This window comes from Tamandua tetradactyla, chromosome 4 (assembly GCF_023851605.1).
Source record: "Tamandua tetradactyla isolate mTamTet1 chromosome 4, mTamTet1.pri, whole genome shotgun sequence".
In the NCBI taxonomy this organism is placed as follows: domain Eukaryota; kingdom Metazoa; phylum Chordata; class Mammalia; order Pilosa; family Myrmecophagidae; genus Tamandua; species Tamandua tetradactyla.
In genome coordinates this window covers 108,282,097-108,354,185 of record NC_135330.1, presented here as the reverse complement: position 1 = coordinate 108,354,185, position 72,089 = coordinate 108,282,097, and the positions used below count along the sequence as shown (strand labels likewise).

Genomic DNA, 72,089 nt, shown 5'->3' with positions numbered 1-72,089 from the left:
CCTTAAGGTTCATTCGCCTAGTTGCATGTCTCACAACTTCATTCCTTCTTGTGGCCGGTCAGTAGTCTGTTATATGTATACACTATAGTTCTGATTTGCATTCCCCTAATAGGTCTTTGGCAAATTAGTTAACCCCACCTGCGCCCCAGCTGTCTCGTCTGCAGAACAGGAATATAGGAGGAGGTGATTCATGAGGTCTGTGTGAGAATTAAGTGAAATAATGCATTCATCATCCACTTGTACCCCTTAAGCACCTACTGCGTGCAAAGCACTGAGCTAGGTGTGAGAGATGCAGGGATGCAGGTGGTGCTCTGTCCTGCCCACGGTGGACTGACAGTCAGATGGTCATAAGGGACAATATGCACATTGTCATAGTACTGCATGTTTAAAAGTCAAATGGGAGGGCCAGGCTCTTCCTGCAGAGCCCCAGATTTTTCAGGAGTAAAGATGCTGCTGTGGCTGGTGGAAGAAGCCCAGGAGCAGGGAGTGCAGAGCCCAAGACATTCCTGAGCCCCCTGGATGCTCAGCCGGCCCTTCCCTACCACAATTAACATCTGTCCTTTTCTTCTTCCTCTCCCCTAGCCCAAAGCCCTTGTCATTTGCATACCTGAGCGCCCAGAATATCTCCTCCAGGTGCTGTAAATGCACTCACCTCTTGCAAAGACTAGTAGGTTGAATGCATTGAAATGATTCAGAAGACAGGGAAATGCACCCCAAACTCAGTTGCCCTCTGAAATCCCACAAATACAGATTCATTTCTTAGAAGCAAGTTGTGTTTTTAAGTTTTAATTAGAGAAGTTGTGGGTTTTCAGAAAAAGCATGCATAAAATATGGAGTTCCTATATACCATCCTATTATTAACACCGTGCTTAGCGGTGGTGCAGTTGTTACAATTCCGGAAAGGCCATTTTTATAATTGTACTATTAATTATAGTCCATTGTTCACAAAAGGGGTTCGTTGTTTGTATTGCACAGTCCTACGTTTATGCGTTTAAGTTTGTATTCCAGTAACATATATACCACCTACAATTTCCCCTTTTAACTCCATTCAAATATAAAATTCAGTGCTGTTAATTACCCCATCACCACCATCCATTACTGAAACTTTTCCATCACCCTATAGAAACTCTGCACAATGTAAGCAAGACATAAGTTTTTAAAATAAAATATCCGAAGGATAGCCAGGTGAGTTCGTCATTCACACTTTAATGTGAATGCATACTCAAGATCTTTTGGGGAAAGGTTTTGGGGAGGAGGCAAATCTGAGAATTTAGAACAGCTGAAAGAAATATGGGGGTGCTGCCAAAAGGGACAGCGCTGGAATCTTACCACGTGGCCTAGAGCCACACAATTCTCATTGTCTGGTTGAGGTATGAGCAAGTGGGCTGCACTGCCACCTCCTCTAGGGGCTTGGAAGGGGCGCCATCAAGCTGGGGAGCTGCAGAATTAACTGGGTGGCCCAGAAGAACCCCTTTAGGCTGTCTAGGGGTGGGGAGGGGGCAGATTAATAATCTGACCTCTCCTTCCTCCAGCCCTCTCATCTCGGGTCAGGGTCTCCACTAGTATTTGGCCTCCCAGGCCACAGAGCAGGGTTAACAAGTTTGGAGAATGGATCTGGAATGGGCTGGGGAGTGAAGAAGGGAGAATAAGCAGCACATGCTCTTGAGTACTGTTTAGTAGAGAGTTTTAGAGTCCAAGGGACAACCAATCAGAAGGTAGCCTCAATCTTTAATTGGAAAAGCTGCTTTTTTTCCTCCAGCATATCCTACACCTTGGCTGGGAGTGCAGAAGGCAGCATCTTCACTTCTAGGCCAAAAAAAGAACCAGCAACACAAAATACCATGAGCCTGGTTCTACCTGGGGAGAAAGAATGCTGTTCATTCTTTCAACAGCACTGCAAATTCTTCAAGCAAGTCATTTGCAGAGGGTGCCCTCTTCCACCATTTTAAAGATAGGACAAGTCAGCTGGGACAACCAGATGAGTCCCAAGAATCAAGAGCTATGGGCAGTGAGGCTAGAAGCCTGCTGGTTGTTTTGTTGGGACACAGCAGCGGGTCATGAGGTTCTTACATGGGCTTTGGCGAGGCCCCACCATGGGCCCTTCCTTCCCCTTAGCTGGTGATGACTCAGGAGATTTCTGAGAGGAGCCTGTGGGGCGCTCTACCAGCAGGTCCATTTGGGACACTTCTCAGAACATTCCAGACACTGCGGGCCAGAAGGCCCATCAGTTTCAATGCCTCCAGTTCCTCCTTTAACCCTCTAATGAATTTAGGCTATAATACGATGCATGGTCTACTGATGGGGATGAGGAGGGGTCAGGGCATGGCGGGTCAGCAAAGCAGGACAGAAAATCATTAGACTCTGTGGTTAAACGCTGTGAAATGAATGCATACATTCAATTCCATTATCTCCCAAAATCTTACTAGAATGACAGTAAAAGCCAAAGCCCACAAGACTAAAGAAAGCGGGAGAAGAGAGAATTGCAGGTCTGGGGTATCAATAAAAGTAGAGAAGATGGAAAGTGACCACATAGATCAGAGAAAGCAAAAACTCACATCTGTAGGAGGGCAAGGTAGGAGTGGGGAGTTTGGAAATTGGGGTGGGGAGAAGGTGTCTACAGCATTTTATAAAGATATACACAAATACCCTATATCGTTAAATTTCAGAACATCCTGAAAGCTGCCCAAGAGAAAAGAAAGTCACATGATTTATCAAAGATCAGCATAGCCTTAAAACTCAGCATTACTTGGTAAAGACCCTTCTGGTTCTGAAGGAGAGAAATAAAGTATATGTAACTATTAAACTTTACCATCTGGGAAACCCTGGGTGCCTGCTCAACCATTGGGGACTCACAAGAAAATAGGCTAAGCCCTTGATTTTGAGCCTTTTCCTTATGAAACTTATTTCTGTAGGGGAGAAGCTAAGACTACCCATAACAGGGCCTAAGAGTTGCTTCCAGGAAGACTCTTTGTTGCTCAGATGTGGCTTCTCTCTCTAAGCCCAACTCTGTAAGGAGAACCCTTACCCACCCCCCATGTGGGACACGACATCCAGGGGTGAAAATCCCCCTGACAATGTGGATCATGGTTCCTGGGGATGAGTCGGCACCATGAGATCGAAATGCCTTCCTGGCCAAAACAGGGAAAAAAACTATAATAAAACAAGGCATCAGTGGCTAAGAGAGATCAAACTGAGTCAAAAGGCTATTCTGGAGGCTACTCTTACGCAAGCTTCAGTTAGATAGTGCTAACTGCCATGGTTTGCTAAACCCCAACCAAAATCACCCCTTAACCCTTAAGAATACTAGGGCTCAAATCAAGGCTCTATAAAAAGTTTCACACACTGTTTGCTTTCCTGGAACCTATAATTTCCAGAGGGTTCCTCAGCCAGATATATCCTGAAACCCAGAGGGATCAGACCCTCCAAGATTAATCAATTAATTACATCCCCCTATTCTTTAGTATTAACACTCCTCCTCAACATGAAAAAGCCAGAATGGGCTTTGCTTAACGATCCATATAGATTGGGAGAAGGGTCAAAGGAGAAGGAGGAGTTATGACAGAGAAAATAGGATTTAACAAATGAGTATGACTGCTGAATCACTATACTGATATTTCTTCTAGCCTCCAGTGTTTCGGAGCTGCTAGAAGGAAAAATCTGAAATAGTGGAATGGTAACTCATAACAAACTCTGAAATCTGTTCTGTAACTACTTGTTGAAGTGTACTTTGAAAATTATTGCTTTTTCTTTCTTTTTTTTGTATATATGTTATATTCCACAATAAAAAAAATCTTAAAAAACTCAGCAATACTGAGACCAGAGAGCTAATGGAACAAGGCCTTCAAAATTCTGAGGGCAATTTGAGCAATAAAACTGGATTATATCCCATAGAATAGAGTAAGTATCTATGAGCCTGTACTGACATAAATAAATCATTGAATAATAAACAAGTGGAGGAGAAGGGACAGTTCTCTCTTATGAAAGATTTTCAATTACTAAATGTAAAAGAAATGAGAGAATTTTAATTGTTGCAGGCAAGGGTCAATGATGGATGCGAAACTAGTAGGTGAAGGTTTGAGGAGAAAGAATGCATCTGCATAGTCTCAACGTACCTCTGCTAATACATTTATTGGTTACAAAAGGAAAAATAGTAGTTTTACGGTGGAGAAAACTGGCAAAAACCATTTTAGCTAAGCAGTTGAGGTTACCATCACCAGGAATATCATATCAACATTACAGATCCCCGATATCATGCAATGAGGACATGCCACCTCTATGGTGTTCTCGCCAAAAATGCATAACCTCAGACTAATTATGAGAAAACATGAGACATACCCAACTTGAGTGGCATTCTACAAAATACCTGACCACTAATTAAAATAGGAAAACAGAGAGGCAGGCTGAGGAATTTAGGGAAGAAGACTGCATACCCCAATACCATGGCTTGCTAGAGAGACATAAAATTAGCAAACCAGGTAAAATGATGAAGAGCATGGAATGCAGCATCCTTTGACAGGTTGACGTCATATAGAACAAAAAACTTGTAGATGAAAATTTCATCATAATCAACCTAAATCCTCCTGATTTCCAGAGAGGCAAGAAAATATTACAAAATAAAAATATTACGTTTACTAAACAAACAAACCAAAATACCCGACCACCACTCTTCAAAACTGATGAGGTCATGAAAGAAAAGGAAGGACGGAGGAACTGTCCCAGATTGCAGGAGACCAAGGGACACGACCACTAAGTATGGAATCCCAAGTTGGACCCTGGAGCAATAAGATGGCATCAGTGGAATGACTGCTGTTTAGTTAACAGTATTGTATTGAAACTAATTTCTCCATTTTGATAATTGTGCTGTGGCTGCGTAAGATGTTAACATTACGGGAAGCTAACTGATGGCATTCAATAATACACCTTACTATATTTGCAACTTTTCTGTAAGTCCAAAATGATTGCAGAACACTTTTTTCTAATTTTGAAGGAACCCATTTTCCAACCTGGAATTCTATAGTCACACTATCAATCAATTGTGAGGGTGGACTAAAATGGCATTTTCTAGATGTAAGGACACATGCACCCTTTATTAGGAAGCTACTGGGAGACCTACTCCTTCAAGAGAATAAACCAAGAAAGACAATGGCGCAGGATCCAAAGAACATGAAATTCAACACTAGGGGGAAGCCAAGGAATTCCTAGAATGCTAAGGCGGTAGTTGGGCATCAGCAGAGGCTGGCAGTGATGGGTGGGTACCAGCCAGAGGCTGGCAGTGGTGGTTAGGAATAGTTGGAGGCTGGCAATGGTGGTTGGGCATCAGTCGGAGGCTGGAGGTGGTGGTTGGGCATCAGTAGGAGGTTGGAGGTGGTGGTTGGGTATAGTTGGGGGCTGGGTGGCTGTTGAGCATCAGTCAGAGGTTGATGGTAACAGGAAAAAGATCTGATTCCTCCTCTCCTGACATCCTCACCACCACAACCAACATCCTTCCACCGCCTGGGGATAAGTAGGGTTTGAAGGCCAAGTGGCAAGTGGACTGAGATTTGAGACAAGTTCTGCCCCCATGGGAAACTAAAGTGCTACTAAACAGAGAAACACAGGCAGAAGTCCTGTTACAAAGTATTTACTCACCTCGCAGGGAGACTGGGCTTGGTGGTCCCTTAGATCCATCCATGGTGGGTAGATGGAGCCACTCAGGACTGAGAACAGGTCTGCAGCAGCCCCTCTCCACCAGCTGCTGGGACCGAGGCTCGGCATAGCATGCCCCCATCAGGTGTGGCTCTGGAAATGAGAGGGACAATCGTGGGTAGGAAAACATCAGCACCCCAGCCCAGCTGTTCTGGGTGAAATGCAGGGGTTGTCAACAAACACTCACAGCCGTCCCCTGCATAGCCTCTTTGCGGTTGACTCAGTCACTTCATTTCTCCAATTTCTCCAGGTCTCTAGCAGAAGTACTTTGGGTGTGAACACTATTCCATCCTGTGCTGACAAAAGTCCCTCTTCCCTGGAGCACAGACTGTTTCCTTAGAAGGGAAGCGCGAGGGTGCCAAGGACAAGGAAACACATTTAAACCATCGAGTACTGTGAAGGCAGCTCAAGTCTCGTCTCGAGTCTGGGTTTTGGCCAGTTTTGCTCTGGTGGCTTCTACCCTAGCCCTAAGCAGCCTGGCAAGTTCTTAACAGGTTATGATGACGTCTTTCACATGAGGGCAGAAGTGATGTCTTAGAGTCAGGGCAATACAATGTGTGAGCAGGAGCAGATGAGAGCAGCTGTTGAGTGCTCATTCCCACAAATCCCGTGCTAACGACTGTGATTCTCACGTTTTGGATAAGGAGACCCAGATCAGAGAAGTTGCACATTTTTCCCAGCATCTCACCACTCACAGCAGCCGCCTCCATCGCCCACCAGCTAAGCTTACTGTAGCATTGGGTGAATCAATCACTCACCTTTCTTTGCCAGGTGTTTCTGTAAAAGAAAGATGTTACTCCCTCACCACAGGGCCCACGTGACTGCTGTGAGGATGAGATGTTACAATGAACAGAAACGTGCTTTGATGTTCAAATTCATTTTCCTAGATACCGAGCGACGGGGCGTCCAAAAGGTATCGCTTTCTGGGTGTCATGTTTACAAGCTGAGTTAGAAAACGAAAGGGCAGGCAGATGTGGGGAGAAGACATGTACGTGATTTCTTTAAGGGGGTCCCCAGGGCCAAGAGGCTGGGAAGCCCAAAGAAGGTTAGGAGAGAGACCCTGTGATCTGGAGGTTTAAGTTAAAAGGTAGGGGAGGAGACCTGCCCCACCCACACGCAACCTTTCCCCTAAAGGTTCCAGACACTAAAAATACCCTGGCCACCTGCTGCCCAGGGAGAAGGGGAACCACTGGCCCAAGAGCCCCGGGATCCAGGCCAGGTCTGGCGGGACACGGCTGTTGGCAGCAGACTTGGGGCCAGCTGGTGCAAAGGGGCCGGCCAGATAGAGTCCACTTCTTCCCAGCAAGGCAGTGTCCAGAGCCAGCCGGGCCCGCTGGGAGCATGCCCAGAAAAAGCAGGGGCGACCTGGACATGCCCTGGGGGCAGGGGCGGTAACGCTGCGTGGGGCAGATCGGAGCAGAGTGTGTCCCGGGAATGGTCACAGGACAAGGGCGGTGGCTCCTGTGGCAATGGGCCTCCGCTCTATTATATGGTGGAAAAAGGTCATCTCATCCAAATCCACAGATCAACAACGCCATCGCCGCCCTATTTCCCCAGGGCCACCAGATGTCACTGTTACAGTCAGCGGGGACTCAACTGACCGGCAGTTGGAAGTGCGGGAGCTCGTGGCGCGCCCCTGACCAGGGTTTCCTGCTCCCAGCTCCTCCTCTCCAGACCGGCCCCTCCGTTCGGCAGTCCGACTCCCAAAATAGAACCAAGAAATGCCCCCAGAGCTCCTGACCTTTTCCTTTGAACACAATACAATGATCAGAAGCGTGAGGCCGAGACAGAATTTTCTTAAAATGTTATAGGAAAATGCATCCCCGTCAGACGCATTTGTGGGAAACCTGAAGCCGCGTGTGCTAGTGCAGTGTGGGGTTGGAAAATGGGGCCCCGCCCACGTGGTCTCCTCTCTCTCTAAAAAGAAGGCTGAGTTACAAATTAACTGATGTGACCTGACCACTGGGTCCAACCAGTGAAAAATACAAACAGGATCAATAAACACAAACTCAAACAACGGGACTGAGGGGCTTTCCGGACAACCCAGATGCGCAGAGATGTGCTTAATTTTTTTTTTAGATCATTAAAAAAAAATCCACAGAATTCAATAATTTTCACAACGTGTAGGCTCCTGGCAGCACATCTAATGCCTTGTTTGAGAATCACTTTTGGAACCGAAAGAGCATTTTTTAGCAAATGGGGTTCTAGTTCACTAAAATGCTGTGTGACTTTGGGCATGAATTGACCCCTCTGTGCCTCAGTTTCCTCACGTCTAAAATGGAACTCTCTGAGGCCCCTTGAAGTGATATAAGATTCTAGAACTCTAGGTGTGACCCTGAATGTCTCCTGTGCAGATTATAACAAGGCAAAGCCACACAGAGCCAATTCCAAGACACAGACAAGTGCTGTGTGACGTCAGTCTGTCCCTCCGGACTTCCAGCGGGGAGGAGGGAGGGCTCCTGGAAGAAATGGATTAAGCAGATCGGGCAGAATCCTGCGGCTGGCTCAGCACGCCTGGTCCCTCCCTTTAAGAGTTGGGAGGTGGTCAATCAAATATTTTAAGACTTGATCTGTACCTTCATCAGTATCTAAGGGAACTGGTTTCCCAAATCAAATGAATTTGCTATCAACCACCATAAGTGCATGAATTTCTCGAGGGGCATTTTCTGATACTATCCACAGTCAGTTTTGTGTATGCATGTAGAACTTCTAATGCCTGGATGACAAGTTTGATGAGGGGTGGAAGGGGGAGGGGGAGAGAGAGAGAGAGAGAGAGAGAGAGAGAGAGAGAGAGAGAGAGAGAGAGAGAGAGAGAGAGAGAGAGAGAGAGAGAGAGAGAGAGAGAGAGAGAGAGAGAGAGAGAGAGAGAGAGAGAGAGAGAGAGAGAGAGAGAGAGAGAGAGAGAGAGAGAGAGAGAGAGAGAGAGAGAGAAGAGGAAAGAGGATGGAAGGGATGTTAAAGTTTCTCTTCAGGATGATACATACCCAGAAAAACTGTTTGAAAACCATAAACTAAATTCTTAATCGTGGTTTTCTCTGGTGATAGTATTGGTAATGTTAAGTTGAAAACAAACTCTGAAAATCAAGTTGCAGGATAAGTGTTGAGCTAAAGTGACACACATAGGAGCAAAATGGAAAGAAAGTCACTGCTCAAAGAAATGCGGTGGGGAAACAGTTTACATACCTGCTTAGGACAAAGAAGGGTAAGGGGGACTGGGGAGGGGAAGGCAAGGAGGATGTGAGCTATGTGAGTTTTCTCAGGCCAGATGTCTTTGGATAACGGACATATTATGGGCCATAATTTGCCAGGACTGTTTACCAGGTGTTAGTAGGAGCGGGCTCCTTACCCATGGAGGTAGGTTTTTAATTAGTACCTCAAAGGATTCTTGGTATGTCAGCCTGCTTCAGTTGCTATTTTTTTCTTCCTTGAAATTTCCTGAGTAAAAATGGAAGTTTAATTGAGAAGATTAGTAAAGCTATTTATCATTCTCACATCCCAGAATTATTATTATTTGCTTATATGGATTTTGCATTTGTAGCAAAGAACGTGCACTAATTGTATAATAAAAAATTGTAATGCCAATACGTTCAAGAAGGGTGTGATGGTTTGAAAGGATTTATGTACCCTAGAAAAGCCATGCTTTAATCCTCATCACTCTTGTGGGAGCAACGCTTTCTTCTAATCCCTATTCAGCACTACAGGTTGTGCATTAGTTAGGGTTCTCTAGAGAAACAGAATCAACAGGAACACTCGCAAATATAAAATTTATAAAAGTGTCTCATGTGACCGCAGGAACGCAGAGTCCAAAATCCGCAGGGCAGGTTGTGAAGCCGACGGTTCCGATAGAGGGTCTGGATGAACTCCACAGGAGAGGCTCACCGGCCGAAACAGGAAGAGCCTGTCTCTTCTAAATCCTCCTTAAAAGGCTTCCAGTGATTAGATTGAGCATCACTTATTGCAGAAGACACGCCCCTTGGCTGATTACAAATGGAATCAGCTGTGGATGTAGCTGATGTGATCATGATTTAATTCTATGAAATGTCCTCATTGCAACAGACAGGCCAGCACTTGCCCAACCAGACAAACAGGGACCACCACTTGCCCAAGTTGACACATGGACCTGACCGTGACAGGTTGGAAACTTGATTAGCTTATCTCCACGGAGATGTGGTTCAATCAAGTGTGGGTATTAAACTTGATTAGATGGAGATGTGTCTCCACCCATTCTATGTGGGCCTTGATTAGTTTACTGGAATCCTATAAAGGAGGAGATTCTGAGAGAACAGAGAATGGTGACAGAGCCACAAGAAAGCCACAGCAGAGCTGAGCAGAGCCATGAGGCTGAGACACCCACAGGGCCACCAGCAGTGACCTTTGGAGAAGAAGGAAAACACCCCTGGGGAGCTTCATGAAGCAAGAGGCCTGGAGAGGAAGCTAGCAGATGTCGCCACGTTCACCTGCGCCCTTCCAGTTAAGAGAGAAACCCTGAACGTCATGGGCCTTTCTTGAGTAAAGATAAGCTCTTGTTGATGCCTTAATTTGGACATTTTTATAGACTTGCTTTAATTGAGACATTTTCTTGGCCTTAGAACTGTAAACTAACAACTTATTAAATTCCCCTTTTTAAAAGTCATTCCGTTTCTGCTATATTGCATTCTGGCAGCTAACAAACTAGAACAGGAGGGGAGAGAAGATGTAGAGTCTCTTTCCCCACAAATAGCTCACATGTAAACTCAGGCATGACAGCACCTACCATTATCTTGTGTGTATTTTATTAAAATTAAGGATGGCAGCAGTTAATCTTTTTCATGTGAGGCTTTGTCCCATTATTCTCTTTATAAAGATTTATCTTGATCTCCAACTCTAGCTATCATAACAGACATAAAAGAGGTCGTGGATTTTTTTAATGGCCCCCAAAGTTTTATTTTATATTGATACAGTTATAATAATCTTGAACTCAGGAGACAGTAGAATAATGAGATCATGTTATTTTCTTCCTTATACTTTAGTGTGGTTTCCAACTTAAGCCCCTTGTATCTTTTTTACCATGTAGTCACAGTGTAATGCATCCACCAAGGAAATCGTTTGCATTTATAAACATTTTTTGAATAAATGAATGTGTTTAAATGATCCATGGATCCTGATGGAGTTACATGATTCACTGCCATGAATCTAATCTATAATCTATAAAATATAAAATATAAAATATATTTATATATAAAATATAATCTATACTCCTAATCTATAAAATGAAGGATCTCAGCTCTTGCAGCTCTACATTGATAGTTTTTAATTCCCCCATTTTTTAAAATTTTTATACCATTTAAAAAAATTTAGTTGCCTAAATTATGCCTCCAAATTAATGTTAAACTTATGTGACATGCAGATATTAAAGATCTCCCACATTAAGTAATTTATATTGAGAAACTAGTCATTAATCTGAAATGCTTTAAGACCTGTACTCGGAAAAATTTTAAGTTAGTGTTGCTATGAGAACACTCATGTCATGTGAGATTACTTTTTTTTTTAATTATTCATTTTTTATTTATATATTATATATTCACATACCATGTAATCATCCGGTGTCCAATCAACAGCTCACAATACTATTGCATAACTGTGCATTTATCATTGCAATTGACTTTTTTTTTCATTTTTGTGAAAAATAACATATATGCAAAAAAGCAATGCATTTCAAAGCACATCGCAACAACTCGTTGTAGAACAAAATTTCTACTTCTAGCTGCTTTAAGACACTGGAGACTAAAAGAAATATCAATATATTCAGCAATCATACTTATTTGCTGAGCCCTACCTTCTCTGTATAACTCCATCATCACCTTTGATCTTTTTCCTACTCTTTAAGGGTATTGGGACTATGCCCATTCTAACTTTTTCATGTTAGAAGGGACTGTCGATAATATAGGATAGGGGGATGGAATTAGCTGATGTTCTGGAGAGGCTGGGCCCTCTGCATTTCAGGACTTTTCTGGTCCAGGGACCCATCTGGACGTTGTAGGTTTCTGGAAAGTTACCCTAGTGCTTGGAAACTTTGTAGAATCTTATATAATGCCTTAGGTATTCTTTAGGATAGTCAGGAATGGTTTGGTTGGGATTTGGCAAATTACGGTAGATAGTAATATCTAACTTAAGCTTGCTTTAAGAGGGACCTTCAGAGTAGCCTTTAGACTCTATTTGAATTCTCAGCTACTGATACCTTATTTGTTACATTTCTTTTCCCCTAGCTTATGGATCTTTAATAACAATTACAAATAAAGAAAAACAGAGGATGTTTTCCCCTCAAACATTTTGCATTTTGGCTTCCATCAAGCCTTTCTTTAACAAAGTTTTTATTCTATGATGTCTTATTGTAACCTGTAGGCTTTCCCCCAGTACTTCAGGAGTGGTGGGGCTGACATGATTAAATTTCAGGAAACCTCACCATTTGCACGCTGATCTTAGATGGGGTTTATGCTGACATTTATCTGCTGTATCTGGGAAGGAAGAACTTGCAAAGGAAATGTACAGTGTAAATCCTCTGGGGTGAGATACTTCCAGGAATTCATTTACGGGCAACAGGAACAATGATAATCAATTGCAAATCTTATTTAACTTTGTTAACGCATGCCTTCTGCAGCCACTTCCCAGGCTAGGGAATTCGAGAGTACATGATTCTAGAGTACATGATCCCTAATGTCACAAGCAAATCCAGACTTTTAAACTAAATTCAAGCTGGTGGTTACCTCCAAACAATTAAAGTTATGGAGACGCCTCAGGAGGAAAATAACATTTCTGATTATTTCGTGGAATCTAAGATGCTATCAATTATAAAGCTCCACTTAAACCATGAGGCAGCAACTGGAAGAGGCATCCCAATTTAAAAAATGTTGGAATGAGAAAAAACAACATATTTGAGAATCAAGGAAACACACTGTCAAGTAGATTATGCTACCTATGATGGAGAGATGGGCTTCTGTCCACCGTGACACTGACTTTCAAAAGGGGGCACCAACTCTTTTCTCACTGCTCATTGTTCAAACATGTAGATCTGTCCTGACTTGATAACAGTCCATCCGTACTCCAAGCTCTGGTCAGAGTTTATAAGCCCCATTTCTCTTCTATTCAATTACTCAGCAAAAACTCAGTTGAGAGAAATTATGTTTTTAGGGATAAACAGGCATCAGTTTTTCTATACTCAGTTTACCCTCTGACTCAGCCAGATCAGTAGAGAGCAAAGTACTGGAAACATCAAGTGATGCCTCGTGAAAAGGCTTTTGCAAAGTCCCCTGTGGCACCCGCCTCTGGCCCTCTTCAGAAACACTTCTAGAAACAGCCCCAGCTGTACTGACTTGGAGTACTGTGGTCAAGGACACAGCACCCTCTCCTCCAGGACCCTCTGGAAATGCTTTCCAGGTCTTTGTGCTAGGCTTTTTTTTTTTTTTCCTGAAGAAATTAATAGACTTTTTATTTTATTTTATATTTTACCTTTTTAAATGCTTTATTTTATTTTATTTTATTTTAATTTTTGGCATCTGTAGGTTCCGGGAATCGAACCCCAGGTCTACCACATCACAGCCGAGAATTCTACCACTGAGCTACCCTTGCACCGCCCAATAGGCTTTATTTTTCAGAGAAGTTTTAGAGCTACATAAAAATTGAGCAGATAGTACAAAGCTTTTAAATTGAAGTGTAATGTTCACAAAGAAAGGTGCACAGTCCATAAATATCCAGCTGAATGAATTATCACGAATTATAACTACTACACAAATTTTTTTTTTTTAAAGAGAGTGTTTATTACTAGGCATGTAGTAGAAGAACAGACAGCCTAGCAGCCCCAAATCTGTCTTTCTGCATTAGGAGAGTTTAAGTTTTTAAGGATTTTAGCAAGGGGAGAGGAGGTTCATTTTTTTTTTTTTTTTTTTTTGTAACATGGGCAGGCACCAGGAATTGAACCCGGGTCTCCGGCATGGCTCGGGAAAACTCTGCCACTGAGCCACCGTGGCCCGACCTGTCCTTTTTTTTTTTTTTTTTTTAACTTTTTTTATTAATTAAAAAAAATTAGCAAACAAAACATTAAGATATCATTCCATTTTACATATACAATCAGTAATTCTTAATATCATCACATAGTTGCATATTCATCATTTCTTAGAACATTTGCATCGATTTAGAAAAAGAAATAAAAAAACAACAGAAAAAGAAATAAAACTATAACAGAGAAAAAAAAAGATGATACATACCATACCCCTTACCCCTCGCTTTCATTTACCACTAACATTTCAAACTAAATTTATTTTAACATTTGTTCCCCCCATTATTTATCTTTATTCCATATGTTCTACTCTTCTGTTGATATAGTAGCTAAAAGGAGCATCAGACACAAGGTTTTCACATTCACAGAGTCTCATTGTGAAAGCTATATCATTGTTCAATCATCATCAAGAAACATGGCTACTGGAACACAGCTCCACATTTTCAGGCAGTTCCCTCCAGCCTCTCCATTACATCTTGAACAACAAGGTGATATCTACTTAATGCATAAGAATAACCTCCAGGATAACCTCTGAACTCTGTTTGGAATCTCTCAGCCATTGATATTTAGTCTCATTTCACTCTTCCCCCTTTCCGACCTGTCATTTTTGATAGTAAGTTAAAAGCAGCAAAGGAAATGGTGCGATCATTATCATTTCAATAGGAGAAGATAAGTTGAAAGGAGGGGAGGCAGAGCTATCACTTCAGCAGTAAATGTATGAGCCTAAAAGAAGGGAGACAAATTATCTTTCAACAACAGTGTCTAGCTGATACAATTTACAAATGTCTGAGACTGAAGCTAGCTAGCGACTGACTTCAAATTCTTCATTAGCATCAGGGTCTTTGCCCTACAGGAAAATGACCAGATAAAAGGAGCAACTGTTCTTACAGTCACAAAGGCATAAGATAAGGGCTTTTACAATCATTTTGGATATCTAGACAGCTTAACTATAGTTTAGGGCTTTCAGGTATTCCCCTCTGTCTACTTCAATACTCCAAAAAGCAAAAAAAAAAAAAAATCTATATAATGATTCAGTAATCATAATTATCCCTCAAATCCTGATTTCTCAGTTACAATTCCTCCCTCTCATTTGATAATTCTCTCTCAATCTGAGGGATATCTCAGCAAAGACTCTTCTAACCGCTTCAAGGCTGAAAAGGGGCGTTGTTATTAAGGAGCAAAGGAATGAACCAAAAGGACAAAAAAATTTCATTTTTCAAAAAAGAAAAAATGAAACAAATGAAATCAGTTGGTTTTTTTTTATTTTTTTATTTTTTATTTTTTGTGAGAGTCCAGTATCTCTGGGTTTCAGAGCTTCTCTGGCATTGGAAAATCTGGAGGTTCTAAGTCTCGGAAAAACAAACTTAATAAGTAAAATTTTATAGAGCATAGGATATATTTCAAGGTTTCCAAGGACACTGTTGGTTGGGGTTTGCCATACTGCGGCAGTTGGCAATAGTTGGCTGAAACTCGCATAGGAGTAACCTCCAGAATGACTTCTCAACTTGATAGGAAATCTCTTAGCCATTGAAACAATTTTTTCCCCTTTTGGTCAGTTCATTGATGATGTCAGGCCAGGTTCGTCCTCGGAACTTAGTCTCACAGTGCCAGGGCCAGTTATGTCCCATGATGCTAGTTATGTTTCCTGCCGCCAGTGCCAGGCTTACACCCCTGGAAATTACGTCCCATGTAGGGGGAAAGCTCAGAGTTTAGCTTAGAGAGAGACCACATTTGAGCAACAGCAGAGATTTTCTGGAGATGGCTCTTAGGTACTAATCCTAAATCGGTTCAGTTTACTATTACAGAAATAAGTTTCATAAGGGCAAGCCTCAAAATTGAGGCCTTGGCTTATTAAATTGGGAGTCCCTCTTGCTTAAGAAAAATGTCAGGAATCCTTCCAGGTGGGGAAGCTTACTAGTTCTATCTTTCCCAATCCCTCAAGGGACTTTAGAAACACTTCTTCATTTTCTGCCCCAAATACTCTGAAATGCATCATTGCATGACATCAACTTGTACAGAACATTAAGATTTTGTTCCTTACTCCAGGTTTTATATCAAATAAAGCTGAATTAGGTTGTTTAACTAACTAGATTAAATTAGATAGTGCATATTTTGGATAAAATAAACATTTTTTTTTATCTCACGTAAAAGTTAAAGCTTTAAAATACAGACAATATTATTCTTTACCTGGTATATTGATTTTTCTTAGTTTTTACCAGATCGGTTTCATCACATCTTCAATTGGAGGTTGATCTCTTTCAGTTGCTGTATGGACCTATGCTAACTTTCAGAGCTGGAGAACCAAACCAGTGTGTCAAGTGTCACACAGACACTTAAAGCTTCAGGGAACTACTGGGCTATACAAAGAGTAAAGCACCTCAGAATTTAATGATAACAGTTAATGCTTACAATCTGAGCTTTAATTTTTATAAGCATTTTAAAATGAAGCTTCTTTCAGAAACAAAAACTTTAGACAGTTGTTTTATATTAAGAAACCATAGTGGAGATTTTGTTCAGTTCCACTTTTACACATTTACCAGAGTAAGTTACTTAAAAGATAACATATAATATATATTTGTCCAATCTTTCTTTTGAAGTTTTTCCTTGTTATATATGGAGCTCTGACCTATAGGTGAGCACATATACTTTTAGGGAAGTATTAGAGCAAAGCAGTGCAACTGATAATTTTTTTTTAAAAAAGGACATTACCAGCATCTCAAATGCCCCTCTTGACCATGCCCAGTCACTACACCCATTCTCTGTCCCAAAGCAGCTTCTGTTTATTTTGAGTTTTATATAAGTGAAATCATCCAGTATGTATTCTCTTGGCCTGACTTCTTTCATTCATCATTATGTCTATGAAATTCACATGTTGTTATGTGCAGGAATCATCTGTTAATTTTCATTGCTGGATAGTAGTCCACTGTATGCCTGTAACACTATTCATTTGCTGTTTTTGGTTATTTTGAATATATTGCCATTTTGGTGCACATGGTAAGCATTTCTGTGAGTTAAGATACCTAGGAGTTGAATTGCTGGACTATAGGGGATGCACATGGTCGCTTTTTTCTTTTTTTTGATCAGCAAAAGAAAAGCACTATCTATTTTATTTTAAGGTGGAAGAGACTAGAAATAAAAATAGCTGAAGGACAATTCTGACATTCCATAAGCTTATAAAAGAGGATAATATGGATGAAATTTAGTTACTTCCAGAAGGTACCTCAAGGCTAAATGCTTTTCATACTCCTTTCATCAATAAAAAACAAACATACTTGTACTGCTATTCGAGTAGCAGAGGAAAACTTTACTCTTATGAGCTGTAGTCCAACCACAAAGAATAATTATTCACTAAGATTGAGACAAGGAATTGGCTAAAACTGAAGTGTCCATAAACTTATCAGTGGAGTAACTTCCACTTTACACTTCCACCAGCCATGTGTAAGAAATGTAGTCCCAGGTCTTCACCAACACTTGGCATTGTCAGACTTTCATGTTTAGCTGTTTTGACAGGTGTGTGGTGATACCTCATTGTGGCTTTAATTAGCATCCTTGATACTGGATATTTGGATATTATCTTTCGCAAACTGTTTCTCACATATTCTATCAACTTTTCTTAGATTGCCTATCTTTTTCTAACTGGGTTATGGGAATTCTTTACCTGTTTGGGATAAGTCTTTTCTTAATTATATTATGAATGGCAAAAATCTCCTAGCCTGTGGCATCCCTTTTCACTTTCTGACTGATGGTGTTTGATGAACAGAAGTACTTATTTTTAATGTAGTCAAACGTTCATTTTTCCTTTTAGAGTTGGTGTTTTTTGTCTCCTGTTTGAGATGTTTTGCTTTTCACATTTAGATTGCCAATCCACCTTGAACTGTACCATCATCTCCCAAAAAAGAGTGTTTTATGTAACACAATTTGGTCACGTTTCCCTCCTAGTACTGAAGTAAGGGCCAAATTTGTGCTTCACTTCTATCAATTACATTGGGCCTCATCTCATGCATTTTGCATATCAACGTAACCTTCTCCTTACTACTTCTTTTACTTTCTCCGTGCTCCTGTTTCCAGATTTTTTTTTAATCACCATGTACTATGTATTTCCAAAGGGCGTCTCGAAACTTCCTCCTTCTGCTTGATAAATGACACAGAGAAAATCACTCCTAACTATGTGAAACCCACATGTTTACCCATGAATTAGCTCACAAGTTCCTACCTGTATCATGTTTTTGTCAGGCTCACAAAGTTGAAACTGTACAAATGTAAAATAGAACTATTCATTTCATTTCTGGCTTCACTTTGGTAACAAGACTAGTGAGAGTATTAAAAGATGAAGCAATGACATGTTCTTTGTAATAAAGAACTATTAGCTACAGTCCTCTGTGATGATTGGCTTTAAGGTGGAACAACTGATGACAGCCATAAGAATATATAATTAAAGGTGTGATTACAAAGTTAAAATTCTCTCTTCCCTGTATTTCCATTTAATTGAGGGGAAAAACCCCACAAACGACCAAAAACTTTCCACTTTACAATCACACTGAAATAGGTTACTCAGGAACAGTAATATAAAAAGCAAGTTCAGACTGGAATGTATTACATTTTGGCCAAAGAGAAAGGAGAGATTCATCCTGGCTCCTAAAGCAACGTGTCTCTGATTTTAAAAATTCACCGAAACTTTTTCCCTGAACTGGTTTCTTTACAATGCATCTTCCTGAGTTCTCGCCATGACTGCCACAGTAACAGTCCTGGGACCAGAACCCACACACTATTAAAAAGTACCATATAGACCCAAAAGTAGAGCCAATTGCTGGTGTTGAGGTTGGGGCTCCCGATAAGCCATTCCGGGGAGAAGGTCATCCACCCGCCGTACAATTCGCACACACACAGGGTGATCTGGATGAAATGCCTGCGAGGGGGAGAGAAACAGCAGGTGAACCCACTGCCCTGGCAGAGCCCGGCACACTGAATCATGATGCCTTTCCTTTGATGACAGCCCTGTCCCCCGAGTGAAAACGTCTCTGAAGATGGCCCTAAGGTCCCGTGACACATTGATGGAATTAACGAAGACCTATGCTCTCTAGGAGAGGCAAGTCTATCTTTTCTAGAAGATTATTCTGAGCCTTAGATAAGGACTCTCAGGCACCCTGCCCTGTTCTTAGAAAGATGTAGTGGGGTCCTCCATCGCCCATGACCTAGCAAAGACAGGCCGGAGCGAGAATCTTGCTATTGGTTGTGAAAGGGGCTCCTTCTTCAAAGAGTCTTGAGGAACTTAATTGAGTTGTGGAGGGAAAGGGCTGAGCACGGCGCCTGGTACGCAGTAAGCGTTCCATTATGCAAATATTGTAAATGTTCGAAATCATAAACAAATGAGTGCACGCAGCAAGTCTGCAGCCACCGTCACGGAGCCTGATATGTCAAGGCACCAAGGAGAAATTTCATTCTCGCTGCCTACTCTCCAGGTAAAATCGGGTGGGGAAAAGTGGACTAAGGGACCTTCGAGGTCTCTTTCAAATCTGAGATTCGACAAGGCAGCTTTGAAAACGACTTCTCCGATCTACGATCTACGAGGGTTCAAAGTTGAATGCAATGTGTGTGCACGTGACATCGTTTTGGGGAAGAAGCAGGACAGCAGCCGTCTGCCCTGGATCACTCTGTCACTGAGAAGGAGAGGAAGGAAAAGGGAGGAATAGAGAGAGTTAAGTTTCTCAGAGTTGACAGAGAGGATGCTTCGTGTTTCATCCTTCTTCTTTCTCTCCTCACCCTTCAGCCTTCCCCAAATCCCCACAAACTGCTTCTGCAGAGAAGTCTCATTCATCATGCTTGCCTAATTCAGAATTACACAAGAAAATTTACTTTGTGTCAAGCAGAATAGGAGTTGTCTAGACTCCTTTGGGGGTTAAAAAAAAAAAAGGATGGAAATACTGCCAATTTATTTTCCAAAATATCAGTAGCAAAGCATCCAGTGTTTACAAGAATCCTATTTCTCATCACTGACTTTGAAAATTTCAACTTGTCCTGTTGACAACGTGACCCTTTTCTACCACTGAATGACTCTGCTTCTCACTCTGCTTTCCATCTAACCAACAAACACGGTCACAACTTCTCCAAACATGACTCAGACCTTGGGATCGTTTTTGTGGGACAGGAGCAGGGCACTCACCGGTAATATTTCTCTTTGACTATGGCATAAATGAGGAGCAACGCCAAAGACCCATCCAGGACAACCGTCAGAATCTCCAAGCACACAATGTTTGGATCAAAATGGAGCCATCTCGCATCAGCTTTGCCATACTCTTTCCCTAAAAAAAAAAGACACCCTGTTACTTATCCAACAGTTATTTCTAGGACAGTTGATGGAAATGATCTTTTTCCCTTGAGGAGGAGATAAGAAGAGTAACGGCCCCCAACTCTACATTGTCCATGATGCCTTCCTGGAAGGAGAGAGAAGTCCTGGGACTAAAATGCATTTACCACCGGACACAAGTCATAACAACAATATCATGTCAGGTTTGTAAAACGCCCTACCATTTCCAAAGTGCTTTCACATATGTGCCCTCTTCATGCCCCCCTTTCCCTGATAACTAGCGGAATCCTGATGAATTCATCATGGCTGGGCTTTGCAAAGACAATCTTTAATAACTATCTTGGTAAATGCATTGCATTTCTTTATTGCAAAATCCCAACATAAAGTCTATAAGGAAAATTTAGATATGGAAAACATGTTATTAAGGAAACGCTTATTTTTAAAATGCACATTTACTACCAATTGAAGAGAAAGTGAGTGGAAGGCAGCCGTGAGAAGGTGAGGGATGTATGGCCTGGACTGCAGAGTGACTCCAAAGGACAAAGCCCTAACTTTGACAGGGCCTCACTAACAAGAGCTAATGCACGAAGTTTTGGCTGTGCTGACCAGTGATCAAACGATGGTCGAATGGTTTCTTCTAGAAAGTTCCATGGGGTCGGAAAGCCCTGATGGCTGTGCACTGTGGGAGGCTGTTTTTCTCCCTTAATTATTTCCTTTTTAATGTGCAAAAGTAACATGTCAGTCATAATGCCTCAGATGATTACAGTAAAAAATGAAAGTCCCACCTCGTCTCTCTTTTTTGAATACTGTCCTCACATTAGTTAGAAGAGGCGAGAAGGGCCAAGAATTAGAGATGTCACCTGACTGATCTGAGTGGCACACAGCTCTGGTCCCAGATGCCCAGAGGAAAGGTCCCTTGGAACGAGGGACAAAGAAGATTTCTAATGAAAAGGCTGCCCTGCGGAAAAGACAGCCAGGAAACAGGGATTAGCTATTTAATGAGATGACACACAAAACCCCTGGTGCTGGTTTAAATCTTTTGTGCCCCAGAAAAGCCATGTCCTTTAATCCTCATTCAATATTGCTGGGTGGGAGCTTTTTGATCGTTTCCATGCAGACATGACTCACCCAGTTGTGGGTGGTAGCTTTTGATTAGATGGTTTCCATGGAGATGTGTCTCCACCCATTCAAGGTGGGGTTGCTTACTGAAGCCCTTTAAGAGAGAACCATTTTTGCAAAGAGCCACTAAAGCCCACGTAGCCAGAGTCCCTTGAAGAAGGAAAACACCCCTGGGGGAGCTTCATGAAACAAGAAGCCTGGAGAGAAAGCTAGCAGACGTGACCATGTTCGCCATGTGCTTTCGCAGTTGAGAGAGAAATCCTGAATGTCATCTGCCTTCCTGAACCAAGGTATGTTTCCCCGGAAGCCTTAGATTGGACATTTCTATATCCTTGCTTTAATTTGGACATTTTCATGGCATTAGAACTGTATACTTGCAACTTAATAAATTCCCTTTTTAAAAAACCATCCCGTTTCCTGTATATTGCATTCCAGCCTAGCAAAGTAGAACACCCATGATGAGAGAAGATCCTGGAAAGGACAGAAATAACCAGCACACCCCCTCCAAGCCGGGCAGCCTGTCCTTAGCCAGCTGTCTGCAGTGCTCTTCAATAGCTATACTAAAAGGAAAACAATATGATATGCAAAAGAAAAGCTCTCCTCCACCTCAAGTTTAAGTAAACATACAATCTGTAAAATGTACCCGCTAATGCATTCACTAACCAAGAAAATACCACTCAAGTAAATTGTCAGTGATTTGGGATCAAATAAACGAGTGGGTGCTTAGACATTCAAAAAAATAATAATAGCATCCATTAGGCCTGGAAAATATGACAATAACTGCGCCACCATTAGACTGTGAGTGGCTCACAGTCTAGGGAGGTCAAAACCATTGGATAAGTGGTGACACAGTGGTAATAGAGCAGGCATGTGGAGGAAGCCACACCTACATCAGACCAGGAGGATCAGGGCAGACTTCCTGGAGGAGGTGACTTCTAAACTGGGTCAGGAAGGATAAGGGTGTCTCCGGGAGGAGCATAAGCATAGGCCTGGTGCTGAAAAAGCATAGTATAGTCTGAAATGACAGGTAATTCTGAAAGGCCGAAGAAGACAGTGTGTGTGTTGGGGGGTGGTGGTAGTGGTGGTGAGAGGAGGGGGTAAGGGTAGGGGAGAGGAGAAAGGGCAAGGGTTATTTAATGCTAGAGAGGAAGACCAGGGAACAGACTATGAATCAGGCCTTGGTATTTTCAGGCCTCCGGAGGCTTCTCTGGGCTCCTCCTGCTGCTTAACTTGAATCATCTCTTTGCTTGTTAAATACCCAAACCAAAGGACAGCAAGTGTATTAAAAAGCCTGATGATGGGGTGTAAATCTCTTTGGCAACATGGGACATAACTCCCAGGGCTGAGCCTGGCCCTGGCATCATGGGATTGAGTATGCTTTCTTGGCCAAAAGCGGGAAGAGAAAGGAGAAAAAATAAGGTTTCAGTGGCTAAGGGATTCCAAATAGTCAAGAGGTCATTCTGGAGATTATGCTTATGCAAGCTTTAGCCAGATTTTGCAAACTGCCACAGTACGCCAACCCCCAACCAACAGTTTTCCTGAAAACCATAAAGAAAAACCTGGGCTCTAACTAAAACTCCATAATAGCTTTACTTAATAAAGTTTCTTTCTTTTTTTTTTTTTTCAGAAACCTAAAACTTCTTGATGGTTCCCAGCCCAGATAAGTTCTGAAACCCAGAGGTACCAGTCTCTCCCCTAGAACATCAACCAGATCCATTCCCCTACCCCATAATGTTGGCACCCCTTTACCACATGAAGAAGTTAGAAGGGTCATTGCCCAAATATCCCTGGAGACTGAGAGAAAGACCAGATGAGTGGGAGGAGGCGTAATGGAGAAGTTAGGATTTAACAAACGATCATGAGTACTGGCTCATTAGACAGATTTTTCTTTTTAGTCTCTAGTGCATTAGAACAGCCAGAAGGAAATACCTGAATTTGTGGAGCTGTAACTCAAACCATACTTTGAAATTTGCTCTAAAACTATCCGTTAAACCGTACTTTGAAATTTATCACTTTGCTATATATGTGCTCTATTTCACAATAAAAAAACGATGGGATCGTTGTCATTTATTTTATGATGGGGATTCTAGAGGAAAGGGCTGGAGTAGGTTCCCCGTGCCCAGGCCGCCCCGTGACCTTTACCTCAAAGAGTGGAGATGAGATGAGAAAGGGCTTCTGGAAGCTTCCCTCCCCGCTCCGAGCCCTCCCCAAGAACCAAAGGGCAGTGCTCAGATCAACATCTGGACCAGAACCAGCATCTTAACAAGGCCCTCAGGTGGTTTTCTGCACTTTAAAGTCAGAAACCCTACTTGATCTATTATTCTGTACAATTTGTGTTTTATTATAGCAGTAGTTAAGTTTACAGAAAAATCAGGCAGAAAGATCAGCGTTCCCTTTTACAGCCCCTGTTAGAATTCCACAGGACCCTCAACTCCCCTTTCCCACTCCCGTGATATGGCGAGCCCTCAACATAGGTGTTTTTTTATCACATCCCTGTGATAAATCCCTTCCCTCGGTGCCCACCCAAACTCGGGCAGTTACAACCCTGCCAAAATAACAGCAGCATTTAAACTCTGCAGCTGGTTAAAACTCCACCAATGAAGAGCTGCTAACTCCCCCACTTCCACACCCACCAAAACCACACATGACTTATTGCCCACCCCCCCGCCCTGCCCAGCCCCCCAAATGTAAAAGATCCATGAATCACTCTCCCTGGTGTGCTGAAGTCTGACTTCGGACCCCCACCTTGCCAGAGCCTGAATAAATCCTTTTGCCTGCGGTCAATCTGTCTCCGAGCCTTCTTTAAATCTAACAGCCCCCCTTTCCAAGAATTCCCAATTATTATTTGTATTTTTAGTTTCATGAGAATAAAGGGCATCTTCATTCAATGAGCTTTTACAATGAAAAATGTAAGTATGGTGATGATTTATAAAGACCACGGTAGACAGCTGCCCTTGATGAGACTTGAGCCAAATCCGGGCCATTCGCTGGGACAGCAGGCAGGGGCTGGGGCAGGGGGCCTCAGCAGGCTCTGACATCAGGACAGGATAGGGAGGGCTCGCCGGTGAGGAGGCTGGGGTCCCTTGGCCTCTGGGGCTCCACCAGCAACTCTGGCTCAGCCTACTCACCCCAAATACGTGCAGCTGCCTTTAGCGCAGCCCCTGGAACTGGATTGGTTTGGCTCCAGCCCGGCTACTGGCCAGAACCTTTGGACAGCCTCAAGGAAGGGTTGCAGCTGGTCCAGTTCTCTAGAAGTTTCTTCCTAACACCAGTGGTACACAGGGGTCCCCACCTTAGAATCTGGCTGGAGAGGTATGGTTTCAGGAAACCATAAGCAGTGGGGACTTTCAGACACGAAATCCAATTTTTGTGATCCTGAGCAAGACAGTTCTATTAAACCCAAGGGACCCTTGCTACCTGGCTCATTTATCTGTCAGGACTGACACAGTATGTGGTAGGTAGGGGAAACACACGTAGAAAGATTTTCAGAGAGCATGGAGAGAAGATGGGGGAAATTGTGTAGGTTAATATCTCTGCAGAACAAACAAAATCAGAAGGAAAGATAGACTGATAAAGACTGAGATGGTATAATCTAGGAATGCCCAGAGTGTACAATGATAGTGACCAAATGTACAAATTAAAAAACTGTTTCTGCATGAGGAAAAACAAAGGAATGTCAGTATTGCAGGGTGTTGAAAATAGATGGTCATTCATATTTTAAAACTTTAACTTCTGTGTGAGACTAAAGCAAAAAATGTTTATTTGGTACAAAATTTATATTTTGACAAATGCATTTCCTAATATAACTTACGTGGACAGTTTAATTGAACACCATAAGTACATGGAACCTTGAGGAGGGCACGAGATTTTGTAGGTTTGTCCAGAGTAATGCCCTGATAAATCCCAGAGTGATTTGAACAGTGAATAAAAAGTATTTGCAAAGTCTCCTTGGAAGAATGGCGAGAAAGGGGAAAAATTCAACTTCCCCATGTGGAGAATTCCTGATATTCTCACAAGCAGTGGGGACAACCAAAGCAATAGGCCGAGCCCTCAATCTTGGGGTTTGTTCATAGGAAACTTACCCCTGCAAAGGAGAGGCTAAGCCTACTTAAAATTAGGCCTAAGAGTCACCCCCAGAGAACCTCTTTTGTTGCTCAGATGTGGCCTATCTCTCTCTCAGCCAACACGACAAGCAAAGTCATTGCCTTCCCCGGCTCTACATGGGATATGACTCCCAGGGGTGTGGACCCTCCTGGCAATGTAGGATAGAAATCCTAGAATAAGCTGGGAATCAGCATCAAGGGATTGAGACCAAATGTTCTCAACCAAAAGGGGAAAGAGAAATGAGGCAAAATAAAGTGTTAATGGCTGAGAGATTTCAGAGTTGAAAGATTATCTTGGAGGCTATTCTTATGCATTATATAGATAATCACCTTTTCAGTCAAGGTATATTGTAGAGGCTGGAGGGAAGTGCCTGAAAATGTGGAGCTGTGTTCCAATAGCCATGTTTCTTAAAGATGGTTGTATAATGATATAGCTTTCTCAATGTGACTGTGTGATTGCAAAAACCTTATGTCTGATGCTCCTTTTTCTACGGTATGGACAGGTAAGTAAAACACATGGATTAAAAATAAATAAATAATAGGGGGAACAAATGTTAAAATAAATTTAGTAGATTGAAATGTCAGTGATCAGTGAAGAGAGTGGTAAGGGGTATAGAAAAATATATGGGAAAGTCTAAAATATATTGGGTAGATGGAAATACTAGCAGTCAATGAGAGGGAGGGGTAAGGGATATAGTATGTATGAGTTTTTTTCTCTTCTTTTTATTTCTTTTTCTGAATTGATACAAATGTTCTAAGAAATGATCATGTGATGAATATACAACTACGTGATAAAAAAATATCTGCAGAGCAGGACAATTTTTGGAAATTATCTACAAGACTACAGATACAGAAAGAAAGTTGGTGTGAAAAGTATGAAAAAAAAACACTTTTTAAATGCTGCCAGCTCTTCGATTTGAACTTACTTAAGAGACATACTTTTTACTATCTGGAACAAGTTTACTGAGCTATAATTCATAGAGTGTAAAATTTAACAGATTTTAGCAGAGTCATAGAATTGAATCACCACAACCTAAATTTAGAACTTTGTCATCACCCCCAAAAGAAACCCTCACCCACTTGCATCACTCCCCACAGGCCCACAACCACTAGGCAACAACTAATTCACTTTTCGTCGCTAAACATTTGCCTATTCTGGACATTTCGTATAATGGAATCATGCAGTAGGTGGCACAGAAACACATTAATTGAGGACTACACTTGCAAATAATCTCAAACATTTCAAGTGGCAAATGGTTTTAAGTACTTACACAAGGAAGCAATCAGGCCATCGGAATCTGCAATGTCTCCTACTAAAGACAAGTAGACAAAGGGACCTTCCTAGAAAGAGGAAAACAAGCACATGCTCTAATTCAGCATCTCCATCGTGGGATGGTCCTGCAGGGGCACCGTATCCCTGGGTCCCTCCCCCAGCGCCCACCTTCAGCCACCACCCTCCCCTCGGGGCACTGCACCCACAAACCCCACGGGGTGCAACACGCAAGGCTAGCTAAGTACCCAGGCCTTGGAAATAGACAAGTGCAAAGCAAGTGTTCATATAATCAACACTATCTTTCCACAATTGGCTTCATACAATCAGAGGTGCATTCTTATGGGGAAAAAATTAGTTAAAAACTTTGAACAGGGGAAGCGCTTAACTGTTGTATTAAATCCACAGAGCACTGGCATATCCAAGGGATCTCATCCCTTCAAGAAGTACCAAAGAGCAGTTTATTTTGCCTCACCTTCAAAAAATAAAATAAAATAAAAATCAAGATCTTTCTTAACAAAAATGGTATTCAAATATTTATACTAGAGTTGAACTATTTTTTTTCCTGCCTAAGGGCAAATTTAGGAAAACTAAAAATGTGTTCCAGCTACATTTAAAAACTTAGACAATCTGCAATTACACACAATTTCCCAGTCACATATCTATTTCCTTGGCCAACAGGAAACTCAGATATTTGGAGATGGAGAGAGAAAACACCCCTGAAGAAGCTATTCTGGCCTCGTTATCTTTCTCTGGATGCCTTTATTTGGACATTTTTATGTTCTTAGAACTGTAAACTTGTAACTTAATAAATTCCCTTTATAAAAGCTGTTCCATTTCTGGTACCTTGCATTCTGGAAGTTTTAGCAAACCCAGACACTGTATGAGTCCCTTTATATAACATTTCTCAAAATTATAACATTTTAGAAATGGAAGGAATTAGGGTTTTCCAGCAGGGAGGTGGATACAGTTCAAAAAGGAAACCACGAGGGTGCACGGGTGGCTCAGTGGTAGAATGCTTACCTTCCATGCGGGAGACCTGGGTTCGATTCCCAGACCATGCACCTAAAACAAATGAATAAAACGAAACAAAAAGGAAAGCATAAAGGAGCCCAGTGGTTCTGGAAGGGTTCAGACCCTCGACAAAGGTGCAGATACACACATCTGCAGTGGTGATAAGACTGTGGAGAACCTAATACATGCACGTGTGCACAAACAGTACAAGTAAAACTTGGGATATCTTACTCAAGATACAATCTGTGGATTGTACCAGTATCAGCATCCTGGTTGTGGGATTTCATTATAGTTCTATAAAATTCCAGCACTGGGGACCTGGGCAAAGGGTACATGGTATCCCTATATTATTTCTTATGACTGCATATGAACCTAAATTTCAAAATTAAAATGTTTATTTATAAATAAAACAGGGACAGGTGGAAAAAGAAAGACATGGAAGAAGAAGCACCCTCACCAAAAAATACAAAAAAACAAAAACAAAAAACAAAAAAAGTAGCATCACCAAATGAATGAAATTTTTTAACAAGTGTCAGGACCTTAAAAATATTTAGAGTAGATTGGGTCCTGGCCTCAGATTATCAATCACCTAGTTGGGAGACACCGAACTTTCCAATTCAAGGAAGGTTGAGAGGATGATGAGAGGACTGTGTATCGCAGAAGTCAGGGAAGACTTCCTGAAGGAGGTGGGCCCAGACCTGGACCTTGGTTGGCAGGTTGAGAGGTGGAAGGACGGGGAAGGGTATTCTGGGGTACAGAGGGCAGGATGGTCTGAGGCCTGGTCGGTTCAGAGAGAGATGGAACCCAAGTTCCCCCCACTCAGGGCTGATGATATTTCTCCTTGGCATCCTCACAAACCTCAGGCTGGTTTTCACTGTTCCAGGCCCTTGTAGGGGCTGCCTCTATGTCAAGAGCTTGCCTTTTCCATCCTCCAAAAAGAGAGGGCATTTTGGTTTGCTAAAGCTGCTGGAATGCAATATACCAGAAAGGGTTGGCTTTTACAATGGGGATTTATTAGTTTACACATTTACATTTCTAAGGCCATGAAATGACCAAATTAAGGCAGCAAGAGGAAGATACCTTCTCTGAGGAGAGGCTGCTGGCATCCAGGAAGGCACATGGTGTTGTCTGCTGGTCCTTTTCTTCTTGGGCTCTGGTTTCAATGGCTTTCTCTCTCAGCTCCTATGGGTCCTTGCTTGTTTCTTTTGGGGTGTTTCTCTCTCAGTTCTCTGGGCTTTTACTGTCTTTTATCCTTTTCCATAAAGCTCCAGTAAAGGATTAAGACCCACCTTGAATGGGCTGGGTCACTTTTCAATTGAAATAGCCTAACCAAAAGGTCCCACCCACAACAGTTCTGCCCTCCTGCAAGAATACATTAAAAGAGCATGGGCTGGGTGCAATTAGTTACAAATGATTGGTTATGTTTGCACACTTAATTTTAAGTGTTGTCCTTTACAAAACAGTAATTTATTTTTGGTTCAGAAAAGTAAGCAAACCTCAGTTCTGTAGTAGCCAATGCTTACCTGCAGTTGATCTTTTTTCACCTTTAAAAACTTGTCATTCCCACATCACCCATTTCTATATAATATATATAGAAGTCAAAGGACTATATAAAGTCATTTGTTGAAATCTAATAGTAAGAAAGATTCAGCTTCTGTATCATCCTAAGTAACTGACATACTGCATCATCACTTCCAAGGAAACAGCCTTTTCTTTTCCTGTCTTAGGTGCTTCAGAAATTTTATCCAGAAATTATGTTACATTAATTCAGAATAGAAGTCATTCTGGAGTAGTTATGCTTGTTTTCTTGATGGTTTTTCTTCTAAAAGTTTGAAAGTAGCAATTACATCTATATTCTGTGATCGTTTCCTGGTCTGTGCTTTGAAATTCTTTCCCTTTTCTGAATTTAGTCGTTGAAAATGTGTTTAGATATTGAATTTGTTTAAATATTGAATGATTTTGTTAAAGGCATAATTAATCACATAGGTTGTACTTTGAAGACAGACTTAAAAAATGAAACAGAATTTAAAAAAAAAAAAAGAGAGAGAGAGAACATGGTCTTCTCTGGGGTACATAACAGATTCAAGCCAGCACAGAAGGGAAAAGCTTTTCAACAGAACTAGGTGGACTACACTGCCCTGTGGGGAAGCTTAACCAGTCATTCTGCTAAAGTCAAAGTATTTGGTAGACCAGAGTGGGAACCACTGTCCCTGAGGTTGAACAGCAAGATTTGTGCATCCATCATGGGAGCAGTGTGTGCGGGAAATCTTGTGCCCTTTCCCGCAGAGGGCTACCTGGTAACCTCCTCTTCTGTCCTTAAAGCCCTGGTGTGTCTTTCCCTCCTCACTGCTACCTCTGGATCTGGAGGCAATTCTCTCTCTCACTTACTGGACTGTGCAATGATAATTTGTATCCCTGCCCATACCCCACCAGGAGAGCCCCTGAGGTTACAGACAAAGAACACTTGATACAATGTGGCCAACTTTAATAGATAATACCAGACTGATTCTCCAGAGCTGGTACAGCTCTCTCGGATCTGGTAGTGCTGCGGGTTCTCCTGATTGCTTTGTCCTTGGTTTGGTGTTGCTGTTTTAGCGTTGCTGAAAACATGAACTGCTGTCTGTCAAGGGCCAAAATTATCTGCAGAATTGCAGAGGTGGCAGAGGAGAGGTGACAGACAATAGTTCCTTCCACAAACTGACACCTGGTTTATTCATTTTTTAAATTATTAATTTATTTTTTAAACATAACAACATACAAACACGAACATTCTTACTGTATGATCATTCCATTTTTGATATATGATCAATAACTCACAATATCATCACATAATTGTATATTCATCATGATCATTTCTTAGAACATTTGCATCAATTCAGAAAAAGAAGAATAAAGAAAAAAATTCATACATACCATACCCCACTCCCATTCATTGATCACTAGCATTTCAATCTACTAAACGTATTTTAACATTTGTTCCCCCTATTGTTTATTTATTTTTAATCCATATGTTTTACTCATCTGTCTATACCGTAGATAAAAGGAGCATTGGACACAAGGTCTTCACAATCACACAGTCACATTGCAAAGGATATATCATTATCCAATCATCTTCAAGAAACATGGCTACTGGAGCACAGCTCTACATTTTCAGGCACTTCCCTCCAGCCTCTCCATTATACCTTAACTAAAAAAAGTGATGTTTATATAATGCATAAGAATAACCTCCAGGATAACCTCTCAACTCTGTTTGAAATCTCTCAGCCACTGACACTTTATTTTGCCTTATTTCTCTCTTCCCCCTTTTGGTTGAGAGGTTTTTCTCAATCCCTTGATGCTGAGTCCCAGTTCATTCTAGAATTTCTGACACTTTATTTTAAATGAACCATACAGCATTTTTCTTTTCCCTCTTAAAATAATCCTCAGCTCAGGAGCATAAAGTTTGTATTAACCAGCAGAATAGACATGGAAGGCGATCACCTCTAAATAGAAGGAAAGCCTTTCATCATAATGTATGGACAAGACCCAAACATCAGGAACTAAAATGTGGGCTTGAGCTTAACAAGATTCCAAGGGTCAGATGATAGGGGCTTAGACGGCTATACCTGGGAAGGCACAGCTGAAAAGGAGTGCTGGTGAAAACATTATGTTGGACTCTAGTGCTCTGGCTGGATTCAAGAACAAAACAGCACGATAGACTTAATTACTTCTACTCACTGCTACTTTAAGTTCTGAGTTTCAATTCCCTCATTGACTGAAAGGAATAATACAGTAAGAAACTTGTTAAATGTTTGATGAATGAATAACTGAATGAAAGAGCAGTAAGCAGAGTTAGCCTAGGGCTACATCATCACCTTTTGATCAAGAACCTCTTACTGGTTGGAAGCCCTGAGTTTGGCACTTGGAAGACTCAGGTTACTTATTTAAAGGATGGGGCAGTCCCTGAGCAATGGAATACTGAGGTGCGTTTGCTCAGGTCAGGTCTGGTGGGATGGAATTAGCATCTGGAATTAAAATTCGGGCTTGAGCCCAAAAAACGGGAGGGAAAGGGAGAGAAAATTAAGGAGGGTGGGAGGAAAAGAAAAAAAGTGATAAATGGCACACGTGTAGCAAAACCTTGACGATTCATTATATCATTTCCTAAATGTGAACGTTTGGAATTTTTCATCGGAAAAGTTAATTTTAAAAAGATCCAACATTGTGGGTATTCACAGCTTGGAAATAGCAGGATTTGGTGCTATGGAGAAATTTTTGGTTGAATACAAGAGTGCAATGGAGAAGAAACTGGCAGAGTTCAAGTGTAACACCAACACAGTAATTGAACGAAAATTAGCTCGTTTTCCTGAAGGCCTTGAAAATGACATTAGAACTTTCTTTCCTGAATATACCCACCAAGTCTTTGGGGATGATCAAACTGCTTTTCGTTACAAAGGTCTGAAGATCCTTTTATACTATATTGCTCGTAGCCTGTCAACAATGTTTCGAGTTGAATCTGCATCTAAAGTTGATTAAGACTTTGACTGTGTGGAGGCAGATGATGCTGAGGGCAAAATTAGGCAGATCATTCCCCTTGGATTTCGCACAAACACGAGTGATTTTCTCTTTGCTGGAAAAGGAAGTTGATTTCAAGTCATTCGGAACCTTACTGCATACATACTCAGTTCTTCATCCAACTGGAGGAAAAAACTTTACTTTTTAGATATATAAGGCTGACATGACATGTAAAGGCTTTCGAGAATATTATGAATAAGCTTCAGGCCTTTTTTTTTTTTTTTTTACGTCGGGAATCGAACCCGGGTCCTTGGGCATGGCAGGCAAGCACTCCTACCTGCTGAGCTACCGTGGCACGCCTGCTTCAGGCCTTTTTGATGTGATTTAATGAAACTGCCAGCTTTAGTGACGTGGATGATGAAAGATGGCCCTACTTTCTAGTATTTGAGAACTATAAAAAGGATGGAGCTATGCTTTTTGAGACTGTAGGCTACATGACAGTCTATAATTACTATGTGTGCCCAGACAAAACCCGGCACGTGTCAATCAGATGCTGATATTGACTCCGTTTCAAGGTCAAGGCCATGGTACTCAACTTCTTGAAACAGTTCATAGATACTACATTGCGTCTTATTTGGTTCTTGATAATACAGTGGAAGACCCGTCCAAAAGCTAAGTGGAATTAAGAGACTTTGTGCTTGTGAAGCTTTGTCAAGATTTGCCTTGTTTTCCCCAGGAAAATGCAAGGATTCAATGATGCTATGGCAGCAGTGGCACAACACAAGTTCAAAATAAATAGGCAACATACTAGACAAGTTTATGAAACTCTTTGACTATTAGTAACTAACATGAGTGATGCTGAACATACAAAAGCTATAGACTGGATATTAAAAGAAGACTAATAAGTCCATATAAGAAAAAACAGATCTTGCCAAGATGAGAAAATGTCTCAGACCAGAAGAACTGATAAACCAGATGAACCAAATAGAAATAAGCATGCAGCATGCACAGCTGGAATAAAGCTTTCAGGAACTTGTGGAAGATTACCGATGTGTTACTGAAGAGCAAAGATTCTACTGCTCTGTACAGGAAGTTTACAAGTTTCTGTACTTTGTGCTGTGAAAAATCCCATGATGACTTCAGTTTTAAAATCTTCTAACATTTTACTTACATTAAAAGTTATCTATCTTTAAATATTTTCTTTTGGAGAGATTATATTAAAATACTGTTTATGAGCATATATTGCATTCAAAAAATATATAACCTCTGAAATACCGCTGCAATGTTAGATGAAAAAAAAAAGATCCAACACCAACTTGTCAAAGTCAAATGTCACACCATTGGAGAAAACCAGTCACAGCGCTTGCCACTCAAGTCAGTGAGAATTCAAAGAAAGGTGCTGCTGGTGTCTCTGGGCTTCTAGCTCTGGATCCTGTGGTCCCAGTGGCCCTCTGCCTTCATGCTTCAGATACACAAACAGTGGTTTTAGGAACTGAGTACCCAAGATTCCAGGCCGGGGTGCCTTGGTCCAGGTCAGCCTAAAATCACAGGGAAGGCCAAGCCAGAAGAGGTCTGGAAGCCCACGGTGCAGAGTCGTATCACAAAAGGAAGGCATCTGCTTCTTTGCTTCTGACCCACTTTTATATCAAACAAATCAGTCAATATTTCTGAGAGTTACGTGAGCCTCAATAAATCGCAGCACAAACTTGCATAGCTTCTGCAATTTCTTCTCTTGCCAGGCCCTTGAATAACGCTATCCTTCACACCACGGCATGTGCACACACACGTGCTGAGAAGTGGTATCATGACACAATGTGGGATTCGACCCAGTTGGTGTCAAAGTACTTTCTCCTCGGAGCCGATGGGAATTTTCAGGTCTGGATTTTGCTGCCTGTTAAAACAGACACTTGCACACAAAGGCTGGAAAGGAAGCCAAGGGGAAAAATAACAACTCTCATTATTCATATTTACTCTTCCAGTTACCCCCAGATCAAAAAATGCTGTGTCCAAGGAAGTGCCTGAAAATGTAGAGCTGTGTTCCAGTAGCCATGTTTCTTGAAGATGATTGTATAATGATTTAGCTTTTGTGGTGTGACTGTGTGATTGTGAAAACCTTGTGTTTGATGTTCCTTTTATCTATGGTATGGACAGCTGAGTAAAAAATATGGATTAAAAATAAACAAATAATGGGGGAATGAAGGTTAAAATAAATTGAGTAGATTGAAATATTAGTGGTCAGTGAAAGGGAGTGGTAAGGGGTATGGCATGTGTTCTAGTTTGCTAGCTGCTGGAATGCAATATACCAGAAATGGAATGGCTTTTAACAAGGGGAATTTAATGAGTTGTTAGTTTACAGTTCTAAGGCCGAGAAAATGTCCCAATTAAAACAAGTCTAAAGAAATGTCCAATCAAAGGCATCTAGGGAAAGATACCTTGGTTCAAGAAGGCCGATGAAGTTCAGGGTTTCTCTCTCAAGTGAGATGGCACATGGCGAACACAGTCAGGGCTTCTCTCTCAGCTGGAAGGGCACATGGCGAACACGGCGTCATCTGCTAGCTTTCTCTCCTGGCTTCCTATTTCACGAAGCTCCCCGGGAGGCGTTTTCCTTCTTCATCACCAAAGGTTGCTGGCTTGTGGACTCTCTGCATCTCATGGCTACATTGTTCTGCTCTCTCTGAATCTCTCTGAATCTCTCATTCTCCAAAATGTTTCCTTTTTTATAGGACTTCAGAAACTAATCAAGACCCACTCAAATGGGTGGAGACATATCATCCCCTAGTCCAGTTTAACAACCACTCTTGACTGAATTACATCATCCAGGGAGATGATCTCATCACAGTTTCAAACATACAGTATTGAATAGATTATTCTACCTTTACGAAATGGGATTTATATTAAAACATGGCTTTTCTTAGGGGGCATACTTCCTTTCAAACCAGCACAGCATGTGTGAGTTTTTTCTTTTTTCTTTCTTTTGCTGGAGAGATGCAAATATTTTAAAAATGATCATGGTGATGAATACACAACTATGTGATGATATTGTGAGCCACTGATAGTAACCATGTCAAGAATGTTTGTACGTTTGCTTGTTCTTTATAATAAAAAATTTTTAAAAAATAAAAAAATAAAAGAAGAGAAAACATTAAAAAAAAAAAAAAGTGCTGTCTCCTTTTGATGACCTGCCAGCAATCAAAATGCCAGTCCTGGAGTCTCCCTGTCTCTGGGGTACACATGCCAGCAAATTCTCTTGTGCTATTTAGAAAGAAGCTGCAGACTGGGGTTCCTTCTCACCCTGATAACAGACTTTCCTTCTCTCACTGTACCAGCCACACTTGTGGTCCCAGATATACCATGGCACGTGGGGTTTTCTTTATTCTTCCGATATCTCTTCTAGCAGTCTGCTTTTATTAGTTTAACTTTTTCAAAATATTATAAAAGTGATATGTGCCGTATGATCTGGCAATTCCACACACCCCAAAGAAATGAAAAGCGGGGACGTGAACAAACAGGAGCACACTTATGTTTAGGGCAGCAAAATTCACAATTGCCAAAAGGCGGAGACAATCTAAGTGTCCAACAACCGATGAATGGGCAAATAGAACGTGCTCCGTCCATACGATGGAAGTGAGGTGGCTGGACCATGCAAAAGCATGCACGCACCTGGAAGACAGCATATGGAGTGAAGTAAGCTAGACACGAAAGGACAAATATTATAAAACCTCACAGATAGCAAATAATTAGAATAAGCAAACAGAAAGAGAGCAGAAGACTGGTTAAAAGAGGTAGTGGGTGTGGGGTGCGGGGGAATGGGGAGTTACTGTCACCCACCACAACTCTCGGGTCACCTTTCCCTCCCCCTTTCTCCTGAATCCTGACCCTCAAAAAATAGTCTAGACAGACAGTGGTTTAAAGTTACACCGTATTGTCAACGAAATTAATATCAAAGCACTGTCCACTTCAAATGGTTAAAATTTCTATTCTATATGTATTTTACCATGACTAAAAATAAATACATATATTTTTAAAGAGATACATGTTGAATTTTTTAAAAAAACTGTACAAAAGATTTATAAAGTGAAATGTAAAAGTCTCTCTCCCTCCTGACCCCCAATCTCATGCCCCCAAGCAACCAATGCTGTCTCACTGCAGCCTTCAAAAAGTTTTCCATGGGGCCACGGTGGCTCAGCAGGCAGGAATACTTGCCTGCAATGCCAGAGGACCCAGGTTCGATTCCCGGTGCCTGCCCATGTAAAAAAAAATAAAAAATAAAAATAAATAAAAAATAAAGTTTTCCACGTATATATTATTGCTTAGCTTTAAATATTTAAAATACTGTCTCCCCTGCTATTAGTTTTCCTAATATTAACCCAGTGGGTGACACTAAATATGTATTATTTAATATTTTTTAAAAAGTTCTGTATTTTATCAGCATTTTTAGTTATGGAATACCATAGTGGATGCTCTAAAACATGATTGAACTGTTTCTATTTAACTGAGCTACTAACAAAATCAGCGTAAAGGCTAAAATGTATCTCAGCACATAAAATTAAGTAACAGAGGCCGGTTTCATTTTTTAGTTAGGATGCTTCAGACCTGTAATTTTTAACAAAATATTTTATGGATTTTAAGACAGCTCCAAGTCAAAGCTCAGATAAAATAAACGTGTAAGCTTTGCCAGCTACCACTATCTATAATTAAATAACCATTTTATAGAGAATGCTCAATTTATTCATGTCAATCCCTAAGGAAAAAGTAAGCAGAATAAATGCTTTTTCAGAAAGAAAAAAGAAAAAAGAGCACAAACTGAGGCTAAATTTGTATATGAATGTATGTTTGTACTTATTTCCAAGTTTGTATGACTGAAGAACCAGAGAAAACAATGCAACATTCATTGCTAAGTGCAGGTAGATAAAAAAGGTTGAGTAAATAAGCATACTGAAACTGAAGAGCTGTGTTCCAGAAGCCATGTTCCTTGAAGATGATTGTATAATGATATAGCTTTCGCAATGTCACTGTGTGATTGTGAAAACCTTGTGTCTGATGTTCCTTTTATCTATGGTATGGACAAATGAGTAAAAAATACGGATAAAAACCTATAAAAATAAACAAATAAACAGGGGGAATGAAGGTTAAAATAAATTGAGTAGATTGAAATACTGGTCGTCAATGAGAGGGAGGGGTATGGCTTGCATGAGTTTTTTCTTTTTTCTTTCTCTTGCTGGAGTGATGCAAAAAAATGACCATGGTGATGAATACACAGCTATGTGATGGTATTGTAAGTCACTGATTGTACACCATGCATAGAATGTTTGAATGCCAGGAATGTTTGTTGGTTAAGATTTACAATAAAAATATTGTGATAGTTAGATTCAGTTGTCAACTTGAAGGCACCTAGTTCTGTTGCTGTGGACATGAGCCAATGGTACGTGAGCCTCATCTGTTGCTGATTACATCTGCAGTCGGCTAGGAGGCGTGCCTGCTGCAATGAAAGATGTTTGATTTAATTGGCTGGTGCGTAAATGAGAGAGCTCAGTGTAGCACAGCCCAAGCAGCTCAGCATACCTCATCTCAGCATTCGCAGCTCAGCCTGTGCCTTTGGAGATGCAGAAAGAAGTCACCCCGGGGAAAGTTGCTGGAACCCAGGGGTCTGGAGAGAAGGCCAGCAGAGACCATCCTGTGCCTTCCCACGTAAGAAAGAACCTCAGTGGAAAGTTAGTTGCCTTTCCTCTGAAGAATTAACAAAATAAATCCCCTTTTATTAAAAGCCAATCCGTCTCTGGTGTGTTGCATTCTGGCAGCTAGCAAACTAGAACAAATATTTTTTAAAAAAGAGAGTAAATGAGTATGTTAACCTTGTCAACATTCATTAGCATCTTCCAGACTTACAAAAAACTCAGCCCTATCAAATTTGATTTGTCCATGACCCGCCAGCGTCCTGGTTTCCAGAAGGAGCAGCCTCGTCAGCCTCAGACGATGCCAGGATATCGGTGACTTCATAAACGTGTGCTTCCAGCTGCTGCCCGCTTCGGGGACGGTCACCTCCCACTGGACAGAACCTGCCCAGCAGACAATCTGTCGCCTGACACTTCACGGAGTAGGCTGCTGCCCTTTTAAAATGATCAGAACTTCAGGTATCCATCAGCCACACAAGCTCCATGGTTCCCATTCCACATTCAGGACTGGGAAAGAATTCTCGCAAGCTCGTCTTCATCGGATATGTGTGCAAAACATGTTGGTGAATTCTTTTCATGTCCCTAGTCTATTTTCTTTCTCATACACATTTTTTATTTTTTATTTTTTTGGGTATGTGCTCCAGGAACTGAACCTGGGTCTTCCACACGGAAGGCGAGCATTCTGCCACTAAACTACCCATGCACCCTTCTTATATAATATTTTTTATATATATAAAAAAAGGTACTGGGAATGGAACCCGGGTCTCCGGCATGGCAGGTGAGAATTCTGCCACTGAGCCACCATTGTACCGCCCCCTTCTTACATACTTTTTAAATTACAGAATACATTCTATGGTAACGGTGAAACTGTCTAAAGGTATAGAAAGAACAGTTTAATCATTATTCCCTGTGCCAGTTTGAATTTGCTGTACCCCAGAAAAGTCAAGTTTTTAAATCCTCATTCCATATTGCTGAGTGGAATCTTTTTTATTGTTTCCATGGAGATGTGACCGACCCAATTGTGGGTGGTAACTTTTGATTAGATGGTTTCCATGGAGATGTGTCTCCACCCATTCAAGGTGGGGTTGCTTACCGGAGCCCTTTAGGAAGGAACCATTTTGGGAAATGGTTTGGAGCTATGAGAGCCACACACCAGAGACCTGTGGAGATGAAGAAGGAAAACACCCCTGGGGAGCTTCATGAAACAAGAAGCCTGGAGAGAAAGCTAGCAGATGTCGCCATGTTCACCATGTGCCTTCGCAGTTGAGAGGAAACCCTGAACATCGTTGGCCTTCTTGAACTGAGGTATTGTCCCTCGGATGCCTTAGGTTAGACATTTCTACAGCCTTGCTTTAATTTGGACATTTTCATGACCTTAGAACATGCAAACTTGCAATGTAATAAATTCCCCTTTTTAAAAGCCGTTCTGTTTCTGATATATAAGTAGAATACTCCCCAACCTGAAACCTTGAGGTAATCAATGTCAATATTCTTTTATACCTTTCTCCCTGTTCATAAGAATGTATAAAAAATAATACATTTTTCACTTCACAAAAATGAGATCCTATTCTATATATTATACACTATTACCCTGTAACATTTTTTCACTTTACAGTATATAAGAATGACTCTTCATTTCAATAAATAGATAACTTTCTTTTTAATAGCTGTATAACATTTCACAGCATGGATGTACCCTAATTGAACAACCCAGGTGACATTCAGGTTATTTCCAGCTGGTTTTTTTTCATTTTTTTGTTTCGCCATTAAAAATGAACAAAAAACTACAATAAACATCTTTGAGCATATATCTTTCTTTCTGTAGGTGAGATTTCAAAATTGAGATACTGGGTCCAAAGGAGTATGAGCCTTTTCTCCACATGTGTCATGGAAGAAATGGCCCTTTTCTGACTTTTATTTAAATAAAAACAAAACTGTATTGGAAAGTCTCTATTATGCCAATGAGGTGTGTGGTAATTAGATTCAGAGTTGTCAACTTCGCCAGGTGAAGGCACCTAGTTCTGTTGCTGTGGACATGAGCCAATGGCATGTGAACGTCATCTGTTGCTGATTACATCTGCAGTCGGTTAGGAGGTGTGCCTGCTGCAACGAATGATGTTTGATTTAATTGGCTGGTGCTTAAATGAGAGACTCAATGTAGCACAACCCAAGCAGCTCAGCATACCTCATCTCAGCACTCTCAGCTCAGCCCAGGCCTTTGGAGATGCAGAAAGAACTCACCCCAGGGAAAGTTGTTGGACCCCAGAGGCCTGGAGAGAAGGCCAGCAGAGATTACCCTGTGCCTTCCGACCTAAGAAAGAACCTCAGACGGAAGTTAGCTGCCTTTCCTCTGAAGAACTAACGAAATAAATCCCCTTTTGTTAAAAGCCAGTCCGTCTCTGGTGTGTTGCATTCTAGCAGCCAGCAAACTAGAACAAGGAGGGAAACTCTGCCTCGGCTATTGGGGGCTCTGCTGTCTTTTGCAGGCTCCCTGAGAGTCCAAGCTTGGAAAAAGGCTTTGCCCCATCAGGTCTGTAGAAGTTCCCCTCACTGACGCCCTCCAGCTTTCCACAAGGAGAGAAGCGAAGTCTGTTGTTTCTGTGCCAGGTTTTGGGACAGGAATTTTTCTGGGACTTGGAGCTTAGACTTGCCTCCTATACCCTGCTTTTCTGTAGAACTATTCATCCGCTCCTTAGTAAGACGTGTTCATATGTTAGTGCAACTAATCTCACTCTCACTTTATTATTTTTTTATTTTTTTTTTTTTTGCACGCGCAGGCACCAGGAAACGAACCTGGGTCTCCGACTTGGTAGGCGAGAACTCTGCCTGGGGCCCGCCCTGACGTTTTATTTTTGACTAAGAAAGTGCGCCTCAACTTTGTTGACCAATCCATTCTTTCTCCACTTATCTGAAATTCCACTTTTAATATACACTTAAATCTTCTATGTGCATGGACATGTTTGAGAATTTTTCACTTAGTTCTATTTTAGGAATCTTTAGATTCCATTTCTAGCTATGCTGGGTTTTTAAAAATTATTATTTTTAGCATTATAACACCTTTTGGTATCTAAAGACGCTCACTTCTCCCCATCACTCTTCTTCAAACTACTAAAACTTCTAAAAACGTATTCCATATCCTTCCAGATGAACATCTGATTCACTCTGCTGAGTTCTAAACATGGCATTTTGTATGGGATTCTGTTAATACTACAGAATAACTTGAAATTAATTTATCTCTTTATAATACTGAATCTGTCCTTATAAAAACGGATGGATCTCAATTTGCTTAAATCTTCTAGTGCAGCCTCTTAAAATTTAATTTCTAAATATATTTATGTTGCTACTGAAAGATTTCCTTTACATTTTCACTGGTTAGTGTTACTATAAATGAAAGCTATTGAGAGATATCTTTATATAGTAACCAGACACTTATCTAAAGATTCCCTTTTATTTCCTCCCAACTTCATTGAGTTTTAATTTAAAAACAATTACATTTACCCATTTTAAGTGTGCAGTTTGATGAATTTTGATCACCATCTACAGTTGTATAAACGCATCACAATCACAATATAGAACATCCCGTCACTCTAAAATATGTCCTTGAGCCCCTTTGCTGATGGCCCCTGAGCCTGATCTCTGGCTCCCACGAAAGACTGTTCTGCTTTCAGCCATTCAAGTTCTGCTCTCTCCAGAATTTCATATAAAACCACACAGCAAACAAAACAAAAAACAGCTCTTTTTTTTTTTTTTAGGAGAAACTAAGCTCTCCTCACACTCATCTGACATTAGTAACTATTTTTCTCTACATGAAAGAAATCATCCCTATTGCCAGGCAAGAGTGAATTGTGACATGTGAAAGTACAAGGGCTTCCACCCACACCCTAAAAAATTGCTTCATTCCAGGTGCCGACCTTTTGGCTTTCAATCTGAGGTTATTTCTGATCTTCCCCACAGATGTACGGCTAAACTAACCGAGATTCACCAGGTCTGCCCAAAACACAAGGTTTCTCAATTCACTTACCAGGGAGAGAATATCTATCTTAAAGCAGAGCTGAGGAAGTGATACAGCCAGAGAAGGAAAAGGAAAGCAGGAGGGAGCCATCAACAGGGAGTTAAAAGCAACTTAGGTCAATGATAAAGCAAGTGGTAAGGAGAAGACATTTTTAGAAAACCCCAAGAGTCCAGAGACTGAAATGCCTGTAGTGGAAAGCGAGGAACAGATGGTGAAAGAGACTGAAAAAGCTGACATCCAAAATAGATAACTTAAATAGGGAGTTCTGCATCCATGAGACCTCAGCGTTTCTTAAAGAAAAACCCTCCACGGGTGTTGCAGTGGGATGAAGGGAGAGACAAGCAAAGCTTAGAGTGCCCATGATAACTGTCCTTCACCCTGAATGGCCATTGAAGCGATGTTCCATGGTGGCTATGCCACAACTAATGCCCTCTCTTTGTCTCTGACCCAGAGGTCTTGTGTTTCTTGGTGGTGTCTATGTATGAAACTGCAGCAGGATAACTTGTTAGTTTTTAAGTAAGGTAAAATCTCAGACCCTTTGCAGTTTCTGACTTAACACACTGCCACCAATTATCTTTCTAAAGCTTTGCTTTGTCCAGGCTATATTTGTGCTCAAAATCTTTCACAGTTTCCCACTGCAGAATATCATCCAACTTCTTAGCCTGTCATTCCAACTCCCTTTCCAGCCGATTCGCCCAATTTTGCCCTGTGCAAGCCTGTGCTCGTAATCCACGTGGGCTTTGGATGGTGCCCAAACATAAGCATCAACATCCTGTATCCAGGCTGCTGGTCATGCTATTCCCTCTGTCTTGAACCATAGACTTGGGGTGCAGATGTGGGAAGAATCCACAGAGCCTCAGTGCCTGACCTGCCCAGATCACTCTTTAAGGAACAGTGAACTAAACCATTCATTTCTTCACATCTGTTGCCTTGGTTCCTAGGGGAGGAAATCACTCTGCCCTCTACCCCAGCCATAATGGGCTGAACTTCAGTGCTGGAGCCCATGGTAACCTCATTTTGGTTGCACACGTGGCAGATGAACCAATGTAGCTTGGCTTGAAACTCTGACAACAGGGGAACTCTGCAGTTGATGGCACCAAACAAACCCAAATATCATATAGTGGTCATCATCTACGGTTGTATAACCGCATCACAATCACAATATAGAACATCCCATCACTCTAAAATATGTCCTTTTATATATAAGGGCGTTTTCCTTCTTCATCTCCACAGGTCTCTGGTGTGTGGCTCTCATAGCTCCAAACCATTTCCCAAAATGCTTCCTTCCTAAAGGGCTCGGTAAGCAACCCCACCTTGAATGGGTGGAGACACATCTCCATGGAAACCATGGAACCATGGCCCCAGAATAAGTCAAGGTATAAGATGGGGCTGGGGAGAGGGGAGAGGGGAGCGGGGAACATTTCCTTCAGGATAAGGAAGCAGGGGAGCAAAGCAGCAACTCCACACATCAGGTTACAGCTCAAGGTGCCAAAACTGAAGACCTGTTGAGACTTAATCTTCAAGGAGACAGCTGCAGTATTTTTAAATCTGTTTTGTAGAAGTCTAAAATATGTTATAATAATTTTTTCTTTCAGTGGGCGTAGCCACCTGTTTTTCTACCCTCAGCCTCTAGTTTAAAAATCAATTCCTAAAAATAAAGGAAACATTTGCCCTCTTTTCTTATCTCCATATATTATTAGGAAAGAAGGAATTTCACCCGACCAACAACATCTGGTGAAATATCCAAGCGCAACTAACAAATACTTACAGATCTAGGTGATTAAAAACTTTGTTTTCTCTTTATTTCCCAATACTATGGGATTCCATTTTACATAAGCCATAGCGTAAGCCAGGTCGTTACCCAAAAAAACGATGTATTTTGCCATACTTCAGAAAACAACAACAACAAACCTTTAAAAAACGTGTTGGGGAAGAGACATTTCAGTAGAATTCCCTTAAACACAGCCCTCCTGGTTATTTATCTAGGGGGTTGGATTTTTAGGGACACATCTGTTTCCTAAAGCAGAAGAGGGTCTGGGCTGGTATAAGGGACGAACTTTGAAGCCATACCAACCTTCCTCAGAATCATGCCAGTTCTGCGGCTAACTTTGCCGGGGCCTGTGAGATAAAATCGGGGACAGATCTCACTGGCTTGTAGAAGGTTTAAAACATCAGAAACTTGAAACACATGGCACTGTGCCTGGCACACAGCAGGCGCTCAATAAATGGCGATTACTGCGAAGCCCGCAGTCCCTTCTTTCATCACCCGTCCCAAACAGGGTGGCTCCCTGTGGGCCGGTCAAACCAACCCACGCCACAGAGGGACGTGGATGTGCAGGATGCAAAGGTGAGTACGGCAAGGCTCTCACCTTTGAATAACTCCAGGTCAGACTAACAGAGCGCCATACCGAAGTGACTACCAGTTGTCAGTCTTCTTTTATTTGGTACAACAACTGGCAGCACCTGGGAAGCTGCGCTAATTTTTACAGCCTCGGGAGCCAGAATTCCGAGAGGCAGCACCTGGCCACGAGCCCCGAGCCTCCCGGGATCTCCCAGCGGATGGAGGTGGAGGGGGGTGGGGGTGGGGTCCCGAGCGAGCCCCACTCACCAGCACCAGGTGCACCAGGGCGTCGTAGCAGAGCCAGGCGAGCGCCCCGCGGTCCGCCGCCGTCCGCGCGCGGCCCAGCCGCAGGCCCAGCGCGCAGCCCAACGCCAGCAGCGCGGCGCAGAACAGCAGCGAGCCGCCCGCAGCGGGATCCAGCGCCCAACCCGCGGCCATGCTCCTCCTCCCCACACCGCCCTCCTCGGGCCGGGAGGGTAGGAGAGGGGTCTGGCGCGGACCGGGGCGGGGCTTCGCTGGAGGAGCGGGGCTACAAGGGGCGGAGCCTCCGGTGGGGCGGGGCTTCGCTGGAGGAGAGGGGCTAAAGGGGCGGAGCCTCCCCGTGGGGCGGGGCTTCCCTCCCGCCTCAGCGTCTCGGCAGCGGGGTTTCCCGGGCTCGCCAGACCTGCGCGTGGACGTACCTCAAAGGTTGCGTTTCTGCGCATATGAACTCGCTTTTACCGTCTCGACCAGATGTGTTTCCAGACCAAGCCCAAAGGATCTTTCAAAGGAGCACGCTTTTTGATGCAGTTTGATTTCTAACCAGGTCCAAAACCTAAGCCACCGAGTGCGGTTCAGACGGTGGAAATTTTGCCAGGAGGCGGGGGTGGAATTTTAGGGAGAAAAGGCCTTTGCAGATCATGCCGAGATGCGGGCACAGGTCGTTTGCAACCACCAGCAGGCTTTTGAAAGCCCTTGTTGCTGACTCTGACCCTATTTCCATTTCTTAAAAATCCAGAAAAGCAGCAAAAATTATGGAGGAGAGGAGTAATAAGCGATATCTGCTTGGTGCTAGCTGCTTTCACCTGCATACACTTCTTCGAGACAAACCACTGGAGATCGGAGTCACGGTTAAAAGACTGAGACCTCTAACCCAGCCAGCTTCTTTCGTTTAGGGTAGCCAGATCAATACAGGACAGATAAATTCGAGATTCAGATCCGCGACGAGTAATTTTTTCGTCCATATTTACACGAAGTAACACTAAGGTACTTATACTAAAAAATTATTCCCGCGCGGATCTGAAATTCAGATTTAACTGGGCTAACCTGTATTTTTATTTGTTAAATCTGGAAACCCTATTTCAATTGGATAAAGCATAAATTTCCATTTTAAATTAAAGATACCAGAAGGGAAAAGACTGAGAGTCTCTGTCACAGCTCCTTAATTTTGTAAATAAAAGAGGCCTAGTAATTTGCCCAGGGCTACAAGTAAATACGGTGGCAATAGCATGCTGAGAACACTGCACTACTAACATATTATGTTCCACTGGCAAGGGGGGCGTGGGTGGGGGGTACTAAGGCTGCTAATCAGATGCTTTCAAAATAAAGAGATTAGCGTAGATTTTCTGGGCGGGCAAGGGTCCTTTAAATGTGATGGGTCAGTGTCAATGCGCAGCTAGAGAAAGCCTTGACCAGCCACCCCTAGTTTTAGGAAGGAGGGCATGAGCCAAGGAATGCTGGCAGCCTCTAGAAGATGGGAAAGGCTCCTTTAGAGCTTCTAAGGGATTGATTTTAGCTCAGTGACACCCATTACAGACTCTGACCTCCAAAACGTAAGATAAATTTGTTATTTAAAGCTATAGGAAAGAACACACCCCTGATGGGGTGGTGCATTGCCCCGGCTGGAGTCATGGGAAGCTGCCGTGAGCATTGTGCTGGCAGGTTACTGCCTGTGCTGCTAATAATGAAGTTCTTTTTTTTTAATCTCTGACCCAGTCATCTTGTGTCTTCTGCCAGCCTCTCTGAACAGTCACATGCTTACACGAGGCTCAGTTCTCAGACCCTGCACAGCTCTTCAATTTACCTCACCCCTAAATACTTTAGCATGCCACTCCTACAAATAAGAACATTGTCCTGCATAACTAATACTATTATCACAGATCAAAGCGCTTGGAAATTTTAGTTTTAATCAAAGTAATTCATGTTACATCATCAAAGTGTCAAATAATGTGACAGGTCTTGGATGAAAACCAAAATTCCCTGTGCTCCACTCCTCCCAAATTCTTTTTAGCTGTATCACCTGTATTTCTTATATCCTTATATCTTCTGTATTTCTCTGTCTTTATGAAATAAAAAAAATACTGTTTCACTCTTTAGTTATAGATTTTAGACATGGCTCTGAACTTTGTCTTATGGAAGATGAAGGTTCAGCTTCCCTTCCAAACCAAACCTTCCAATATGGTAAATCGCCTTTCTGTTTAAACAAAACTCAGCATTTACATTATTATACCTACAAAAGTACTATTTGTTGCTAAGCCAAATGATATCCTATGATTTCCTTTCTCACAGTCTTTCATCCTAAAGTTAATAATTGCCTCATTTTTCTTTGTTTCATTTTCTCAGCCCTGTGATGGTTTGGAAGCTGGTATGTACCCCAGAAAAATACATGTTCTTTTTTTCCCCCCATTCTGACAATTTATTATTTCCTGTTTTATTTTCTTTTTTAAAATTAACAAGTTTTTTTTAGATGTAATTCACATACTGTACATTTCAATAGTCCCAGAGTGGTGCAACCATTACCATAGTCAATTTTATAACAGTTTGATCAACTCCAAAAGAAACACAAACACCTTGTACCCCTTAGCATCCCCATCCCCCAATTCTCCCACTCAGTTGGTTTTCTTTTCACTTTCTTCAGAAAGCCATGTTCTTTTTTTTTTTTAAATATTTTATTGAGAAATCTTCACACACATACATTCTATACATAGTGTACAATCAGTGACTTACAATATCGTCACATAATTGTGTATTCATCACCATGATCATTTTTTTAGAACATTTGCATCACTCTAGAAAAACAAATAAAATGAAAAAAGAAAAAAAAAATTCATACATACCATATCCATTACCCATCTCTCTCGTTGACCATTAGTATTTCCATCTACCCAATTTATTTTGCCCTTTGTTCCCCCTATGATTTATTTATTTTTTATCCATATTTTTTTACTCATCTGTCCATACCCTGGATAAAAGGAGCATCAGACACAAGGTTTTCACAACCACACAGTCACATGGTAAAAAATTATATCTTTATACAATTGTCTTCAAGAATCAAGGCTACGGGAACACAGCTCAACAGTTGCAGGTACTTGCCTCTAGACACTCCAATACACCATAAACTAAAAAGAGATATCTGTGTAATGCATAAGAATAACCTCCAGGATAACCTCTCGACTCTTTAAAATCTCTCAGCCACTGAAACTTTATTTTGTCTCATTTCTTTCTTCCCCCTTTTGTCAAGAAGGCTTTCTCAGTCCCTTGATGCTGGGTCCCAGCTCATCCCAGGATTTCTGTCCATGTTGCAGGAAGATTTACACCCCTGGGAGTCATGTCCCACAAAGGAGGGAGGGCAGTGAGTTCACCTGCTGAGTTGGCTTAGAGCAACAAAAAAGATTCTCTGGGGTGACTCTGAGGCCGAATTTTAAGTAGATTGAGCTTATCCTTTGCAGGAATAAGTTTCATATGAGCAAACCCAAGATCAAGGGCTCGGCCTATTGATTTGGTGTCCCCACTGCTTGCAAGAATATCAGAAATTCTCCAAGTGGGGAAGTTGAATAGTTCCTCCTTTCTTGACAGTCCCCCAAGGGGACTTTGTAAATAGTTCTTTATTCACTGTCCAAATTACTCAAGGATATATCAGGGCATCACACCAACCTAGACAAACCAACAAAATCTCACACCCTATTCAAGATTCCATGTACTTACAGTGTTCAATTAAACTGACTATACAAGTTAAATTAGGAAATGTACTATCCAAAGTATAAATTTTGCACCAAATAAATATCTCTCCCTTTATTCCCACATAGAAGTTGAAGTTCTAAAATATGGATGGTATCATCCTTTACCCTGTATTCTGATATGCCTTAGTCCTATCCAGATCAGCTTCATTCATATCTCTACTCAAAGTCTGACCTGGCCGTGTGCTTTTAATCCTTTTGTAGGTGGGACCTTTTGATTAGATTATTTCAGTTGAGATGTGACACACTGCACTCAGGGTGGGTCATAATCCTCTTACTGGAGTCCCTTTTGAGAGAATAAAAGACAGGAAAAGGCCAGGAAAGCTAAGAGATGAAACGAAGAGAAGCTCTTGGGAAGCTAAGAGAGGACTCTCTCTCCAGAGAGCAAGCACTGAAGCCAGAAACGGAAAGCAATGAAACCTGGGAGGAAAGTTTCAGCAGACACTGGCCATATACCTTCCCATGTGACAGAGGTGTCCCAGATGCCAGCAGCCTGTCTTCAGAGTCCAGATATTGTCCTGTTGATACCTTGAGTTGGACATGTTCACACTTAAGAACTGTAAATGTAAGTTAATAAATCCCCATTGTAAAAGCCAACCCATTCCTGGTATATTGCAATAGTGGCAGCTTAAGCAAACTGAAACAGTCCCTATCACTAAAGCTTTCCAGGCTTTCTAACAGAATTGTAAATCCACCAAGCTCAATATTCTCAATACTGTCAAACATGTCAAGTATTCTGTCATTCCATTGTTTCTTCCCTGGAGACATTTCTTCAGGGATGTCTTCCTTTGTTTTGTTCCAGTCTGGACTGATTGCTCTCAAGATCTCCTGTACAGCTGTTATCTTGGGAATTCCTTGTATCTCTTTTCTTCACTTTGATGGACCATAAATCCCAGCAGCTTTCTGAAGAACAGTGCTTGGGTGTACAGTTTTTGAGACCTTGCTTTGCTGGACACATCTTTATTCTACCCAGTTCATCAACAGCTTGGCTAGATATGGTTCTAGCTTAGAAATAACTTTCTCAGAAGGTTTGGTGGTGTTCCATTGCCCAATAAAGTCCAATGCTGTTCTGATTCTTGACCATTTGTATGTGACCTTTTTTTTCCCTCTGAAAGTTTTTAGGATCTTTTATTTCACATATTCTGATATTTCCTGACAATGTGACTTCATTTAGCTCCTGTTCTAGTTTGCTAGCTGCCAGAATGCAATATACCAGAAACAGAATCGCTTTTAAAAAAGGGAACTTAATAAATTGCTAGTTTAAAGGTGAGAAAATGTCCCAATTAAAGCAAGTCTATAGAAATGTCCAATCTTAGGCATCCAGGGAAAGATACCTCAGTTCAAGAAGGCCGAAGAACTTCAGGGTTTCTCTCTCAAGTGAGAAGGCACATGGCGAACAGGGTCAGGGTTTCTCACTTGGCTGGAAGTGCACATGGCGAACACGGCATCATCTGCTAGCTTTCTCTCCTGGCTTCCTTTCATGAAGCTCCCCGGGAGGCGTCTTCCTTCTTCATCTCCAAAGGTCGCTTGGTGGTAGACTCTGCTTCTCATGGCTATGTCATGCTCTTCTCTTTCAGAAATCTCTCTCATTCTCCAAAATGTTTCCTCTTTTATAGGACTTCAGAAACTAACCAAGACCCACCCAAATGGGTGGAGACACGCCTCCAGCTAATCCAGCTTAACAACCACTCTTGATTAAATCACATCTTCAGGGAGATGATCTAATTACAGTTTCAAACAATACTGAATAGGGATTAGAAAAGACAGCTGCCTTTACAAAATGGGATTAGGATTAAAACATGGCTTTTCTAGGGTACAAACATCATTTCAAACCAGCACAGCTCTTTTTTCATGTACTTCAATTCTGAGAGATTTTTTATACTATTTCTCTACTATTTGTTTTTTTTTCTTTTGCATGGGCAGGCACTGGGAAATGAACCCAGGTCTCCGGCATGGCAAGTGAGAACTCTGCCACTGCGCCACCATCGCCCACTCTACTAATTTTCTCCTCTCCTCCTTCTCTGTTGTCTCTTGCTAGAACTCCTGCTATTCAGATGTCAGACTTTGGAATTGATCCTCTAATTTTCTAAAGCTTCTCTTTTAGCATTCAGTCTTTTTACTGGCATTTTTTATTTTGCAAATTGCATTTTTAAAAATAAAAACAATTCCACAGCATTTATGGTCATCTGGTAATAATACAAGGGTAATCAAAACAATATGAACAAACGTTTTAGAACTATATCCCCAACACACCTAAAAAAATTGTGTTGCCTTCTCAGCTTCTCTCTTCATTGATCATTTCTAGTTGGAAGCACTTTTTTAGTAGAGTAATATTATCCCCTTTTAGCACAATCTGACCTACTTTTTTCTTGGCTTTGTTTTAGAATGAATCTGTTTGGCATCATCTAATACAAGGTTCATATACTCATCAAAACCCTAAGGTACAGCCCTCCATCTGCATAGTCACTTGCTCAGAGAGCCACGCCTGAATCTGGGATCTATTTTGCACATCTCTGGAGATGACGTTGAAGGGCTGCACTTTTTGGTCCTGGCCATAGTAGACCATGGTGGAAGTTCACAAAGATCATGCAAATCGCATTTTTAAATCGAGAAGGTACTCTTTGTTTTCTGGTTTTCTTTTCTGTAGCTTCCTGTTTTAGTTTGTTAAAGCTACTGGAAGTGCAATATACCAGAAATGGGTTGGCTTTTATAAAGGGAATTTGTTAGGTTATAAGCTTACAATGCCAATGCCAAGAAAATGTTCAAACTAAAGCATCCAGAGAAAGTTACCTTGACTCAAGAAAGGCTGATGCCTGTCAAATGGGAAGGTACGTCTCTGCCATCTGCTGTTCCTTGTTTCTGGTTCCACTGCTTCCAGCTTCTGATTCCAGTAGTTTCCTCTCTAAGCATCCGTGGGACTTCACTTAGCTCCCTCAGGACACAACTCTGGGTTGTGGCTTACTTAGTATCTCATGGGAAGGCACATGGCGACGTCTTCTGGACTCTGCATCTCCAAACGTCCATGTCTAGGCATCTCTTCTCTGTTGGCATTCCAAGCATCTCCAAACATCCATGTCTCTGTCAGCGATGAAGCAGTTGTTCTCCAACTGTTTGCATCTGAGGTTCTTCTAAAGTGTCTCCAGACATCTCTAAACATCCATGTCTCTGTCAGTTCTGAAGCAGTTGTTCCCCAAGTGTCTGCCATCTGAGGTTTCTCCAAAATGTTTCTCCTTTTAAAGGACTCCAGTAAATCAATCAAGACCCACCTTGAATGGGTGGAATCACATCTCCATTTAATCAAAAGGCTACACCCACAAATGGGTGTGTCACATCTCCATAGAAACAGTCCAATCAAAGTTTCCACCCCACAATATTGAATCAAGATTAAAAGAAAAATGGCTGTAGGATGATGTATAAGATTCCACAAGGGTTATATGCACTAGAGTAACTTTCCAGAAACTGACAGCCTCCAGATAGGTCCCTGGTCTAGATAAGTCCTGAAACCTAGAGGGCCCAGCCTCTCCAGAACACCAGATAGTTCCATCTCCCTACCTCACATTAGTGATAGACCTTTCCAATATGAAAAATTTAGAATGGCCATAGTCCAAACATCCCTAAAGAGAGGGATGGAAAGATCAAAGGTGATGGTAGAGTTATACAGTGAAAATAGGATTTAACATGTGAATATGAATGCTGAATCATTAAATTGATATCTCCAGTATCTTAGAGCAGCTAGAAGTAAAAACCTAAAATTGTGGAATTGTAATCCATGTCAAACTCTGAAGTATGTTCTACAACTAATTGTGGTGCTATGCTTTGAAATTTATTGTTTTTTGTATATATGTTATTTTTCACAAAAAAAGGAAAAAAAGTCGATGGTGATGATAAAAAAAAATTTAAGTCCTCTAGCCTCCTATATTCTGGAGCAGCTAGAAGGAAAAAAATCCGAGAGGATCGTATGGTAGCCCATGACATACTCTGGGATCTGCCCTGTAACTACTTATTGAAGAGTGCTTTGAAAATCACTGCTTTTTTCTTTCTTTGCTTTGTATATATATGTTATACTATACAATAAAAAAGTTAAAAAACAACAACAACAACAACAACAAAAAGAAACATGGCTGGTCCCATAAGAATGGATCAGGGAAAGGACATGGCTTTTCTGGGGTACATAACAGCTTCAAACTGCACGTAACCTATCCTTGTTTCATGGACGCTTATCTCTCTGAAGATACTACCTTTTTTTTTTCATCTGATCCCATCATCGTGTCTGACTTGGTCCCTTTGTCCTACATGCTGATTTTGATCTTTCATGCTGGAGGCATGAAATGCCTAGTCATCTTTTGTTGTCTGTTTTTATTATTTTCTATTAGCTGATAGAAAGCTAATGTTTAAGCAGGGCTTGTGACACAACCAGTGGACTTCATCTGTTTTCTGGATGGGGTCACTACAATTGTCAGTCTCTGTATTATTTTTCTCTGTAGTATTTTAGTTTCTCTTGGGAAAAAAAATCCTCCAGTCTCCTGCCTAGGAGCACATCCTTGTTGCCAGAATTCTTGGAGCCAAATGGCACTGGCGGGAGTGCTCAGTATGTAGACATGAACTCAATTCTCGTTTTCAGCAGAGACCTCTCCCCTGTGATGTGCTCAGTAGTTCTGTTTCTTCACAGAACAGAGCTCTCGTCTCCTGTAGGGTGGGGTAGGGATGGTCACTGGATGCAAGAGGCAGGAATGGGGAGTTAGGGACCCAACGCCTGCTGATAGGACTCATGGACAATTCTGTTTTCATCCCTACACCTCAGCCCTCTCTCCTTTGCTTTCTGGTGTTGCTGAGTCCTCACCCTTTCCTGGTTTCTGTACCACGAATTCGCTTCTTTTTGGCAATTCCTCATTACAGACATTCAGCATTATCATCCGTGCTCATTTCTTTCTCTGCTTTTCATTTTCTCCCAAATTAAGAAGTCCTGTCTGCTACTATGTCTGCTCCTATTTTATCTGTCCTTCTGATAGGTTGAAACAGTTTTTATTCCTTTATACGTATTTAATGGGGCTTTGGAAGCAAACAGAGCCAAAACCATATTCCATCTGCCTTGGTGATTTTAACTTTTTTTTAAATTGTGAAATAACACCTATACACACACACATACAAAAGGTACATTCTATACACCAGCAATGAGTGATCTAAAATGGTTATCAAGAAAACAATTCCATACATACTATCTTAAATAATAAAATATCTAGGAATAAATTTTACCAAGGAACCAAAGCCTTGTACACCAAACACTACAAAACACTGCTGAAAGAAATGAAAGAAGATCTAATAAATGGCAAGACAGTCCATATTCATGAGTAGAAGAGTTACCACTAAGATGCCAATGCTACCCAAAGCGATCTTCATATTTAACACAATCCCTATCAAAATTCCAGCAGATGTTTTTGCAGAAATGCAAAGGCCAATCCTTAAATTCATATGGAATTGCACGGAACCCGGAAGAGCCAAAACCATTTTGAAAGAGAAGGACAAGATTGGAGGTCTCACACTTCCTGATTTCAAAATTTACTACAATGTATAGTAATGAAAATGGTATAGAGTACTGGCATAAGGATAGGCATATAGACCAATGAAATAGAATCGAGTCCAGAGATCTATACCCACACATCTATAGTCAATTGACTTTTGACAAGGGTGCCAAGTAAGTCCATTTAATGGGGAAAACAATAGTGTCTTCAATAAATAGTGCTGGGAAAACTGGATATCTACATGCCCCCCACACCCCCAAAAAAGCAAAGCACCATATGCAAAAATTAACAAAAATAATATAGTGGCTAAAACTATAGACCTCTTAGAAGAAAACACAGAAAAAAATCTGTAGGACCTTGGATTTGACCATGGTTCTTAGGTATGACAGTACCAAAAGCATGAGCAACAAAGGAAAAAAAATAGATAAATTGGACTTTATTGAAATTAAAAACTTGTATATCAAAGGATATTATCAAGAAAGTGAAAGACAACCTACAAAATGGGAGAAAGTATGTGGAAATCATATATTTGAGAAGGGTTTACTATCCAGAATATATAAAGAATTCCTACAACTCAACAATAAAAAAGACAAACAACCCAATTAGCAATGGGCAGTAGACATTTCTCCGAAGAAGATAAACAAATGGCCAGGAGGCACATGAAAAAATGTTTCACACCATTTATCATTAAGGAAATGCAAATCCAAACCATAATGATTTTCCATTCCTCTTAGAATAGCAAATCCTTTATATGACTTATAAGACTGTTGGGTCTTCAGGCTCCCCCAGCCTGTACACACATGCACGTATATGTAATCCTTCTCTTCATTACCGCATCATCTTCACTCTTGGCTACACTTGCATCTTTCACTCCCTTGAGCTCCCTATGGTGTCTGTGCCGGTTTGAAACTGTGGTGTATCCCAGAAAAGCCATGTTCTTTAATCCTCATTCAATATTGCTGGGTGGGATCTTTTTTTACTGTTTCCATGGAGATGTGACCCATCCAACTGTGGGTGGTAACTTTTGAGTACATAAGTTTCCATGGAGATGTGTGTCTGCACCCATTCAAGGTGGGATTGTTTAGTGAAGCCCTTTAAGAGGGAACCATTTTTGGAAAAAGCTTGAGCGCTGACAGAGCCCCCCATAACCAGAGATGAGGCAGAAGGAAAATGCCCCCGGGGAATCCATATGAAATGAGAAGCCAGGAGAGAAAGCTGGCAGACCTCGCCCTGTGCCCTTCCAGCTGACAGAGGTGTTCCAGACCCACTGGCTTTTCTTGAATCAAGTATCTTTATCTGGATGCCTTAGTTTGGACACTTTAATGGACTTAGAACTGTAAACTTGCAACTTAACAAATCCCCTTTTTAAAAGCCGTTCCTTTTCTGGTATCTTGTATTCTGGCAGCTTTTACAAACTAAAATAGTGCCTCCATGGCCTTTGTATGTACTGTTCCCTCTGCCAGAAAGCTTGTCCTGCCAATCTGCCTAGTCGACGCCTGCTTTTCTTCATCCCCAACAGCTGTGTAATTTTGGGAACCTTCTCTCTCTGCCTGATAAGAGAAACTTCTCCTGTCGCTGACGGGGCTCGCGGATGTGGCTGCACTCTGTAAGGGCTCACTGTTCTATCACCTTCCGACCTAGGCCAGTTACCCAACTTCGTATTTCATATCACTACATGGCTTTTTTCCTCCCTAACATTTGTCATAAATTTCCTTTTACATTTATTCTTGTGATTTTTTTTAAGTATCCTGACCCAAGCACAGCACCTGGAATGGAGTAGGATGCCCCATAAATATTTTATTGAATGTTTCTAGCCGCTTAGTCCGAGACCTTATTCATAAAAGAGTGAAGACATTGAAAAGATACATATACATAATCTGATTTTATCATGAGGAAAACTGGGCTAAAATCAATAATATGAAATTTATCAACTCATTTAGGCTTAAAAAGTGAAACTGCACAAGTGCTGGGTTAAAGAGAGCTGAGGCTTTTACTTGTTCACAAATCTAATATGTTGAAGCTGATAACAGAATACAGAATACTCTCCCCCACGTTAAAATAATTAGTACCCAAATAATGGAACGTTACCACTCCATTGCATCCTGAAACCAGCCAAACCACACACTTGGTTCTCGGGATCCGTGGAGTGCATCAAGCTGGCAGGAAACAGTTCTAGGAAATACCTTATAAGGATGGTTCCGATTGAGGAAGGGAACTGATAAAAAGGGATCAGTCTCTTCTGCTCGCTGGAAACAATAAAAGGTCTACTTCCAATTAAGAAGAGCAAATTTATAATGAGTGTTATTTAAGAGGGGTGACATGAGTTCAATGTTAAAAGAGGATCTTAAAATGACTAAAGTCATCCCACAGTAGAACAGAATCACTGGGAGTAAATGCCTTAATCTCTCCCTCAAACTTTTCTGGCTCCCTCAAACTTTTCTGAATAGCTCCATAATTGCCCGTTTCAAAAATCTGATTTTATCTTTAAAACATTATGTAAAATGTGTACTTGACTCCATAACACTTAGATTTGTATTACCATAAAACTGTTTACTCATCCCAGACCCAGATTCGATTCCATGAGTCTGCCCATGCCAAAAAAAAAAAAAGTTTTACTTACCTTAAGTAACACTGCTGTTCCGTGAAGATGTACCAGGTTTGTCTTGTGCATTCATGCACTTCTGGGCATAAGGACCTGTAACCTTGGGTACCAAAGCTTAAGAAAAATGAATTACTCAAGAAGGTGGTGGCAATTTGGAAGAAGGACATTGTAGAAGAGCTTTTCTGCCAGGAAACACATCTTCTATGATAGTTCAGCCATCATTCCCCTGCTATTGATCGATTTTAATAAGTATTTATTGAAAACTGAATACAGGGGTAAGGAAAACATTGTCTGTACTTTAGAACTTCACCTACTTTATGAGACCAAAGGAAGAAAGTTTTATTTTGTCCAGAATCTAAATTTCTGTAGCACATAAGCTAACTCAACCTGTCGAGATAGATCATTCAATCCAAACACAGGGAGCCCAGAATGAGGGTCTGTAATTCTATATAGCTTAATGGAATGCCTAGATACATCCCAGAGTATATTAAGCAGATATACTCTATATGAGCAAAGTCCCTTGAGGGATGGGAGAAAAAATATGCAACTATTAAACCTTACCACCAGGGAAACTCCTGATACTGTGTCAAACATTAGGCCAAGCCCTTGATTTTGAGGCTTGCTCTTGTGAGGCTTATGTATGTAGCGGAGAAGCTTAGCCTACCGAGAGGAATGCCTAAGAGTTATTTTTGGAGGGCCTCTTTTTTTGCTCAGGTGTCGCCTCGCTAGACTCTCTAAGCCCAGCTCTGCAAGTGAAATCATCACCCTCCCTCCTATGTGGGACATGACATCCAGGGGTGAAAGTCTCCCTGGCAATGTGGGATATGACTCCGAGGGATGAGCCTGGTCCTGCCACTGTGGGATCAACAATGCCAACCTGACCAAAAGGGGGAAAAGTGTAACAAATAAGGTATCAGCGGCCGACAGAGTTCAAAACAGTCGAGAGGCTACTCTGGAGGCTACTCTTATGCAAGCTTCAGTTACACATTGCTATCTATCAAAATTTGCTAAACCCCAACCAAAACCATTCCTGCCAACCCTAGAGAACATATAGGGCCTTATATGAGATTCTACAAAGGTTCCATGCCCTAAGTTTGCTTTCCAGAAACCTACAACCTCCACATGGGTCCCTAGGCCGGGTAAGTCCTGAAATGCAGAGGGTCCAGCCTCTCCAGAACATCAACTAGTTCCATCCCCCTATCTCATATTGTCAACACACCCTTCCAATATGAAAAAGTTAGAACGGCCATAGCTCAAATACCCCTAAGAGTGGGAGTAAGATCAAAGGTGATGGTGGAGTTATACAGAGAAGGTAGGGTTTGACAAATGAGTACAATTGCTGATTCATTATATTGATTTTCTTTTAGGCTCCAATGTCTTGGAGCAGCTAAAAGTAAAAACTTAAAATTGTGGAATTGTAACCCATACCAAACCCTGAAATCTGTTCTACAATTAATTGTTGCGGTGTGCTTTGAAATTTGTTTTTTTCTATGTTATTTTTCACAAAAAAAGAAAAGCCAATCATGATAAATGCACAACTGTATGATGATTCTGTGAGCCATTGATTATATCCTTTGAATGAACCCATGGTATGTGAAAATAAATCAATAAAATTGCATCAAAATGAAAATAAAATGTTTCTTGAAAACCTACCACCCTGAGCCTTAATCCAGAGACCTAAATCATGAATGACTTGATAAGTAAGACATTTCCCCTTCTTTAGTCTTTGATCTCACCTCTCTATTTGCACTTCCTAGATTAGTTTTTAAAACACAGCTTTTGCTCGAGAACAAGAACAGCTCAAGAGCCTCTCTCATTCACTGCAGTGTCCCCCCCGCCCTCTGTTCACTGTCTTACACGATTCATAAATATATAAATATTCCTCCCATGCTTCAAACCAGTATCTAGTTATCATGTATGACAAAGCACTAACCTTATACTGCCTTAGAATTTCCACTATTACTTAAATTAAACACATACACACACTTTGTTTTCCCAGATAGACTTGTACATTTCTTGAGGTTGGGACCACTCTTTCACAATGCGTTAAGAAGTACTCCAAACTATGCTATGATTTCCTGGGCCAACCTAGGCTTTCCCTAGAGAACTTTAAGATCTTTAAAAATTTTTGGAGAACATGGCCACAGGCGGGCAGTGTTGATTATTTCACACAATATCGTTTTTCAGTCACAGAATAAATTTAAGAGGACAACTAGTTATTCCACATTCTCATTTCTATCCAAGTCGCTTCCAGTAGATGGGGCTCAGTACTACCAAGAGATCCCACAGATGGGTGATTGGAAATGAGGTTAGGTTTGGCTCTGATTTATCCTAAAACTGAGAATGAAGAAAAGACACATTTTTGTCATCTCTTCCTTTATATCCCATGCATCTGAGGAAAGTTTGGGATTGTTTGCACCACAGAAAGTCATGACTTAGGCTGCTTGATTTGAGTGGAGAAATTTTCTAGAGTGGTTCTCAATTCAGGGACATCCTGCCCCCACAGGACAGTTGGCAACGTCTTGTACGCATTTTTGCTTGTCACAACTGAGGAGAGAAGGCACCCAGTGGGTAGAGGACAGGGATGCTGGAGACCATCCTGTGTGCACAAAGATTTATCCTGCCTGAAGTGTCAACAGAGCAGGTTTGAGAAACCCTGATGTAGGCCAAAGTTAGGTGAGAAGTTTCTTGAGCAAATAAAGAGGATAAGGTTGTGAATAAGGCTACACTCCCATGTCCCTCTTCCAAAACACTCTCTTTATATATGTATATATATTTTTTCTCTTTATATATATATATATATACATAATATATATACACACATACATGTCATATGTATATGAGACTTCTTGATCAACATTCTATTACTATTTTTCAGCGAAATAATCAAGTACAACATTCATATGAAAAAGAGTTCATTTTGAGCTTTGGACAAATGAGTGCTAGGTCACAGAGCACTCCTTGAATTATATATCTTAATCACAGCATAATGTACAAAAATTATTCTCCCCTTCTCCAAACAATGAAAATTTCTCTGTTCAACTAAGGTTAAAAATTTCATAACCACCACTCAAGACAATTAATATTCAAAAATCTTCTTCTGCGATAATTAAACAATTGGTTCCCTGAAAAGGATGACTTCTGAAGGAAATGAGGGCATTGTATAGGAGTACTATCACATTTATTTACTTAAACACCAACTTCCCTCAAAAAATAATCTGAAGTGGTATTATACAAAAGTATATTATTTGAATACTTAAAAGTTTGGCTCCTCTTTTGCTCTTTTAATTAATTTAAGATTTCACTTAGAACCACAGTCTCTATCTAAGACTTAAACTTTCAACTACTATCTTCCATAGTTGCATGCTTTCCAGGATTAGGCAGGCATTTTATATGTACAATTTATCCGATATTTTTGCTTATTTCATGGAAGTCATAACCACATCTTCTCCTCAAAAAAAATGGCTTTTCTCTACGATGTAGTATTTAAATGTGAGACTATACACTACTTATTTTTGTCACAAAATACTCTTAAATGTAGAACTGTTACCGGCCATCCTGGTTTGTTATGGCAAGAGAAACGATATTAAAATACAATGCAAGGATGATTCAGGACTCCTCTCTACTGTGGTGAATATTTGAAACATAATTCTAAATTTAACCATACTGAAAACAAAAATAGGCAATGAAGTTATTTTTTGAAATAAGTTCTTCAAAATTTTATCATATTTGATAGCAGCTTTTTTTTTTATTGGTTACAAAACCTAAGCCCATATACAAAATTAGGAACACATTTAGATGCCTCTTTTGAAAGAACATTTTAGTCTTTTTTTAACTGAATTAAAAAAAAATAAAAACAACGCAATTTTTAAACACTGTTTTGAAAACTTAAAAGTGCAGCAATATAGTTTCCTTTATCTATGAAATGGTGCAATTCCAATTCAAAACTGATAAGGTCACAACAAACTGAATCAAGCAAATGCACACGCAGGTCTGCACCACTTGATGCTGATGTTCACCTGAAAATGTCCGTCTGCATTGAGAATGCAAGAGGAAAGAAGAACGTCACAACAGAGGCCAATTTTCATCTCAATGTGCGCAAAAATTTAAAGGTAACCGTCAGTAAGCATGGAGAGTCCAGAAGAAACTAAAACAGGAAGGGGTACAATTCACAACATCAAGAAGATTTGGACTTTAAGGGTTTCACCAAAGTTTGTGACCTTAATTAGTTTTGACTTTGTTATTCCTACTTTTAGTGAATACCACACACTTTCAAAAATTTAGACTATAGTGTCTGAACAGGATGCAGTTATCATATGAAGCTTTTAACTCAAAAATTGGATAAAGAAAAAAAGGCACAATGAACTTCAACTCAATTTTATGTGCACAAGAGTTGAAAAATCTGAGCCACCTTAAAGAGAAATTGATTCTAAAATTTATAAAACCTATAAATAATCAGAGGCCAAACCACTATATTAAAACAGATTCTCTAGCAAGTAAAAATCTTGCAGTTTAAACATACGCTTGTATCCACTTTAGATACAAGACAAAACTCACTCTTTAAAGTGGCTCCACCTTGGCAGATACATATATTTTTAATGAATGCACACCTGCTATGTTTTTTTTTTTTATCAGTGAAAAAACCCCAGCTGATTCACAAAGCTCTGATGGCATCTGTCTCATCTTCATCACAGGAAATACACCCCCCCATCTGATAACTAAATTAGTTTAGATTTTCTATCCCTTCACACCAATGCATTGGGAAATTATACCCAGTAAACGATAGCAACAAAACCATTTTTGTGACAGCATAAATTGTTCAGTTTAAAAACGTTCAAATTCATATTCTTTCATTAATAACTGGGTCAGACAATCTACCAAAAGCAATGACTTTACATAGTAATATCAGATTTTGCAGAATTATTTAAAGATTACTGCAAGTCAAGTTTATGTTAAACAACTGCAGATTATTCCTCTACACAGATCTTTGTTGGAATATTTAAAAATGTGAATATGCTTTTAGAGTAGAATTTGAATGAATTTTTCCAATACTCAAAGAACGAAGTTTCATGACACTTCTAAAGAGTTGCTGGTTTGTTGCCAACCACATTATCAAAAGCACTGGTTACTAAGTAAAAAATATTTTAAGACTAAATTACAGTAAACATGAAAGCTCCACAGTTTAAACCCAATAGAAATCAACCATATCCAATTATCGATTTAAAACGAAAAATATTAACTCCTGAAAGCTGAAAGCAAGATTATTATTATTTTTTACATCATCAATGGGTGTTTTAGACCTTTGCGTTTTTTTTTCTTTATTGTCAAGGACTCTTGCTTTCAACTTAAACAGAAGTTCAAGTCCGTAACAGGTTGCAGCTCAGGTAAAATACCATGCACAGCATTTGATTACTTCAACAGCAGGAACACACAGGCTGGAGTGAGTGGTCAAACAGGGCTTGCTGCTCTCAAAAATTAGATATAATGGTGAAAGCATTATCATCCATATCTAAAATTCTTCCTCCAACCCTGGCTTCTGAGGCAGATAATAACCACATCAATTACTGGTAGATGAAGGACAGTTTTTTAAACTTATCCGTTTAATCAATAACCAAGTTTCTTTTTGTTAAGTTACTTTTTTGTGTCAGTCCCACCAATGAAAGTCATTTGGCTTGTACTTTAAAATCTATTCATCCACACAGAGAGTATGAAAATATGTTTGTGGAGGACAATGATGAGGCTCAGACCAGACCGCACCTCTCTGAAGTCTTCTGATGTGTGTCAGTGTCACGCCGCAGTGTCCTGATCCGCCGTGCAATATTTTTCAAAGGAGTATCAGTGAGCACGGACACGCCACTGCTGTGGAACATTCTCAACTGGCTACTGCAGTTGTCAGCGCGTGGCACCAGGGACAGGGATAAAGAGGGTAGTTGAGATTGTTAAGGGAAATTCTAAAACAGTTTAGGAAATCATGCAGATGCATTTACAGTCCATGTGAGAGTGACTTTTGGCAACTGCAAAGTGACTGAGACATGGCTCGCTTTAGAAGCATCGAAACGAAGAGGCATATGTGTTTTGGAGCCTTTTGTTGTCGCGGTTGTTCTTTTCATTTGGTAGCCATCTGGTTGGTGCTTCATATAGAATGTGGGAAAGACTCTGCACTCAATTGAACTTAAAAATTAAATTCTTTTGTTTGAAGGTTGGCTGTTGGGTCAAAATTGTAAGTACCTCCTTGTGTTGCTTCAGGAATGAGGCTAGGATCTTCATCAATCTATTTAAAAAAAAGAGGAGATTTCTTATTATGGATACTCTACATTATGGTGCAAGCAGAACTGATTTTTTTACTTCTTAGGAGGGGATTTTGTACGACTGCTTTAGTCACCTAAGGATATTTAGGTAAATCAGCAATCATTTTGTTAAGAAATTTAACAATTAAAAATTTAACATATACAAAAAACCTGCCTCTTTCTTAAGGTCTTGTATCCATAGATTTACTTAATCTATCTGAAGAATAATTACTATTTTTTCCCAATTAATAGATCATAAATATGACAAGAACTGTTTGCATAATTTACTTTATAATGAAGTTTCAGACATAGTTAAATTTTTGAAGAGAACTAATCGATGTAGAACCATTATTTATTATTTAGATTTTAAAAAATAACTGGAAAAATGCCACCTCTAAACTATCTGAAAGGAACAGTGTAAACTTAGTGTTACTAGTGATAAAGGGAAAACTCTTAGTAAATGTACATTATGTAAACAGGTTTTAATTTACAGGGAGACACAGCATACTTTTATACTTACATCATCGCCAGAGAAATACTGATCTATGATTTCAAATGCTAATTTATATATGTCTTCATTTTCATGCTGCTGTAAAACTTCGATTTTTTCCAAACCTGATAAAAATAAAATAATTAAAAGAATTAAGCAGATACAAATAAAAACTATTCTCATTTTAGCCATGGCAAATCCTAAGGGACTTAAGGAAACAGACCCCTCATACCCTGAAAGGTGATAGTTTAAAAAACCCAATTTGCTCTTGCGGGAGGAAAAACATCCCCTTAACTTCTACCTCCATAGAAGCCCTTGAGGGGCCCTGGTCTTGTAGGCAGGTAGTCTAAAAAAATACCTCACCACTCCATTTGATGGACAAGGAAGGAGTGGCACAAAGAGGGGGAGGGATTTATTCCAATGACCTGGCAAGTAAGTGACAGAACCTGAACCAAGATATCCCAGACTGCTTTACTAAAACCCTACTGTCTTATATGTTTATTTTTTTCTGTTTTCTAAATTTTACTACTTATAGCCATAAAAATAAGTTTTAAGAAGCTTATTGTTTGATATATTAATTGGTATAATAGAAGAAAAAGCTTTGAATTCTGAAAAAAAAATTTTTTTTTAATGAACAGGGTAATATGTCCTATAGCCACAGTGAACCTGTAAAACAATTTTTCAGAACTGTAATCATAGAATGTGTTCATTAATATATTCAGAGTATTTACTCCATGCATCAGAAGCACATGCTTGTAAATTCAAATTCTTAATAAATAATAAATATTCTTCCTTGAAATGTCCTTTTGGCTAGATTATTTTGAAATAGCTGTATTTTTTTTCCTTTAAATAGAAATATACCAACCAGAAAAACGGGAAAATACGGGTTGAAGATAATGGATGTAAAGTGCTCTATAAAATGACACATAACTAAGTACACAGGCGTTCTTATAAAAATATTACTACCCTAGTCAAAAAGCTGAAGAATATCAATTCTATAGGTTGCTCAAACTTTCTGAGTTAACCACAATGAGCTGTGGATTAAAAGTTAGAAGAACTGGATTAAAATTTTACTTCTATCTCTAATTACTTAGGTGACTTTGAACAAGACTCCTTAACATCTCTGGGATAATTTCTCATTATGAAGAAAACCCTCCCAGTGTAACTTTTTCTGATGCTACTGCATTTGTTCTTGCTAGAAAAAAAACAAAGTGGTAATATAATCATCCAAATAAGTCAATAAAATGTTTTAAAAAAAGTGACATTATGGTAAATTCATTTACAGTTTAGTACATATTGAACAGGTTTAAAAATAGAATTTTAAAATATATGCTTTATATGTCATTACCAGAGAATTTAATGATATGGTATGTCAAATGACTAGTTCTTTCTTATATTGAAATTCCAAAATGTCTTCTGTAGTAAAAATCTCAGCATGGCAGTTGTGGCAAATAGTAAGAACTATTACAAGTCAGGGATGAAACAACATTTCCCAGAGCAGCATACACAAACATGTGATAATAAGTATAACATGAAAAAATGCTTCACTGTCAAAGAGTTTGAGAAATGCTGGCTTAAACAAATCTCATGAGTTCTCAGAGGTTTTAATTTGCTCTAACGCATTCTGACTTCAAGAGGAAGATTAGCGTTTCCAAAGGAGCAAGGTGAATCTGCAGGAAGGTTACAAAGTAATCTTTGAAACCAGAATAGACTAATGTTTTCTGGTAAAGTCTTGCAATACTGATACGAACAGCAACACAATTTGATGATTTAATAGTAATGTATCCTGATGGTTTATAATATTTTTAATAAATTGTCTTTAAAGGAAGTAATATTTCAGAGTTCTGGCGCTCAACTTCTTTCCTTCATTCAGTTGACTCTTACCTCCACATTCTTCTATTATTTCAGCTATTGTGCTTGCTTCATCACCAGCCATTATCAGAATGTTTTTCAGACCATCTAGAACGACCTGAACAACTTGAGAATCTTTCACTGAGAGCAAATTACAGAAGGGTGGTATTACATTCTGCTGCACAAGGTACTCAACCTGGATGACAAAAAAGAAATATTTTTATTTAAATAATTATCTTTCCCTTCAAAAGGACAGAACACAAAGCTTAGAAAAAAAATCAGCAACTCCTAAACACATAAGGGTAGTATATTTTCCAGAATTAACAATCCTAAAAAATTTTTTCAAGCTCACCTGATCTTTTCTGCCACTTATTGTTAAGTTGCTAATTGCCCAAGCAGCTTCCTTCTGTGTTCCAAAGTCCCCCTGCAGGTTAAGACAGAAATCAAATGAATTCTTCATCAAAAAAGTCTTGACTACAATGTTAAAAGACATGATAAACTCACTACTGACCTTAGCAAGCTGATGAATAATCATAGGGATTAATCCAGCATCTATTACAGCTTGAACTTGTTGCTGGTTGCCTGCGGTTATGTTGGAAAGGAACCAAACTGCTTCCTATAATTGACAAAAAAAATTACAGTGTATCTTTATTTGAAAAATTCTATCTTTAACACTTTTATATGTTTTATTTTAACCTATTTTATATTTGCAATCACAAAATCACTTGAGCTGCATTAAGGAAACTGCATATAAAAGTGATTAGGCTATACCGAACTTCCCATAAAAAAAAAAAAGAAGTTGTAAGGATACTTCCATTCATAATATTTGGGCCCCTTTTACCTGGCATTTATTCATTTAATACTATATATGCCTCCTATAAGCTGGGAACCTTTCTAGCATTGGTGATACAGCAGTGAACAAAACATATAATTGTTTGCTCATGGAGATGACATTTCCGTCCATTAGCTCCGAAATAAGCACGACTGAATTTCCTAACACTGTTAAAACTATTTCTAATAAAGGTGAATTGTTTTATTTAAAAAAACTTGCAAGATAAATTCAACCATTCCATAGGAATCAAGCATCTAACTAGGGTAGAATGGATCTATCTAACACAAATATTATTCTAACCTTAAAGGATTTTTAAGTCACATATATAATTCCAAGTAAAGCCACTTTAGCCTAAGTAAAGTATTTCTAACATTTTAATTTCATAAGAGAAACATGATTATGATATTCTCTGAGTGTACTAATTATTATGATACTTGTTTCTTTGATAGAAGAAAATACCCAGTTCTCTAAGAGCCAACCTTTACTTCAAACTCAGAGATCTGAAGGTAAATTTGTTCACATAGTTCATATATGAAAGTTTCAAACCGGTATAATTGCAAGTAACCTGCTATGATCAACTCTCTGAAGCTATGGATTTAATTAATAGTACTATAGCTATAGTGGATTTTGTGTCATCATCACAATGGCAAAAAGCCTGATATACTTAATCAAAGAATAAATCTAAGATTTGTTATAATTTTAGTGTTAATTCTTCCTCATCCACAAATGAAAGTGTTAATTGTAAATTTATTTTGTCATCTAACTGTGGTAAAATGTTAACAGCTGGTAAATCTGTGTTTAGAGTATAGAGATGTTCACAGTATTATTCTTGTAAGTTTTTTGTAGGTGTGAAAATTTCCAAAATAAAATGTTGAAGGGGACAAAACCAAGTTGGTAGTTTATGCCTCTAGGGTCCCAGGATGGCTCCAAAAATGCAAAGTGAAAATCTTTTGAAACAACTAACTGCTTGCTAAAGCTGAGAAGGTATCTAATCTATAGAACTCTTCTTCTTTCCCCAGGGAAATTTAAGAGCTTACTGGAACTTCTCTGAGTCCCACTCTGCTCTGCCTTAGGTATAGTCTCTCCTCTTTCTCCCCACACTTACTTAACCTAATTATATCTCTTCCCCCCACTCTTAGTTCCCTTATTTTTAAATAACCTTCAGGAAAAGAGACTCAAAATTAAAATTCGCTAAAAATGTACACAGAAACAAATTTTCAAAAAAAAAATGGATTTTTATAAAGGAGACTCAAAGGTGGTAAGATGATCTTAATGCACTATAGAGGCATAAATATAGCATATTAAAATGAAGATCAGTAACAACACAAGGGGTGCTGTAAAAACTAAGTAAAAGAAGTAAAGTACTTTGAGTTTAATGCCTGCCACCTAAATGCGCAAAGCTCAATCACCATACATTAATTAATTCAGAGTAAACATTTATTCAACATCCATAACATACAAGGTATGAATGATAAAAAGATGAACAAAATTTCTTAGGGATCTTAAAACTATAGTAGGAACAATACGTAAATAAGCAAATATAAAACAGTAAAATAAGTGCTAAAAATGGCAAATGAACAGTTAAATTTGGTTTTGTCATATGGATAATTAAATATTTTTAGTTTTCAATTAAGGAGTACATGTAGCTAAAAAAATCATGTACGTTAATGAATTTCATACTAAAAAATAATTGGTCCAGATTCTCAAAGTCTCTAGGTTCTTTTCCTTCGTTGGAACAAATATGCCAATGAAATGTGATTTTTGATAATATACTTTTTCATAAGAATTCAATTGTCACATTATAGTCAAACAACTTTGTATAGTTATGACACAGGAGAAGAAATGACTGATTCTGCTAGGTTCAGGCATATAAACTGCATTCAGGGAGGGCAACAATGGCTCAGTGGCAGAATTCTCTCGCCTGCCATGCCAGTGACCCAGGTTTGATTTCCAAAGCCTGCCCATGCAAAAACAAAACAAAACAAAACCACTGCATTCAATGCATTCAACTATTATTTGATCAGTACTTTTATGACTGTCATTATGCTAGATGATGGTGATGAAACACTGAAAAAGTGAGAGAACCCCGTCATAAAGGTGTGACTGAAAATGGCCTTTTAGCAGACTTTTGGAAAAGAAAGGTAGAGACCAGATAATGAAAAGCCTTTATCTTATAAGGCATTTATATTTTATCCTATGTGGGAGAATGATACGACCTGCTTTTTAAAAGATAGCAAATGACTGTGCTCTTCCCCCAAGCACTATGTGAGAGGAAGTGTGCTATCGGTCAGATAATTTACACATCCCAGCGGTCCCCACTCTCTATTTTCAGCATATTCTTTTCTGATTTAAGTTGCGTATCTCATTTGTCCCTTTTTCTACTTGGAAAAAAATATTTTACACACAGGCATCTTCTATCCAAAAATCTTATCATTCTGTATATACATGTATGTTTTTTCTGTATAAGCAGAAAATAACAACTCCATATTATAAAATAGATTATAATTTTGTATCTCAAACCTGAAATCTTAAAAAGAGCTATTATTTATGAGCTTTTCATTTAGGTGCTTTTTAGGTTCAAACTGATTTCCATATAGAAATTACACTGTGACCCCTGTATTTGTTTATAAAAGATACCAGACATATAAGCGACAGATTTTGTTTACACACAGAACCAGTGGCTACAAACTTATTGGTTGTTGCTACTGCTCAATTTTTTTAAATAAAAACAAAAGTAATCTAAATGCTAAAAATATTTTTTGTTCTGTGATGATCAGGGCAGCACTTATAAGAAGCAATTAAAAGTTGAAAAAAAAATTGCAGAGGTGATTTGAGACCATCCTCATCTTAAATGTATTGTAACAATCAACGTAACCGAGAAACAAGGCAGGCAGCTAAATAAGCTTTCCAAGGAGAAAGAAATAAGCTGATGAGGACATCATATGCCTGTTATGGTTAGGTTCATGTGTCAACCTGGCCAAGTGATGATGCCCAGTTGTCTGGTTAAGCAAGCACTGGCCTGACCATTACCTTGAGGACATTTTGTGGCTGGTTAATAAAGCAGAAGGCTAGCTTATTATATCATCAGCACATAGACTGCATCCATAGCTGATGACATCTGCAGTTGGGGAGTGTCTTCTGCAATTAGTGACGCTTAATCTAATCAACTGAAAGCTTTAAAGGAGAATTCAGAAGAGAGAATCTTTCTCTACTTCAGCTGGTCAGCCTCTCCCGTGGGATGCACTGAAGACCTTCGTCAGTGCTGTCGGCACGTGACCTGCCCTACAGAATTCGGACTTGTGCATCCCCACAGTCGCGTGAGACACTTTTAGTAAATCTCAAATTTATAAATATCTCCTGTTGGTTCCGTTTCCCTAGAGAATCCTAAGGAATACAATGTCTTACCTTATTTATCTTCTCTTTTGGGTGTGATAGGAGGTTTGGGAAGTGGGACAGGACGTCGCAGTTGAGAACGGCCTGGGTCTGCTCGTCAGTGCCGGTCACTATGTTGCCGACAGCCCTGAGTGCTGCTGTCTGGACGGGAAGGAATGTTCTCTGTAAATTCAGTTATTAGTTTATGATGAACCTAAAATTCATGCTAAAATGTCGGGGGAGGGGGGATGAGTAATGCTTCATCCACATACAAAGCATTAGGAAGAACAGGGAACAATTCTGAATTTTAAACAGTCACCCCTGAAAAATACTTCATGGAAAAATTAAGTGAAGATTGTTGTGAAAAAGATTAAAAACAAAAAAGGAAATGAAAATTTCAAAACCCTAAAGGTCTATTTTTAACAACTTTATATTACTAAAGTTTTATCCCCTCAAAACCCAGTTTTATTATCTATCAGTGTTTGTCACTGCATTTATGCTTCCTTTAGAATGCTGGCTGAAAATAAGTTCATTACTGTTCAATACAGTGTTTTTCTGGGTAGAGTGGGTTTCAGACTATGAACCACAGGAGTCAGGTCTAGGTATCTTGTGTGTTTCCTTTGTGCTTCCTCAGCCTCCACCTCTACAACATACTGAACTATAAACACTGGCTTCTCTGTGTGTCTGAACCATCAAGGACAGAAGCCATTTTTCATTTGCGTGAGTATCTTCTCAGAAAGCACCTCACCTGGCACACAACAGATTCTCATTAAACACTGAATGAACGAAGAGTCCTAGTTCTTAGTTACTTTCTAGTTATATGTATGGTCTTTAAGTTAATTAATTTATATATGAGGTCTGTTTTGCAATGAAAATATTTCTAAATAAAATAGATGTAAAAGTATTTTGTAAAGTGAAAGAATCATACATGTTATGTATTATTATTTTTAACAAATGTTCTGATAGACTCTGGGATTTCAAATACTATTAAAATAAATAAATTTCTTCCTTTATTAAAGGTGGAAAAAGGGAATCAATTTATGGCTACCAGCTATTTATTTGCCAATACAGAAGTTAAAACATCTACCATGCTTTGTTATTTCATAAAATAACATCCTACCATGAGAAAAAGCACTATAGACAATGTCTAAATACAAGACCTTCTACTCCAAAATGGACAGCTGGCCACCCCACACTTACATACTGCATGCATGTGTGCACTCGCTTAGGTGTGACATGGATGAGCACCGCTACCCTGCATTGTCCTCAGGGTTTCGAAGTGAGGATTGGTAAAAACTTAGTCATTAAGTGGAAAAGAGTCTTGAAATTCAGGGATAATAGCCAGAAAGTATAATACGAAGATAGAACAGAAAATCAGGAACATAAAAGGAAAGCGATGTGACTGGGATTTACTTTAAAATATTAAAAAATACAACTAAATAAGAGTGGAGGTATAGATGATAGAAGAATGACAAACGCCGATATCTGAGATTGAGTGATGCACATACGGAGGCGCATTCTTCAGACATGTCTGAAATTCCATAATTCAAAGTTAAAAAGAGAGAGTGAGAGATTTCAGAGATATGCTAAGTTACTGTGTCCACGAATATCAAATCGCAAGCACTATCTTCCAAGTGCCCAGTGTATGGCAGCTGCTCATCTATGTACAGAGAATGAAGAGAAAAGGTTCCTGGACCCTCAGGGCATCCTAAATCCAGTAAGAGTAATAGACAAGCCAGCAGTTACAATAAGGGAATAAGTTATAAAAACAGAAATATGTGACACTGTGAAAGAACACTGAGGCTCTCTGAGGGGAGGTGTGAGAAAGTTTCTCAGGACATAATATTGAGTCTTAAGCAAAGCAGCGCTAGACACACAGGGAAAGACAGTTTTGAAAGTTATGTAAGAAGCGATAGTATTTTTTAATGGAGAGGAAGGAAGAGAAGAATTCAAGATTTCTAACTTGGGCCATGCTGTTTCTGAAAGGGGGCAGAGGAGAGGAGTAGTGTTTGTAGGAGAAAACCTAACAATTTTATCTGGTTGAAATGAGAACGGAATGCCTGAACGCATTCTAAGAGGTCAAGAAAAACTGGCTACGCTGGTCTGAAGCAGCTAAGAATCTAGATAAGATCTGGAAATCAACAAAACTGGGTCCACGGGAACAACAGGAGAAATCTCAAAGATACGCACTTAGAGGCAAAATCAGAAGCCTGGTCATACAACTTAACTGGTTACAGTAAAATACAATTCTATACAAGTAAGAAAAATTTAGAAACACTTACTTGGACTTTCACTTCCTGGTGGCTCAGAAGGGGTACGAGAAATGGCACAACCCCTGAATCAATAACCATCTGTATCTGCTCATTGCCTCCATCTGTCAGGTACGACAGAGCCCAAACAGTGTCTACAAGAATCTACAGGAAGTAAAAATGAATAATCAATTCACATATTTGTTTGAATATTTAAAACACATAGCACACCCTCAAGAACAGTAATGGGAAAAGTAGCCAGATTTTATGTTTTAGCTTGGTGGCAAAAATTTCTGCTCAGTCGATAAATCTATTACGTTGTAAGCACCTTTCTGCCTCGGATCACTCTTTACAAAAGTGAGACACAAAAGTCTGGCACAACTTCTAACCTGATTTCTGCATTTATGTACCAGATAGATGAATTTTAAAACAGGCAGAGAAATAATTTTCCTTGCCCTCACAAATGGGGAAGCTATAATCCCCATGGGGCCAATACATCACATGCTGCTTCATGTCTAGAAGAGACCAAAAAGACCTTGTATCATCTAACTCTAGAGGTTCTCAAATATGTTCAGCAATACAACTGATTTTTCAAACTACTAAAGAAAACAGATAAACACACCCCCAACCAAAGAGTACAAACCATGCCTTATGCTCATCCTAATTGTGCAGATAAAACACAAAACAAAACAAAAAACTCAAACAAAAAAAACAGGCTCAGAGGTTTGGTGACTCATTCAAGGACAGTTTGTGGATGGCTGTACTTTGTGTCTTCGCAGGGGAAAGCACTGGTTTCATCTATGGGAAATTCACAGATGTTCCTATGAGGATATCCAAATTAAAAACACC

General features: G+C 40.1%; 2 protein-coding genes and 2 pseudogenes across 3 annotated transcripts in view; 2 read left to right on the top strand and 2 right to left on the bottom strand.

Moving 5' to 3' along the window:
- Positions 1 to 18,082: 18,082 nt before the first annotated feature.
- Positions 18,083 to 44,496, bottom strand: EBPL (EBP like). 2 transcript variants are annotated; one of them, XM_077158185.1, is made up of 5 exons: positions 35,536 to 35,848; positions 26,515 to 26,584; positions 20,882 to 20,979; positions 19,878 to 20,016; positions 18,083 to 18,623 (listed from the first exon to the last, which is right to left on the bottom strand). In XM_077158185.1, the coding sequence occupies exons 1-5, from the start codon at positions 35,690 to 35,692 to the stop codon at positions 18,383 to 18,385; spliced, it is 705 nt and encodes a 234-aa protein (XP_077014300.1). In that variant the 5' UTR covers positions 35,693 to 35,848; the 3' UTR covers positions 18,083 to 18,382. The 2 variants fall into 2 exon arrangements, with proteins under 2 accessions (XP_077014300.1, XP_077014301.1); XM_077158186.1 differs by lacking the exons at positions 20,882 to 20,979; positions 35,536 to 35,848 and adding an exon at positions 44,311 to 44,496.
- On the top strand, positions 31,771 to 32,277 carry LOC143679426 (histone acetyltransferase type B catalytic subunit pseudogene; annotated as a pseudogene).
- On the top strand, positions 32,396 to 33,140 carry LOC143679421 (histone acetyltransferase type B catalytic subunit pseudogene; annotated as a pseudogene).
- A 15,369-nt stretch (positions 44,497 to 59,865) lies between the features above and the next one.
- KPNA3 (karyopherin subunit alpha 3) overlaps positions 59,866 to 72,089 on the bottom strand; it is a 107,226-nt gene continuing 95,002 nt past the window's right edge. The window contains exons 11-17 of the mRNA XM_077158183.1: positions 71,274 to 71,405; positions 69,025 to 69,153; positions 65,299 to 65,403; positions 65,140 to 65,211; positions 64,821 to 64,983; positions 62,967 to 63,061; positions 59,866 to 62,430 (exon numbers count right to left, since the gene is read on the bottom strand). Coding sequence (XP_077014298.1) covers positions 62,332 to 62,430; positions 62,967 to 63,061; positions 64,821 to 64,983; positions 65,140 to 65,211; positions 65,299 to 65,403; positions 69,025 to 69,153; positions 71,274 to 71,405 — 795 coding nt within the window. The 3' untranslated portion in view covers positions 59,866 to 62,331. The remainder of the gene's footprint in view (positions 62,431 to 62,966; positions 63,062 to 64,820; positions 64,984 to 65,139; positions 65,212 to 65,298; positions 65,404 to 69,024; positions 69,154 to 71,273; positions 71,406 to 72,089) is intronic.

What these genes read in the sequence shown, in the direction of transcription:
- EBPL (XM_077158185.1), bottom strand. Translation starts at nt 35,692, where the DNA reads ATGCTGTCTTCCAGGTGCGTGCATGCTTTTGCATGGTCCAGCCACCTC. An exon ending in TTTTGCTGCCCTAAACATAA is followed by an intron (nt 26,585 to 35,535) that starts GTGTGCTCCTGT and finishes TCCTCTTTCTAG; the next exon opens with GAAGGTCCCTTTGTCTACTT. An exon ending in GTCAAAGAGAAATATTACCG is followed by an intron (nt 18,624 to 19,877) that starts GTGAGTGCCCTG and finishes TCCCCCTCGCAG; the next exon opens with GCATTTCATCCAGATCACCC.